The sequence below is a fragment of the Mus musculus genome, chromosome 12 (assembly GCF_000001635.26).
Source record: "Mus musculus strain C57BL/6J chromosome 12, GRCm38.p6 C57BL/6J".
Classification (NCBI taxonomy): Eukaryota; Metazoa; Chordata; class Mammalia; order Rodentia; family Muridae; genus Mus; species Mus musculus.
In genome coordinates this window covers 24283170-24355258 of record NC_000078.6, presented here as the reverse complement: position 1 = coordinate 24355258, position 72089 = coordinate 24283170, and the positions used below count along the sequence as shown (strand labels likewise).

The window sequence follows — 72089 nt, the reverse complement described above, 5'->3', positions numbered from 1 at the left end:
TTGTTGATGAGCACAGTTTTAGGCCCTTGCAACTGCAAAATGCTTCACCTGACAGCACCAGTCAGTGTGGTGTGGCACTTGCAGAGCCTCAGGTTCCATGGTAGAGCTGTGGAAATAGAGTCTGCATTTTAACAGCACTCTCAGGAGCAGTGTGTGCACCAGGGTTTGAAAGTACTGTTGTAGGCTGCCCTGAGTCCTGGCTGTGTTCAGAGTTGCCTGGTGGGGGAGGGGGTGTCTGTGGACTGGAAGAACCTGGTTCTGCTCTCCTGAATTCTGATTTCATATGATTTGGGTGAGGCCTGGAGCTTTTATATCTGTAAAAGGCTCCTCCCTAGTTGATAATCACTGATAGACAGGTGATTATGTCACGTTGTGTGCCAGGTAGTGATAAGTCAAGGTTATGCATAACTTGGGGAAAGGATGTGGTTTTGGAGGGGAGGAAACTGAAGTCAAGACAGGCATCTCTGCAGAGGTGACCTTTGAGCACTCTGGAATGTAGAGGCTGCCTGCTTGCAAAGACCTGGGCATAGAGGAGTCCTGGAAAAGGGCTGAGATGTGAGTATCAGGGCAGAGAGAAGGCCTGTGATCAGAGGGGAGGGAGAGCAGAGGGGGCTGTGTGTAGGGGTGGCTTAAGTCCAGATAGCACTGGGCTTTACCTTGGGGAGAGAATTTGCACTTTGGCTGTGGAGTGATGCGAAGCTGTTAGAGGGTTTGGGGCTCAGACTCCCATGGTCTGATTTCCTCTTTAGGATTTACTTTTTATTGATTTGTATCTGTGTGTGACTCTCACAATGCAGATGTCCTTAGAGCTTATGCAGCCAGAGTTGTAGGCAGCTGTGAATTGCTTGGTTGTGGGTGCTGGGCATGAAACTTGTTACCTCCAGAAGAGCAGGAAGTTCTCTTACAATAAACCTTTTCTCCAGTCACTGCTTCACAGTTTAAAGACATTTCAGTGCTTGTTCCTAGGCCTTGGAGAAAAGTGGGGAGACCAGCAAAGGAGTAGGGGTTCATTTGTGTCTGCAGTGGTGGCAGTGTAGAAATCTCCTTTGAGCTGGGTGTCATTCCCTGATACTTGAAGCATGGGTCTCCTATCATCCCCAAGGTAAAAGTGGCACTGTCCAGCATGCCTTAGTGGTAGAGACCAGCTCTAATGTGAAGATTGGCTGGCTGGAGGACTTGTATTGAAAACAGTCCTTTTTTGCTTGTTAGTTTGTTTTTGTTTTTGGTTTTTTATTTTTATTTTTATTTTTGTGTTTTGTTTTTTTTTCAAGACAGGGTTTCTCTGTATAGCCCTGTGTGTCCTGGAACTCACTCAGACCAGGCTGGCCTTGTACCCAGAATATCTGCCTGCCTCTGCCTCCCAAGTGCTGGGATTAAAGATGTGTACCACCACGCCTGGCTATAACCAGTATTTTTATGTGCTCTAATTCTATGTTAAGAAAATGTGCTTTTGCCAGTTGGTTGCCTAATACCAAATGGTCAGCACAGAAGCCAGACATATAAATAATATTATACAGATTGTGCAGGCTGTGTTTATATAATTAGGGAATATACATATATGTATAAAATAACAAATGAAAAGAGAGGTAATGAATTTGAAAGAGAGCAAGCAGGGATATATGGGTTGGTTTAGAGAATAGAAACGATGAGGTTATATTATACTTTCAAAAAATAAAGAAAAGTAATTTTAAAGTAAGAAAGCATTAAATGGGCTTATTTAAGATTATTCCTTTTTGAGAGAGTTCATATAGGCACAGTGGAGTCATGTGACTCTGGGTTTCAGCAGTTGACAAAACAGGAGTTCTGACCACTCTGGTTGGTTCTTCTATGTCCTTTCACTGTACAAATGTGGGTTTCCTTAGTGTAAGTACTAAGTACTTATTTCTTCAGAATTCTAGTACATAGTGAATATCAGCTGTACTATCCTGCAACATGAGATAACCCGCCCTTGATTTTTCTAAGTTCCCTTGGCTGAGAGCCTTTCTATATTAGACATTAGAGAGACATTCTCTTAAATTTCTTTTCTATATCCATAGAGAAATTCATTCTGATTTGAGATATGTTTACCTAGAGAACCTGTCCTAATACAACTGTGGCTTTTCTCTACTTGGCCACTGATGGCGATGTGCTGGCTAACAAGATGGCTCAACAGTGTTTCCCTTACATTTCTGTCTTTCCTCCCAGGGTTGGTTGGTACCTATCATCTGGGAAAGGGAGCTGAAGTCTCCCTGAGCCCAGCACTGAGCCACAAACAAAACTTTCCTAAAATCCCTCTTCATGTTCATTGCCTGGGCACCCTCCCACTCAGATTAATAACCCCACTGCACCTTGGGTAATGGGCTATGCAAGCTCTTCCCCTGGATTTCAGGAAGAGGAAGGCAAGTGCTGTGAGGCAAGCTCAGGCAAGGTCTGAAGTCAGGTCCTGGTAATGCAGGATCATTGCTCACAGAGAACAGGAGCAGGCAGCTGACTAGCCTGAGCTGGAATGTGTTGGGAACTAAAACGGGGCCCTGGGCAAGAAAGGAAAGGGGAGAAGACCCATACCCTGCCAGAGTTCCACCTATGCTCTGGACAGAGATGTGGGAGAGCTGCCATATACTCTCTGCTCAGCCCCGAGTGAGCATCTAACCCTTTGCCCCACTCTTTTTGTCTGAACAAGGGGCAGCCCAACCTGGGAGCCCCAGGGCTACTTTCCTAAAGCCCTGGAGTTATGGGAGAGAGGGATGAGGGATGAGAGGTTCCCACACTGGTGAGAGTGAGCACAGTGGATCTGGACTGGAGCAATGAAGGCCTTCCATCTGGAGATTAGAAACGGCTCATTACAAGAAAGCCTATCCCATCCTCCAAGCACAGTGGGCCTTGATGAGCAGAGACATTCTATGGTTTTAGAGCTTTATTATAGAAAGGCAGGGAGAAAGAGAGAAGGTAGAAGCGAGAGAGAGGCCCCCCCAGAAGGCTCGAAGGGGGAAGGCTAGATAGAAAGAGAGTAAGAGGGAGAGAGGAGAGGAGAGAAGACAAAGAGAAATGAAAGAGGAGAGAGGAGTGAGAGAAGTGAGAGGTAAGAGAACAAAGGAGACAGATCAAGAGAGATAGGTGAGGCTGAACAGTCCTTTTTATGGTCTTTACTGTTGCTAGGTAACTGTGGAGGAGTTTAGCCTGAAGGTCAGAAGCTTGGGACATTGCCTACCTGACTTTTAGCCAGGCTTCTCTTGTGGTGGCTGGGGTGGGGGTGGTGGAAGGTAATTTAGGCAAAAGCCTGAGTTCCAGAAGCATGAGGGAATTGATGCCTTCCTTGTCAAGTAAGTGAATTATCACCCTCCCGGGGTTCAGACCTCAGCTCAACTGGAGACCAACCTATCTGTGCATAGCCCAATGCCCCACTTGAATGTTGAGTTCTCCCCCAGGGCTGGGAGGGGTGAGAGTCTCCCCCAGGGCTGGGAGGGGTGAGAGTCCTCTTGGGGGACTGACTCAAATGCTAATGTAGTGCAAACCACACCTGAGATCTGGAAATGCTCTGGCCCTGGACTTGAAGCACACTTTAACCTTGAGGAAGGGTGAGACCCACTGGCCAATCAAGATCTCCACAGGCAGACCTGCCATTCAGACAAGTAGGCGGGATTTTATGGGTGCCTTTCCCCAAGTTCACTGTGGCTGTGCAGGCTTGAATGGTTCTCTGTGTCCTGCTCTGAGCTCTGCTGTTGGGTGCTGTGAGAGGACCTCAGGGAAGCTCTGAATTCGAGACATGGTGAGCACAGGGTTACTGCCCACAGAGGGTAGGGGCAGGGTGCTGAGCAGTGGAAGCTGGGGTGGTGAGTCCTCTTGGGCTGGATGGGAAGTATAAGCCATATGTGAGCACCTGTGAGGTCTCTCCTGTTGCTCCTCACTTGCTCCATCAGGGGTGACCTCTGAATGACTTCCCTATCATTGCCCAAATCCTTTTGACCTTAGGCTGGCTTGTGAAAACAAGGGTGGTTTCTTTGAGTCTGTAGCACACATGTCCAAACCCCTTTGTCTTTTAGTATACATTAAGAAGACAGGTAAAAATCTAGTAGGTCTGATTTCATACATTATACTTCTTTTTGTTTTGTTTAGGTTTTGTTAATTTTTTTTCTGTTGCAGTTTTTTCATATATTTTGCATCATATGTTTAGTGAGTTGATTATCATTTGGCAAAGGGACTTTAATAATTTCAGATAGTTTTGTGGTTTTATTGAAAAAATGATAGACCTCTGAGCTGAAATTCTTCTATTCCAATCGTTTCTAATTTTCGCCTTCACATATTTTGCAGAAGTCCCAGTTGTTTATTGCCATGAAACTTTTAGAATCCACATTTTTTGACTGAGATATCAATTTTTTCTCTTAGTTTTGAATCCCTGAGATTCTGTCTTCCTTTCCTGTTCTACGGGTGACCCTTGCCTCTGTAGTTGTCAGTGTACAGGTAATCTCATGTCCTGCTCTTAGAGACTTAGCAACAGCTTATGTCATTTCCTGCCTCCATCCCCTGTGTCTGTTGTCAACCGTGCTTTATATACATGGACCACCAGCTATAACAGTTCTCTGTTTTTGTTCCCTGTCTCTGTTCTCTGCACATGCACACTCTCTGTCATCTCTCCCCTCATGGCTCTCTTTCTCCTCCCTGTCTGTGTGCCTGTCTGCAGGTCCTCTTGTGTACTTCTATCCCTTCCCCAGGTTCTCACTCCTCTCCCTTCCCCCAAACAACCTCTTTTGCACTTTATCTGTTGCATGCTTTAATTTCTCAGACCTGCTGTGATGGGAGAGCTTGGATTTCTTGGTTGCAATTGTTCCTGGCTGTTACTCTCTATGTTGCTATGCTGGTGTGTAGCCATCTCTGTTTGGGTGAGTATTGACCTAGGTACTGGCCTCTGGGTTTGTCTTTTTGGGTGGGAGTTTTGTTCCTGGGTTACTGTTTGATGCATGGATTTGAAGATAGTGTTCACTGACAGTTTCCTATTTTACTGACCTGTTTGGTGGGTACGGTCAACAGTGGATGCTTTGTGATATTAAAAGCTGGGAGAAGAGACAGGCAGGAACAGAAGATCTTAATAATCCACAAGGAGACATGGTCAGCAGAGAGGTCAAGTACCCCATGGTGTTTAATACAATGTTGGAACAACTGGGAAAATTGAATCTGGGGTAAATCAATCAATCATGAAGTTGATCTATGGAAGCTTACCTTGTGTCCTTTCAGGTATGGAATGTGGTTGAACAGGGAGTATCTGCCCAAGTCCGGGCTGAGACACAGGGATGAGCCAGGAATGGATGGGCAGGTGGGGATTGTCTATGGTGTTATAGGAGGCTTGCACAGGAGAAGAGGAAATTTCCAGTGGTATTCTGTTCCAGTGTTAAGGGCAGCTGATATTAGGGTCTGCAGTAACAGATAGTGAGGTAGGTCTTTAGACAAAGTCTAGTCTACAGACAGGCATGGTTGTGGTTAACCAGGAGTTTCTGTCTATAATCAGGGGGCTAGGAACAGAGATGAGTTTGTAAATCCCAAACAGTTTGCTTTTTGAGAATGTACATTTGTACATTCCAGCAAAAATCCCATGACAAAATCCCCTTATCAACAGCCAGTTAAGGTAGATCAGCAGGGTCAGCTACATAGAGATAACTAAGACCTCCTATAAAAAACAAAAACAGAAACAGCTTACCCATCATGGTTGACAGATTTTTTACCCCCTTGCTTCGTTCCTGCACATTATGCCAGATATACACTTTTAAAAATATTAACAATGCTGATTTGTATGCAAACTCCCCACTCTTGTTGTAACTACAATAAATACTCAAAACCTCTAGACTTGATCTCTCAGTTTGTACCTAATGGGAGTTTGACTCCTGAGAGTCCTTGTTACTGAGCTCACAAAAACGACCTCTGTGTGTTTGCATTGCAATCGGCTCTGTGCTGGTCATTGCAGTTTCTGTGAGTTGGGCATAAAACCTTGATGCTTTGACTGGAACCCCAAGACCCTCAGGACTCCCATCTGAAGGGTTGAAAGCCCGCTGTTAGGATGTGTCATTGCTGTTCTTTGTATCAGTGACCTGTCTGTCAGAAATGTGTCTGTCTACCTTGGTTTTTTGATTTTTCTTGAGTACTCATGGAGGGAGATGAACAAAGCGATTTTTGGAACTCCAGTGAAGTGGAAATGCTGGAGAGTCATGGCAAGAAAGTACTAGGAAGATGTTCCAGGGCCTGGAACAGGGGTTGTGTGCCCCTGGTCTTAATTTCTGGGTAGTTACAGCAGTCTTGGAACCCTGCTCCATGGCTCACAGCTGCCATTTTCTCCTCTGTACAAGTGGTGGAATCTGCTGCATAGCCTTCACTGCCCCCTTGTGGCCCTCTATTATGTGTGTGCCACTTTAGTATTCCCTTACTGAGAGAGGAAGTGAGACTGTTTCCATCCCAATTGATATAGTTACTCACCCTCCAACTTGGGTTAAGTCCTTCTTATCAAAAGGACCTGTACCCATTAAATTGCCCCTGACAGAGAGTTCTTTATGACCTCATTCAGGGCAAAATCAGACTCTGCAAAATGGTGGAAAGGACAAAGACCTCATTTTTCCCCCTTCTAAACAACCCTGTTCTCAGTCTATATGTGACTCTGTAGTTTTGAACTTGACGCTGTCAGTATATGGGAAGTTGTTTTTCATCCCTTCCAGCAAAGTTAGCATATCTTCCTTAGACCAGCAGTCTTATTTCCGGGTCTGTTGGGGTAATCTGCTCCTGTATTCACCTTCCAGCTGTTTGGACACCTCACCACAGGGCAGTGCAGCCTCTCTTCTCCCCATTCCACTGTATCCTTCCATGCTCTGAACCAGGAGCCCTTCCAATTTTATCCTGGGTCAGTCTTACACGCGTTCGCGACCGGCCAGGAAAGACGCAACAAACCGGAATCTTCTGCGGCAAAAGCTTTATTGCTTACATCTTCAGGAGCAAGAGTGCAAGAGAGAGAAAAAGAACAAGAAAAAGAACAAGAACAAGAGAGCAAGAGAGAGAAAATGGCAAAACCCCGTCCCTTTTAAGGAGAATTATCCTCTGCCTAGGACGTATTACTCCCTGATTGGCTGCAGCCCATCGGCCCAGTTGTCATCACGAGAAAGGCAGAACACATGGCGGGAAAACTGCCCCTGCACGTGTGTAGATTATGTTTACCACTTAGAACACAGCTGTCAGCGCCATCTTATAATGGCAAATGTGAGGGCGGCTCCTCACAGATCCCCCTTTTCTTTTAATAAGAGCAATAGGCCACCCATATTAATGAGAGTGGAGATAGAGGTCAAATCCCCAGTGTGCAGGTAAAGGAGCCATGTACAGGATTAGCTCTTAGGCTCAAAGGCTTTTACCCAGAGCAACCCTGACCTGCTCCTATGTCGTTTTTCCTTGGGAGAAGGACACTTGGACACTCAACCTTCTTGAAAGATGACATGTCTCCCTAGAATAGGCTCATATGTGCCGCAGAGCCCTTCTACTGCATTGCTTAGCCGTGCAACTCTCTCGGGCTGCTGAAGCACACTCACTCTATCCCGTGCAATGAGACTAACCTCGTGGGGTGCAAGAGCTGAATGGCCAGCGACCTATTGCTTAAGCATAAATATATCAGGGGAAGCACCATGTTCTAGTACTGCAAGTGCCTGGGCAATAACCACCTTGTCTCTCCTAGTTTAGGCCTTAAGCTTACAGACCAACCAGAGAAGAAACACTAATCCACAGCAAAGTGTATCTCCAAATAATCCCACCCATACCCATTCTTTAAAGAAGGAAAATGCTGAGGAGATCCAATTGGGTAATCCTTTGGTCAGGGACAGGTCCAAGCGCGTGGAGTTGACCTGAATGATGGCAAGTCTCAATTCCCGAAGAGTCTGTTCAAATTCAGCCGTTCAATTCTGTAACATATACTGAGAAAGACTTTTTGACAAATTAGCTGCCCTAGTAAATTTCTCATACTGAATGGAAGTAACGCACAATCCCGGAAACTTTTGTTCACATCCCAGCTGAGCTATTTGCCATAATACATCTAGTTGTTCCTGGACAAGATCTATGCGTTGATTAATTTCTGCCCATGGAGCATTTTTGGGATTGGAGGATGGCGGCCGCTAAGCCTGCATTGGTGAGAGGTCCCCCAAGCTCCCGACAAACCCTGAGCCAGTCTTGTAAACCTTTGTTCTTTCTTGGGGCTATGGCCGCTCTGCATTCCTGCGTGGCTTGCTCATAAATAAGCTATTCTACCAGAGGTGCGGCTTGCTCCAAATCTGCAAAAATACGCTCTGCTGCCTCTGTCATTCTGGCCACAAAATCTGAGAATGACTCCTGAGGTCTCTGGACGATCTTTGTTAGTTGTCCAGTGGCTTCACCTGCTCGGGAGAGCGCCTTCCAGGCCCTAATAGCCTTTTCATCTGATTCAGAACTATTAAGAACTGGCTCCTTGAGCTCATCTAGTGATGAGTATAGGCTCCTTCTCCTAGAGACCTCTGCTAATTGATATTTTTTTCTTTTCCTTCCTTCTAATCTCTCCCCAGGTATTCTTACCTGACCTAAACTTTTCCTCGGGTTCAAGACCCGTGGAAAGGCCTGTATACTTATTTTGTGTACCATATTTCCTCTTTGCTCCTACTCTCTCTCCCCGCTTTACTTCTGATAGATTGCCCTGAATTTCATCCAGAATTTTCAGCCCTGCCTTAACCACTTGATAACATGTGAAAAGGAACAAAAAGGCTCCTAACACTAGAGAAAGTTCAAGGCCAAACATACCTTGTAAAGCTATTTCCCACTTTACTTCTGATAGACTGTCTTGAATTTCATTAGAAAGTTCAAGGCCAGACTTACCTTGTAAAGCTATTTCCCACTTTACTTCTGATAGACTGTCTTGAATTTCGTTAGAAAGTTCAAGACCAGACTTACCTTGTAAAGCTATACTTACGGGTACCCTGTTCCCCAGCTGAAGAGTTCTGAATTCACGCAGTTGAATCCTTCTCAACAGTCTGTGTTTCGGGAACACTTCATTACCACCATTCCCCAGCTGAGGAGTTCTGAATCCAGGCTGGATCCTTCTCAACAGTCTGTTTTACGGGAACCTTTATTACCATGACCCGCAGTTCTGGTTCCAGAATGAGGGATCTTCCTTGCGCCGGTGATGGTAACCGTCCTGGGTTTTCTCGTCCCAGGATTTCTCGTTCCAGGTCTTCTCGTCCCGGGTTTCAGCACCAACTCTTACACGCGTTCGCGACCGGCCAGGAAAGACGCAACAAACCGGAATCTTCTGCGGCAAAAGCTTTATTGCTTACATCTTCAGGAGCAAGAGTGCAAGAGAGAGAAAAAGAACAAGAAAAAGAACAAGAACAAGAGAGCAAGAGAGAGAAAATGGCAAAACCCCGTCCCTTTTAAGGAGAATTATCCTCTGCCTAGGACGTATTACTCCCTGATTGGCTGCAGCCCATCGGCCCAGTTGTCATCACGAGAAAGGCAGAACACATGGCGGGAAAACTGCCCCTGCACGTGTGTAGATTATGTTTACCACTTAGAACACAGCTGTCAGCGCCATCTTATAATGGCAAATGTGAGGGCGGCTCCTCACAGGTCAGACACTACTCCATCTCCCTGATGTGGTGGCAGGGGTCCTGTAATTGATATGGTTAGATCGTTGGTTTTGGAATTTTACAACTTTCTCATTTATTATTGTCTCTGTCATAGTTGTTTTAACTCAACATTTCAGACTACAGTCATCTGAAGGAGCCTCAGTTGCTGGTGTGCCCTCATCAGAATGGCTGGTTCCTATGTCTCTGAGAGATAGTGTTGATAATTGATATAGGAAGACTCTTCCATGAAGGGTGGCAATATTGGGAAGCAAGTGGTCGTGGGTTGGATGAGAGAGCTAGGTGAGAATTGTAGCTGCCTGTGGCCATGTGAACTGGGTTCCCCTGAAAGGCAGCCCGGGGCTAAAAGAGATCAGAGGGCAACAAAAGAATGAGGCCAAGACAAACCTTTATGTTCAAAGCCTCTGAAGTTTACTGAGAGTCCCTGCTTATAAAGAGGGTAGGCCCATCGTCTGCCAGCCCATTCTTTGTGCCTGGAGCCAGCCCATAGGTGATCTACAGGGCTTGTCTCCAGATAGTCTTCAGGACCTTTCAGCAGGAAGCAGAGTATTGGAGAAGAGCAAATAGAGCCATCAAGGTCAGAAGGCTCTACCCTAGGTGTACTGGCTGGTTTTATGTGTCAACTTGACACAGCTGGAGTTATCACAGAGAAAGGAGCTTCAGTTGAGGAAATGCCTCCATGAGATCCAACTGTAAGGCATTTTCTCCATTAGTGATCAAGGGGGAAAGGCCCCTTGTGGGTGGGACCATCTCTGGGCTGGTAGTCTCAGTTCTATAAGAGAGCAGGCTGAGCAAGCCAGAGGAGGCAAGCCAGTAATGAACATCTCTCCATGGCCTCTGCATCAGCTCCTTCTTTCTGACCTGCTTGAGTTCTAGTCCTGACTTCCTTGGTGATGAGAAGCAGTATGGAAGTGTAAGGCGAATGAACCCTTTCCTCCCCAGCTTGCTTCTTGGTCATGATGTTTGTTTAGGAATAGAAACCCTGACTAAGACACTAGGTAATCTCCTTCTTAGTGGCAGCAAGGTCAAAGTCTGGATCAGCCTGCTCCAAGGCTGAGGGAGGCTACAGAGCATGAGAGAGTGACCAAGCAAGAAAGCAAGGCAGGAAGTAATGTTTGTCAAATGTTTTTGCCTTCATTTTCTACCTTCAGTTGCTAGTCTGAGCTCCCAGTGTGGTGGGCTGTGATCTGACAGAACCCTGTAAAACAAACATTTATTACCTGAGATGCTTCTGCTCAGAGGAAAACAATCACATCAGCAGAGTTGCAAGGTAGAGCAACAACAATAACAACAACAGCAGCAATTATTTCAAAAGCTGATTTTGCTGCTGGAGAGAATCTATGGTCTCTTTTGAAGGAATATGGAAACTATCAGAAATTGAGATGGCAAATGTCATAGAAAGCTGTACATGGAGCTTAATCAGTTGTTCCCATAGGGTCTGGAAGATTGGAGTGTTGACAGTAATGCAGCCACACGAAGTTGAGGTCATATTATTTCAGTGGAAAATGGACTGAAAACTTTAGGAAGAGGTCATTTGTGTGGTATTTTGGCCAAAAAAAAATCTTTTGTACTTCACTTATGCCCTGAGATATTGAGTATTGAGTAAAAATTATTGCCTGATTTGTATATTTTTATTCTATTGATAAGTATTTGTTCAATCTTCCTATTTCTTTATTCAAGTTACATTCATATCGGTACACCCATCCCATTCCACCTTCCACAGTCCCTCATCACTGACTCCCTTTTATCTCCCCAGAGAGGGTGGGAACCACTTGAGTATCCCCTAACTATGGCATGTCAAGTCTCTGTAGGGTTAAGTCTCTGCAGGGTTAGACACATCCTTTCCCACTGAGGTCAGACAAGGCAGCCCAGTAAGGGAAACAGTTTGCACAGACTGGAACAGCTTAAGGGATATGTCCCACTCTGGATGGTGGGGGCCTCCGTCCAAGCCTGCGTGTGCTCTTTGGTTGGTGGCTCCATCTCTGAGAGTCTCCTAGGTTCCAGGTTAGTTGACTCTGAGGGTCTCCTCATGGCCTTCCTATTCTTTCAGAGGCCGTCAATTCTTTCCCCAACTCTTTTAAAATACTCCCTGAGCCCTGTCCAATGTTAGGTTGTGGGTCTCTGCATATGTTTCAGTCAGATGCTGGATGGAGATTCTCAAAGGACAATGATGCTAAGCTACTATCTGCAAGTATAACAAATTATCCTCAGTAATGCCAGCCTTGGTGCTTGCCCATGGGATGGGTTACCAGTTGGGCAGGGTATAGTTTGGCCATTCCCTCAGTCTCTGTTTCAACTTTGTGCCTGCCTTACTTGCAGACGGAACAAATTTTGGGAGGAAAGGTATTTGGTTTTCTTGGTGTACTGAACACTTAACTGGTGGTTCTGCCTGACTGCAAGATGTCACCTCTTCATGGCCCATAACTCAATGCTATATATCTCAGCTAAGATCACCTCCCTAGCTGCACTTGTGCCCTCCCATTCATATTCTCAGGCACATTCGACAGGTGCCTCCACCCTAACCCTCCCAGCATCTGCTGATTTCATTTCATTTTCCTGGATTTCTGGCATTCTCTTGTCTCTTACCACACCTGTTCCTAACACTCCCCTTCTTTCTTGACTACCATCCCATCCAGTTCTCTCCCTTCCATCTGCCTCTTCTGTCTCTTTCATACTCCCTTCTGAGTGAGATTCAACCATGCTCATTTGTGCCTTGTCTTGTTTACTGTCTTTCCGTCTATGAAGTGCAGTGTGGGTATCCTGTACTTATGGTTATTATTCACTTGTAAGTGAGTATGTACATGCATGTCCTTTTGGGCCTGAGTTACCTCATTCCAGATATTAGTTTCTAATTGTACCCATTTCTCTACAAAATTCATGATGTCCTTGTTTTTTATATCTGAAGAGCATCCCATTTTGTAAATGAAACATGGTTTTTTGTGTCCACATTTCAATTGAGGAACATCTGCCTTCTTTCCTGTTTCTAACTTTTATAAATAAAGTGGCTATGAACTTAGTGGAGCAAATGCCCTTGTGGGTATGCGCCTATGAAGGTACCCTAAGTGTAGCACTTCCTCCTGCTTGTATGTTTTAAATTAATGGGAGGAGTATTAAAAGTGTTTCCTCATCCCAGGATGGAACCTTAAACAAAACCTGCTGCAAATGTGGTCAAAGGGAGGCAGGGTCCGTTAATTTAGAAGCCAAACGTCACAAGATCATCCACATTGTGCCGCTTCTAGAAACTGAAAGATGAAAATAGCATAGTCATATATTCTTTCTCTATGGTTTCAGTTTAGCACCACTCCAGCCATCTTTTGACAGAGTCAGGATCCCAGGGAAGACTCTTTGAGAGTTCCTTGCATTTAAGTGGTGAGGGTGATGCTTGAGTTGCATTTTGTGACCACAGGTTGTGGAGAAAACTAACACATTGAGAAATCTGCCATGGAGAGATTCTTACAGGGAGATGAAGTCCCCAAACTGAGAGATGTATGAGAAGTTACAGGAAGAGCACCATCTATGCCTTTAGGAATTGAAGTCTAATGTGTTTGAGACAAAGCTATAGGATTTGGTGTTTGCCCTGCTGCTTTTCTTGCCTTTGTCCAATCTTCTCCCTATGTGCACATTCATATTGATTGGAATGGAAAGGGGTATTCAGTGCCAGTTTATGTTGGAAAGATATAACTTGCTGTTTGATTTTGCAACTTTGCTTTCTGATGTGGCTGTCAAGATACTGTCTTGAGTGTCAGCAGAGACTTTAGACATTTGAACAGTGCAGGAGCATTTCTAGATTCATCTTGGGGAAGATGAAAGTGTATATACACTCAAAATTTTCCTTTTTCTTTCTTTCCTTTTTTTGTTTATCCTATAATTTAGATATTCATTATCACCCTGATCACTGTCCCTACTCTAGGTCCCTGCCCTCACAGATTCCCTCCTCCCAATCTCCTCTGTTTCTCCTTTGAGTGGGGTTGGGGCCCCCTATGTACCCTGTGGGCACATAGATTATAGTCTATTTTTTAGGATGGCATATGCTCATGACATCAATACTGCCTGAGGGTTCAGAGTCATTGTATTCTGGCTGTTGATGTTTCCCCAAAATCTTGTGTTTGTTTTGAAATTTTTAAATAAACAGGAGTGTTTTTGCTGTGTGTGTGAATATGAATATCATGTGTGCCACATCGTTACTGTTGTTGGAAGGTGGATTCAGAACTCCTGTTCATAAAGCCATGTGTCCCGTGAATGCTAGTATTTGACAACTGTTATCTGAAAGACCAGCAAGAGCTTTCCACGGCTGAGTTATAGCTCTCTCCTGCCTTATGCTGCTTTTTATGTTCTACACTTATATTAATAATATTTTCATCTGTCCATTGGTCCATTAAATGTGCCTTGATTGCTTCTAAAGTTTTAGTAATGTTGCAGTTTAAAGCGTAACACTTCCTGTTTCTGCTAGATGAGTACAGAAGTGCAGGGAATGTATACTTCTTTGTAGGAACTGTAGTAAACAACTGAGTTCTTTCTATCATTTTTGTCTCCATGGTTGATTTTTGCAGTGGAGTAAGGGTCTTAATATGTATCCTTTGCTGTCCTGTAATGTGTTACATAGAACAGACAGGGATCCAGCTCAATGATGTATACCTGCCCGTGACTCTGGGATTAAAGACATGAACAAATACACCCTGCTTGTCCATGGTTTTTCTCGTTAGTGATTCTTCTTACAATTTCTGGGATGTGTCCTCAGTACTGTTGATCTATTTCACCCTACATCTCCCTCTCAGTTGGAATTCCTCTGGAAAGTCTTTACCCTATTTATTTAAAATGTTCATAAGCAACACAGGTGAACCTTCAACTCAATTTCCTTTAAAATGTCATGGTACTTAGATTATAACTTCTGTGTCAGGAAGTCAGTGGAGGAAGTACCAGAATTACATGAATATATGGTCAAGGAAGCGTACATTTACTTTACAGTGGTGTCAGTACCATGCTTTGTGATGTACACATGTATGGGATATTTTAGGATGCAGTGACTTATGATGATGTGCATGTGAACTTCACTGGGGAAGAGTGGAATTTGCTGCATCCTTCCCAGAAGAGTCTCTACAAAGATGTGATGCTGGAGACCTACTGGAACCTCACTGTTATAGGTATGACTGTGAATTTTCTTTTGCTTTTCAAAATAGTGGGAAGACATGTCTCTTGGTTAGTGATGGTGCTCTGTTATTACAATTGAGAACATGGAAGACTGAGCTGGATAGTGTCCAGTGATGTGAAAATTCACAGTACCTTGAATTTTGCCTTATTTCCAATACTGTATCATTCATTATTCTGCTATTGTCTTTTAGGCTACACTTGGGAAAACCATCATATTGAAAGACATTGTCAAAGTTCAAGAAGAAATGAAAGGTAATTTTCATGTGAAAGCTTATGCAATTATGCCTCTAAGGAAATTTTACTATGATATGGAAGCTCTAAATCAAAGCATGAGTGTAAAATGTCAATACTTAAAGTGTAACTATGATTACAATATTTTTTTAATATTTATTTATTTATTTATTGTATATAAGTACACGGTAGCTGTCCGCAGATACTCCAGAAGAGGGCATCAAATTTTGTTACAGATGGTTATGAGCCACCATATGGTTGCCGGGATTTGAACTCAGGACCTTCGGAAGAGCAGTCTGTGCTCTTTACCACTGAGCCATCACGGCAGCCCTAATTATACTATTCTTATAAAATTGTACTGCCTAGATATAGTTATCTGATTTATCTATCAAAGCATTCCTTTTTAAAAAAAAAAAAGAGGAGGAAACATTGCCTTAAGGGATACCTTTATTCAATTTGTACCTCTACTAGAGCTATACTGATCTGACAATGTGTATAGACTTACAAGACTTAGATATTGCACATCGAATAGTGATAAATATATATGCAAAACCTTCTGTTAAGCAAATAATCTATGGGAAAGTTGGTGATACTCATATCTTTATAGTGAAATTGATCATTTGTTTAGGGTACAGTTTATGAGAGTCAATAGTGTTGTCATAGGAGAAACCTTAATTCATATATTACAGGTCTATGAGGAACAAAAAGTCAAACAGTGTGAATGCAGTGTGGAAACCTTTCATTTGTTACTCTTCTATTAATATATATATATCATGTGTCACAATTGACAAAAGCCATGTGAGCATAGGGATATTGAAAGAATCAATGTAACGCTTTCTATCCCAGAACTGTGAGAAAATTGTCAGATTCTATCTTTGGTAGACATTCTGAATATGATAAAAGTTTGCAATGAATTGGTTTTCTAATTTTACTGGGAACTTCCCCAAGCTCACACTGGAGAAAATCTTTATGGGTACTAGGAATTTGGAAATTCTTTTTGTCCTGGTTTACATTCAAATGTGGTACAATTCACATTGCAGGAAAAATTATGAAAGCAATTACTGTTATAAAGCTATGAGTTGTTCTATTTTCCTCATATAGATGAAATACATCATATAAATATCCCGTATAAAAAGGATGTTATAAACGTTAGCCATGTAAGAACCATCACAGATATCTCGAAAGATGCAAAACAACCCATAATGAGGGAGAACCCCATGAACATATAAAGTGATAAAACCAGATGATCTGGTACATCTTTATCAGTAGACCAATTTGTAAACTTTATTCATCATGATGAAATGATTGAACAGGGAAATTAATGTAGTAAACATATCACATGTGCCAATTTTCATTGCAGGTATGTAAGTAATCATAGTGGAGAGAAACTCTATGAATGTAATGAACGTTCTAAAGCCTTTTCATGTGCCAGTCATCTCCAATGTCTTAAAAGAAGACAAATTGGAGAGAAGACACATGAACATAACCAATGTGGTAAAGCCTTTCCAATACCCAGTCATCTTCAATACCATGAAAGAGCCCATACTGGAGAGAAACCCTATGAATGTCATCAATGTGGTAAAGCTTTTACAAGTCACAGTGGTCTCCAATGTCATAAAAGAACACATACTGGAGAGAAACCCTATGAATGTAATCAATGTGGTAAAGCCTTTGCACGACACAGTAGTCTCCAATGTCATAAAAGAACCCATACTGGAGAGAAACCCTATGAATGTAATCAATGTGGTAAAGCCTTTGCACAACACAGTAGTCTCCAATGTCATAAAAGAACACATACTGGAGAGAAACCCTATGAATGTAATCAATGTGGTAAAGCCTTTGCACATCGTGGTCATCTCCAATGTCATAAAAGAACACATACTGGAGAGAAACCATATGAATGTAATCACTGTGGTAAAGCCTTTTCACGATACAGTTATCTCCAATATCATAAAAGAACACATACTGGAGAGAAACCCTATGAATGTAATCAATGTGGTAAAGCCTTTGCACAACTCAGTAGTCTCCAATGTCATAAAAGAACACATACTGGAGAGAAACCCTATGAATGTAATCAATGTGGTAAAGCCTTTGCAAGTCACAGTGGTCTCCAATGTCATAAAAGAGCACATACTGGAGAGAAACCCTATGAATGTAATCAATGTGGTAAAGCCTTTGCACAACTCAGTACTCTTCAATATCATAAAAGAAAACATACTGGAGAGAAACCCTATGAATGTCATCAATGTGGTAAAGCCTTTGTACAACTCAGTAGTCTCCAACGTCATAAAAGAAAACATACTGGAGAGAAACCCTATGAATGTAATCAATGTGGTAAAGCCTTTGCAGAACTCAGTAGTCTCCAACGTCATAAAAGAACACATACTGGAGAGAAACCCTATGAATGTAATCAATGTGGTAAAACCTTTGCATGTCACAGTGATCTCCAATGTCATAAAAGAACACATACTGGAGAGAAACCCTATGAATGTAATCAATGTGGTAAAGCCTTTTCACAGTACAGTCATCTCCATTGTCATAAAAGAACACATACTAGAGAGAAACCCTATGAATGTAATCAATGTGGTAAAGCCTTTACAAGTCACAATGGTCTCCAATATCATAAAAGAACACATACTGGAGAGAAACCCTATGAATGTAATCAATGTGGTAAAGCCTTTTCACAACACAGTCATCTCCAATGTCATATAAGAACACATACTGGAGAGAAACCCTATGAATGTCATCAATGTGGTAAAGCTTTTACAAGTCACAGTGGTCTCCAACATCATAAAAGAACGCATACTAGAGAGAAACCCTATGAATGTAATCAATGTGGTAAAGCCTTTGCAAGACCCAGTTATCTCCAATGTCATAAGAGAACACATACTGGAGAGAAACCCTAAGAATGTAATTGGTAAAGCCTTTGCATGTCACAGTCATCTCCAACGTCAGAAAACTAAACATACTGGTGAGAAGCCTTATTAATGTTATCAATTTGATAACGCCTTTACAGGTCACAGTCATCTCCAATATCATAAAAGAACACATACATTCCTGATATAGCTGTCTCTTGGGAGGCTATTCCAAACCTGGCAAACACAGAAGTGGATGTTCACAGTCATCTATTGGATGGAACACAAGGCCGTCATTGGAGGAGCTAGAGAAAGTCTCCAAGGAGCTGAAGGTGTCTACATCCCTGTAGGCAGAACAACAATAGAGACTAACCAATACCCCCAGAGCTCATGTCTCTAGCTGCATATGTAGCAGAATATGGCCTAGTCTGCCATCATTGTGAAGAGAGGCCCCTTGGTCTTGCAAACTTTTTAAGCCCCAGTACAGGGGAATGCCAGGGCCCAGAAGTGGGAGTGGGTGGGTAGGGGAGCAGTGTTGGGGGAGTGTATAGGGGGACTTTCAGGATAGCTTTTTAAATGTAAATGAAGAAAATATCTAATAAAAGATTGAAATGTAAAAACAAAATATACTGGAGAGAAACTCTATGAATGTAATCAATGTGGTAAAGCCTTATCAGGTCACAGTTGTCTCCAGTATCATAAAAGAACCCATAATGGAGAGAAACCTTAGAAATGTAATCAATGTGATAAAGCCTTTTATCAAAGTTATTGTCTCTATAATCAATGTGGTAAAGACTTTTTACAACTTTATAGTCTCCATTATTTTTAAAGAACACATAGAAGACAGAAACCTTAGGAAGGTAATCGGTGTTGTAAAGCATTTGATGTCACGGTCATCTACGATGACATAAAAGATCACATACAAGTGAGAACCCATGTCAATGTTATGAATGTAGTAAAGCCTTTGCATGCCATAGTTCTTTAGGCATACACAAGACAAACCACAATGCAGACAAACCCCAATTTAAATGTTTGCTTTTCTGAGAGTTGGTTTGGTCATGAGATCTGTTCCTAGCCATTGAAAGGCTGAGGGAGAAACCCCCTGAGTATATTTAGTAAAGCCTTTGCACAATTTTGTAGTTATCTTCATCATGGAAGAATTTTAACTGGGTAGAAACATTGTGAATCTATTTAGTATGGTGAAGCTTTTTCATTGAGCTTCTTTTTATGTATATTCTTCTTTTTATGAGACTATTCGTACTGGTGACAGATGCTATGAATGTCAGCAGTGTGGTAAAGCCTTTGCATTGTTGAGTCCAGTTAGGTTCAACACAACTCACACTCCACAACAATGCAAAGGATAAGAATTTAATTGGGCTGGGTGGTGGTGGTACACTCCTTTAATCCTAGCACTCGGGAGGCAGATGCAGGCAGATTGCTGAGTTGGAAGCCCGACTAGTCTAGAGTGAATTCCAGGACAGCCAGGGCTACACAGTAAAACCCTTATTGGGAAAACAAAAAAAGGAAAAAAAAAGAATTTATTGAGGAATTTTCCATCTATATTCATAAGGGATGCAAAAATCCTCAATAAAATTCTTGCTAACCGAATCAAAGAACACATTAAAGCAATCATCCATCCTGACCAAGTAGGTTTTATTCCAGGCATGCAAGGATGGTTAAATATACAGAAATCCATCAAAGTAATCCATTATATAAACAAACTCAAAGACAAAAACCACGTGATCATCTCGTTAGATGCAGAAAAAGCATTCAACAAGATCCAATACCCATTCATGATAAAAGTCTTGGAAAGATCATGAATTCAAGGCCTATACCTAAACATGATAAAAGCAATCTACAGCAAACCAGTAGCCAACATCAAAGTAAATGGTGAGAAGCTTGAAGCAATCCCAGTAAAATCAGGGACTAGGCAAGGCTGTCCACTCTCTCCATACCTATTCAACATTGTACTTGAAGTCCTAGCCAGAGCAATTCGACAACAAAAGGAGATCAAGGGGATACAAATTGGAAAAGATGAAGTCAAAATATCACTTTTTGCAGATAATATGATAAAATATTTGTGACCCTAAAAATTCCACCAGAGAACTCCTAAACCTGATAAACAGCTTAAGTGAAGTAGCTGGATATAAAATTAAACAAGTCAATGGACTTTCTCTACACAAAGAATAAACAGGCTGAGAAAGAAATTAGGGAAACAACACCCTTCTCAATAGTCACAAATAATATAAAATATCTTGGAGTGACTCTAACTAAGGAAGTGAAAGAAGAAAGAAATTAAAGAAGATCTCAGAAGATGGAAAGATCTCCCATGCTCATGGATTGGCAGGATCAACATTGTAAAAATGGCTATCTTGCCAAAAGCAATCTACAAATTCAATGCAATCCCCATCAAAATTCCAACTCAATTCTTCAATGAATTAGAAAGAGCAATCTGCAAATTCATCTGGAATAACAAAAACCCTAGGATAGCAAAAACTCTTTTCAAGGATAAAAGAACTTCTGGTGGAATCTCCATGCCTGACCTAAAGCTTTACTACAGAGCAATTGTGATAAAAACTGCATGGTACTGGTACAGTGACAGACAAGTAGACCAATGGAATAGATTTGAAGACCCAGAAATGAACCCACACACCTATGGTCACTTGATCTTCGACAAGGGAGCTAAAACCATCCAGTGGAAAAAAGACAGCATTTTCAACAAATGGTGCTGGCACAACTGGTTGTTATCATGTAGAAGAATGCGAATCGATCCATTCCTATATTCTTGTACTAAGGTCAAATCTAAGTGGATCAAGGAACTTCACATAAAACCAGAGACACTGGAACTTATAGAAGAAAAAGTGGGGAAAAGCCTTGAAGATATGGGCACAGGGGAAAAATTCCTGAATACAACAGCAATGGCTTGTGCTGTATGATCGAGAATTGACAAATGGGACCTCATGAAAGTCCAAAGCTTCTGCAAGGCACAAGACACCGTCAATAAGACAAAAAGACCACCAACAGATTGGGAAAGGATCGTTACCTATCCTAAATCAGATAGGGGACTAATATCCAATATATATAAAAAACTCAAGAAGGTGGACTCCATCAAATCAAATAACCCCGTTAAAAAATGGGGCTCAGAACTGAACAAAGAATTCTCACCTAAGGAATACCGAATGGCAGAGAAGCACCTGAAAAAATGTTCAACATCCTTAATCCTCAGGGAAATGCAAATCAAAACAACCCTGAGATTCCACCTCACACCAGTCAGAATGGCTAAGATCAAAAATTCAGGTGACAGCAGATGCTGGCGAGGATGTTGTGAAATAGGAACACTCCTCCATTGTTGTTGGGATTGCAAGCTTGTACGACCACTCTGGAAATCAGTCTGGCGGTTCCTTAGAAAATTGGACATGGTAGTACCGGAGGATCCAGCAATACCTCTCCTGGGCATATATCCAGATGATGTCCCAACCGGTAAGAAGGACACATGCTCCACTATGTTCATAGCAGCCTTATTTATAATAGCCAGAAGCTGGAAAGAACCCAGATACCCCTCAACAGAGGAATGGATACAGAAAATGTGGTACATTTACATAATGGAGTACTACTTGGCTATTAAAAAGAATGAATTTATGAAATTCCTAGCCAAATGGATGGACATGGAGGGCATCATCCTGAGTGAGGTAACACAAAGGAACTCACACAATATGTACTCACTGATAAGTGGATATTAGCCCAAAACTTAGGATACCCAAGATATAAGATACAATTTGCTAAACGCATGAAACTCAAGAAGAATGAAGACCAAAGTGTGGACACTGTGCCCCTTCTTAGAATTGGGAACAAAACACCCATGGAAGGAGTTACAGGGACAAGGTTAGGAGCTGTGATGAAAGGATGGACCATCTAGAAACTGCCATATCCAGGGATCCACCCCATAATCAGCTTCCAAACGCTGATACCATTGCATACACTAGCATGATTTTGCTGAAAGGACCCAGATATAGCTGTCTCTTGTGAGACTATGCAGGGGCCTAGCAAACACAGAAGTGGATGCTCACAGTCAGCTAGTGGATGAATCACAGGGCTCCCAATGGAGGAGCTAGAGAAAGTACCCAAGGAGCTAAAGGGATCTGCAACCCTATAGGTGGAACAACATTATGAACTAACCAGTACTCCGGAGCTCTTGACTCTAGCTGTATATGTATCAAAAGATGGCCTAGTCGGCCATCACTGGAAAGAGAGGCCCATTGGGCACACAAACTTTATATGCCCCAGTACTGGGGAACGCCAGGGCCAAAAAAATGGGAATGGGTGGGTAGGGAAGTGGGGGGGGGGAGGGTATGGGGGACTTTTGTGATAGCATTGGAAATGTAATTGAGGAAAATACATAATAAAAAAATCAAAAATTTTTAAAAATGAATTTATTGGAATTAAGTCACTACTGATCAGTGAGATACACAAAAGTATACTCAGAAGTTTATCTTCAAAACCCCACCGCCCACACCCAACCTGAGACAGAAAGTTGTATAGCTTTCAAACACAAAAATCTCAAAGTCCTGGGCCAACTTACAGCTACATTTTCTCCCAAATCAAAACTTATTTTTATTGAATGAGTCAATAAATGGTGATTGCTAACTCCTTGTATTTTGTTGTTGTTGCAGCTGCGGGTGGTGTTGGTGTTGGGCTGGGTGTGTGCTTTCCCTTCTTTTGTAGACAGTAAGAGATTATTTACTACCCGTGTTTTCATGTGTATCCTTAACTTCCTCGGGTTAGATTCTACCTCTATCTCTTTGTGTTGGTCAGTATATTTAGAGAGAGGTTTTTTAAATTTGAGTTTATCGTGGACTATCTTAATTTTTTCTATTTACAGTGTAGTTATTTTTTTACATATTAAAATCCAGGCATCTGTTGTTTCTGGGGCACATGTGTACAAACCCTTCTGACGTCTACAGACTCCAAGGAGAAGACATCTGTGATCTTAATAGATCTTCCTTTATGTTTTTCCTGGCTTTTTACCTTTGCAGCTTTTAGTATTCTTTCCTTGAACTGTGTGTTTTGATTATTACACAAGGAAGAGACTTTATTTTTTGGTCCCTTCTGTTTGGTGTTTTGATGATTCTTGTGTTTTCTTTTTGTTAGGAAGTTTTTCTTCTAGGATTTGGTTGTCAATACTTTCTGAGACTTTGAGGGAGGATTCTCCTTCCTCTCTTCCTAAGTATTCTTATGTTTAGTCCTTTTACAGTGTTCTGGATTTCCATGATATTTTATATCAGGAAGATTTAGACTTAACATTTTCATTGTCTGATTTACCCATTCCTTCTATTGCTTATTTAATGATTGAGATTTTTCTTCCGTATCTGTGTTCTGTGGGTGAACCTTGCCTTTGTAGTTCCTTTTTGCAGTCCTAAATTTTTATTTCCACTATTTCCTAAGATTTAGTTTTCTTTTTTTGTTTCTATTTCCACTTTTATGTATTGAATAGTTTTGTTTACTTCACTCGTTGGTGTGTTCTTTCTTGGCTTTATTTATAGGAATTTTGGCTTTCTCTACTTTTTGGTTTGTGTTTTCCTGGCCTTCTTTGTGGAATTTATTGATTTCCTCCAATTTTTTTCTGTTTTCCTGGATTTCTCTAAGTGATTTGGTCATTTCCTCTTTAAGGAACTCTGTCATCTCCATACATTTGGGGGTTATAGTGTTTTTCTTGTAATTTAGCTTTGTTGGAATATTTAAGACCTTCTTTGACAATATAAATGAGCTCAGAGTCATTAGCCAGAGAGTGATAAATGCTGGTCCTTATTACATTATGGAGTACCAATTTCATGGAATGGAATGGCGCTATCTAAGCTAAGTATTCAGCTTAGATTTAATCAGATGTGTGATTAATTCCAAGGTATTCTTTCTCCTTATACTGGACAGGTAGCCAAGTGAGGCACTTTTTGAACGAGTTACTTTTTGTGAGACACCTGTTTTTATCACTATCCTTGGAGTCATCATTAAAAAAAAAAGAGCTGATGGTGACAGGGTGAGCAACTTTGTAATTTTCCAGCGTGTATTTATTCATGTTAGGTGAATGAAGACAGACCAGATTGATAGATATGCAAATTTGGGACTTTAGCTTGAACCAAGCAATATTGAATTTCTGATTTTGGAGATATGTCCAATGTACCTTCAGGGTTTAGTCAGCTCAGATGATTATGACACAGGCCATTGGCTGTAGTTGTGTGTCATGTGACAGATCACAGTAACTGATATTGCACACAGGAGCCAGGTCAAAGAGTATTGAATTAATGCCATTTTTTTTCTGCCAGATAACACACACACACACACACACACACACACACACACACACACACACACACACACACACACATATATTCAATTATGTTTCAATTTTTCCTTTTTTAATTATTTTTTTATTTATTTAAGTGCATCCTGTTCCTGTCCCATTGTGGACAGAGAGACAAGGCAGTCCTCTGCTACACATGTGCCTGGGGTAATGAGCCAGCCCTGGATGCTTCTTGGTTTTTGGCTGGGAGGTCTGAAGTGTCCAGGTTAGCTCACAGTTTTGTTCTTCCTATCTGGTTGCCATCCTCTTCACCCCCTGAAGTCAGTACACTGTCCTGTCCTTATGTGACATTTCCCCCTACAACAATATATCAATATATAGATATATATCGATCTATATATTTCTATATCTATCTATTCATCTCTATATCTATATATCATCTATAGATCTTCAATCTATATATCTATGTATCACCTATAAATCTATATATCTACATATCTATACATCTATATGTATATATCTATATATCTGTACACCTATCTATACACTATCTATATACTACACTATACATCTATATATCTATACACATATCACTAAATCTATACATATATCATCTATATATTCATATAGATATAAATCTATATATAAAAGTCTATATATCTTTAAATTTATATATATATATATATCTTAATCTATCTATCCATCTATCTATCTATCTATAAGTCTGTGTATATGTTTTGCTTGATGTAGCCTTGTCTAAAAGGACTGTTATGTTCTAGGTTTTAGATGTTCAGCCTGAGAGGAAACAGTATGAGTTACATTTGATCTAATACCAGATCCTCGACTCTGGACCCATATTTTACGATATTTTGGGGATTATGATTACGTCATTCCTACCTCCTGTGATCAATCAGTAAACACATCTAATGCCTGCAGCTGGCAAGAAGAAAGGTTGATGGCATTTCAGTTCCCGGCCTTTGTGTCTTTGGAAGAGACCATGAAGGAGAGGGAAGAAGAAGCAGGAAAAAGGTCCCATGGGTGGATGGATTGGGAGAGCATGGCCAGGAGGGCTAGCCTGAGAGTATGAGCAGCCTGGGCAGAATATGGCAAGTGAGCCGGGCGTGGTGGCACTCGCCTTTAATCCCAACACTTGAGAAGCAGAGGCAGGCGGATTTCTGAGTTCTAGGCCAGCTTTGTCTACAATGTGAGTTCCAGGACAGCCAGGGCTATACAGAGAAACCCTGTCTCAAAAAAAAAAAAAAAAAAAAGAATATGGCGAGTGATAGCTCACAGTTCTTAGTAAAGAAGTAGAGAAATTAGCATAGAGGAATGGTATGTGCCCCATGATGGTGCTTTAATGCTTATAATAATTATTATTATTAATCATAATTATTATTTCTTATTATTTGATATTATTTCACATTATAATTGTTTAATATATTATTACATCATATTAATATTATTTCTTATTTTATTATTTCTTATTATTTCATATTATTTATTATTACTATTTCTTATTATTAGTTTATTATTCTCTTCTTCGATTATTATTATTATTTCATAACTCTATAATTTATGTGGTGATAAGAAATCCACAAGTAATATTTACCACAACAACTTGGCTGTAAAAACAGCTTGTGCCCAATGACTGAAATGCAATTGAAAGGAAGATGTGGTTTTGCACACTTGTAACCTCAGAACCCAACAGACAAAACAGAAACATGGCCAACAGTTATTTTCTTGCGATAAGAAACAGTTATTTTCTTCAGAGGAAGAAAGTTCTCTGGGATCTCTGTTAATAAGGTCTCTCTCTCTCTCTCACACACACACACACACACATAAATATGCCCCCACAAAAACACCCACACACATATATGCCACTTACATACATTCACACATACACATGCACACACACCACATACTTATATTCACACACATATACCACACATACACATGCACACACACAAAGTACAGCCACACACATATACACACCACACATACCCCCACACAATCACATACATATCACATACATTCATTCACACATATACACATACACCATACATACTTACATTCACACACATGCACACACATAACATATACTTACATTCACACGCATACATACAAACACACCACACACCCCTTTTTGATTCTGGTTCATTTTGCTTAATAATGATTTTCAGTTCCTTCTGTTTCTGTGCAAGTATCATGATTTCACTTTTCTTCCTGACTGCATGAAATCATGTCATGTGTACACCCTGTGATCAATTTGGTTAACAAGAATGAATGCATAAAGCAGGGCCTGGGCTGAGGAATTTGCATTGTGGGTATTCCACATAGCCAAGAGTGACAAGGCATGTCCCAGAGTCTCTTCTCCCTCAGTGAGCCCCTTGGAGCATGGCTCTTGGCCAAGGTTGTGGGGAAGGCAGGATGAGGAAATCAGTAGCTGACATTGTTTGTATACCTACTTGCCTGGTGATTTCTGCTGCAACCACCAGGTTGTGTGTCTGATGACCTTCCACAGGTTCCACCATTTGCCTGCACTTTGACCCCATGAGTGTCAAATCAGAACTCCTGGAACCTATTAAATCTGGGGGCTTTGAGACACTTTGAGAAAATATGGACAAGGTGGAGCACGGGGTATCCAAGGTCAGTGAAGCTGGGCTGTATACATTGTAGAGGACATGGATCTGTGAACCCAGAACATGCAGCTCAAAGCATGAATGCTGTGTAGGCTGTAGACTGAGTGAGGGCAATGATTGTCCATGCTACAGATGCCTCATTCTGGTGGAGGGTGTTGACCAGATGGCTTAGGGAATGTCTCTGTGCCTGTCTCTCAATGTTTCTATGAATCTAAAACTGCCCTAAAATAAAGTCAGTTAAAAATACATATGGGACCCAAGGAGCTAAAGGGGTTTGCTGCCCCATAGGAGAAATAATATGAACCAACCAGAACCCCCAGAGCTCCCTGGGACTAAACCACCAATAAAAAAGAATCCCATGGCTCCAGCTGCATATGTAGCAGAGGATGGCCTAGTCAGTCATCAATGGGACGAGAGGCCCTTGGTCCTGTGGGCCAGGAAGAAGGAGTGTGTGGGTTGGGGAGCATAGGAAGGGGGGCAAGTTATAGGTGATTTTCAAAGGGGAAACAGGAAAGGGGATATTTGAAATGTAAAATAATGAAAATATCTAATAAAAATATACATATGTGGACTGGTGGGGTGGCTCCATGCTTAAGAGTTCTTACTGTTCTTTTAGCAGACCCTAGTTCATTTCCTCCCATGTTGAGAGGCTCACAATCACTGGTAACTCCAGCTCTGGGGGATCAGGTGCCCTCTTCAGGCCTCCATGGGCACCTGCACTAACATGCATATTCCCACCCTAATGTGCACATATCTGTTAGGGAAGTGCATGGCTTTTCTAGTCCATTTCTTGGATTTTTTGTCTGAGTCTTAATCCAGGGGTAGTCCTTTGCAAAGCACTGAGTATTGAGTGCCTGCTTTGTTTATAGCTCCTGGCTAGGCACTGATGCAAGGTAATGAATGAAGTGATGCCCTCTTGACTTCATGGTGTCCAGTCAACCTGGCTGGGTGGGAGGAGGGCAGACACACAGTCCTCACCCCTACCCCCAGTCTGCAGAGCAAGGGGAGTCCTAGGTCCTCCTGCTCTTTAGAACAGACTCTGGGCCAAACCAGTGCTTGGATCAGTAAGAACATTGCAAGTATGATCATTGCTGTGAATGGAGAGACTGCACCATAAGGGGAAACAGAGACAGTGTTGTAGCCTAGGAAGAGAAGTTGTGCTCGGGTGACAGGACTTTCCTGTCCCATTCTGACTGCCACTTAGCTCTTGAGTCAATTACTAGCCTCCCTGTGAGCCCTTCTTCCCTCTCGAGGAAATGGAGGTAACACTGGGCCTCCTTCCTTGGTCTGTCCTGAGCATCTCAGGGGACAATGACAGCTTTGAGTGAGGTACAAGACTATTTAAGAACAATCCCATAAAGTTCACTGGGAAGAGGCCTCCAGTCCCCATGTTGGGAACAGACAGGGAGGAAAGAGATGGCCTTCTGAGCTGGCTCTACAAGGGTGGCTAAGTTATATTCATGATGCTGACTGTGTGTATCTTTGACCAGATTGGTGAGGGCTTGTGTGCTGTCTGAGTTGGGATATAGTTTTACTCCATGTGTACATTTTCTATGTGCCATTTTCTGAGCCAGCGAAGCACGTCTGGGCAATATGGGCTTTGAGGAAAAGGCCTGGCTTGGGTCACTCCCAATAAGGTCCAGAGCAGGATCTTGGGTGCTCCTTTGAGCCTTCCCAAGCCCAGCCAGGATGCTCCATTAAGCATCCTAATGACCAGAAAAGAAAAAGGTCTAGGAGCCACACACAGCTGCATCTGGATAGCCCAGTCACCTGAATCCATAGAGCAATGGCCATGACCATCACCCACATTGGCTTTGTGACAATGTTATTCCAGCTGAGGGTCACCAGTATCTCACCAGGCTTCTATTAATGGGGGATCATAGGAATTACACACACACACACACACACACACACACACACACACACACACACACACACAGAGAGAGAGAGAGAGAGAGAGAGAGAGAGAGAACATGCATACACAAATGCACACATAGTACACACGTGCATACTCACGTAAACACACACACAATCAGCATTACTTGGTGTATTAGTCAGGGTTCTCTAGAGTCACAGAACTTATGGATAGTCTCTAGATAGTGAAGGAATTTATTGATGACTTACAGTCGGCAGCCCAATTCCCAACAATTGTTCAGTCACAGCTGTGAATGGAAGTCCAAGGATCTAGCAGTTACTCAGTCTCATGCAGCAAGCAGGCAAAGGAGCAAGAGCTAGAGCTAGACTCCCTTCTTCCAATGTCCTTATATTGTTTCCAGCAGAAGGTGTAGCCCAGATTAAAGGTGTGTTCCACCACACCTTTAATCCCAGATGAAAGGCGTAGCCCAGATTAAAGGTGTGTTCCTTAAACTCGTGAGATTCAATCTTCTGGAATCCATAGCCACTATGGCTCAAGATCTTCAAACCAAGATCCAGATAAGGATCTCCAAGCCTCCAGATAAGGGTCACTGGTGAGCCTTCCAATTCTGGATTGTAGTTCATTCCAAATATTGTCAAGTTGACAACCAGGAATAGCCACTACAATCCACCCCTTGTCAACTTGACACAAATAATATCTCATGTTCACATGAAACAATAACAAGGTTGTAAATACGCCTAACATGATATAACTATCCCTCGTACAATCGCAAACGTGTTAGTAAATTTACAATGGGCATTCATATTACTTTATAATCCTCGTTTCTGCAACTGGTTACGTGGCCTTAATTGGTATTTATAAATACCTTCCTCTACTACCCATTCTGTATTTCCTTCACCTTCAGCCAGCACCTCAGCAGGTCTTGGCTCTTTTCCTGGAGGATTGACCCATACCTTCATTCCTGATGGGTCTGTGTCCTTTGTCATCCTGCTTGGATTAGGCTGTTGTAGTTTCCCATTGACTTTAATCACAGGACATGGTAGTACTAAGAGACGCCCTAAGGGATCTCCTACACTCTGAGGCTGAGACTTGAATTTTCGCTGTAGTTCAGCCAACCTTACAATGAGAGTTTCTGTTTGATTTTCTGCAACTTGAGCTCTATTGCTACAAGAGAGAAGATTCTCCTCAAGGACACACTTAGCAACTTTTAGATCGTTTACTTGTGTCTGGAGCTTTCGATTTTATCACACAACTCCTTCCTTTCATTCATCATTTTTTCCACAGATACTAAGAGCAGCCAGCCAGTAAAATCATTTTCCGATTTTTTCCCCATCTTGTAGAAAGCTTTGTGCACTGAATCACCTAATTCATTAAGAAAATCAAGGGCATTAGCTTCTTTAAGTTCGGAATATAGTTTCAACCATGGGTCTTCAAAATTCTCTGAGCTCCCAGGAGGGAGAGAATCTGAAGAGGTTTCACTAGTTGAAAGTGCTGGTGGATCAACAAGCCAATTCCAGTAATTTAAAAGATTCATCCTTGTACTTCTGTTACTCTAGAACCACTCCTGGTACCAACTTCTGTATTAGTCAGGGTTCTCTAGAGTCACAGAACTTATGGATAGTCTCTAGATAGTAAAGGAATTTATTGATGACTTACAGTCAGCAGCCCAATTCCCAACAATTGTTCAGTCACAGCTGTGAATGGAAGTCCAAGGATCTAGCAGTTACTCAGTCTCACGCAGCAAGCAGGCGAAGGAGCAAGAGCAAGAGCTAGACTCCCTTCTTCCAATGTCCTTATATTGTCTCCAGCAGAAGGTGTAGCCCAGATTAAAGGTGTGTTCCACCACACCTTTAATCCCAGATGAAAGGCGTAGCCCAGATTAAAGGTGTGTTCCTTAAACTCGTGAGATTCAATCTTCTGGAATCCATAGCCACTATGGCTCAAGATCTTCAAACCAAGATCCAGATAAGGATCTCCAAGCCTCGAGATAAGGGTCACTGGTGAGCCTTCCAATTCCGGATTGTAGTTCATTCTAAATATAGTCAAGTTGACAACCAGAAATAGCCACTACACTTGGGTACTTGGGGTAAGTGAAGGGATGTTGTGAGCTCATCCAGGTGCCAGTGCCCTATGTGACCTGTGGTCTTCTTTTCCACTGGCATGGTCTAGCAGCTTGTCAAGCCTGTGCATCATCCCCCAGTGGTTCTGATCCCTACTCTGCCTTGGCCTCCACTTGGTCCTAGAAAAGTCAACCTGAGGCCAAAGGGCCTGCAGAGCATTAGAGCTATGGATGAAAGAGGTGCCATTTGCAGAGACTGTGGGGACAGTCTCTTCAGTGATCTCAGAGGACAGGTCAGGAAACTGAGGCTGAGAGGTAAGAAGAACCCTGTAAGTACCACGATGAGCCAGGCCTACTTAACCATGAGGCCAGCATCACCACCATTGTTTCAGAGCTTGTGCATGTTTCATGGTTCTTTCTAATCCCAATGCCTGCTACCTCAAGAGGTCTGCAAGATGCAGAGGCAAATGTCAAGCAGTACTTCTGTCCCTGGTTCTAGTAAATGCAGCTAATTCCCTAGAGACTTAGACCAGCAGTTCCCAGCAGACCTGGGAGTGGCTGGGTCTCCCTCACCACTAACCCCAGCCCCAGACACCCAAGCTCCTACAGCATTCATAGAGGGAATTTCATGGCACAGGGTGTCCTCAGGACTTCCTGTGGGTGGAGTTCCTTTCTGGCCTTCATCTCCTGGAGGGAGAGGATATCTCCTGCTGCCTTTTTCTTCACTCCCCGACATTCCATAGACACTCTGTCCAGGTTGTCAGTGAGTCTGAAGGAGATACCCAGAAAGAGGCCCTTGTCTTCGGAAAGAGGGTCTTTGGGTCCCCTCAATTGAAAATAAACACAATGGAATATGGTGTGCACTGCTAGGGCTAAAGAGAGCAGTTTCTGAATCTATATGACTGAATGTCACCTGCATACATGCCTCCAGGCCCCAGGGTCCTCGACTCCAGGTGCCATCCATGCACAAGTGTATGGTAGGGTCCAGTCAAGCCTGGAAACTGATGTCTGGAAGCTGGAGCAGACAAAGAGGTCAGAGGAGTACAAGTTCTAGCCTATAGTGTCTCTTGTTATCCTGAGGCCCTTTGCTTTGGTGTACACCCAGTGACTCCTCTGTAGACAAACACACCTCGGCACTGAATGAGGAGAGTCTGGGTCAGATAGTTCTTAATCTTATGTCAGAACTTTGCTATGGTGTCAGAAGTCAGAGGATGATCAGTAGAAAGATCCCTCTGATGATTGGCACCTCCTCCATTCCCACCCACCTGCCTGTGGATGAAAGCGTGTTCAAGTCTGGGGCACAGCCTTGCTGCTAGCTGTCTACCTTGGCAAGCAGTATGGCTGTGCTCAGCATGTATTAAGAATATACTCTGTCCCCAGTGATCTTGAGGGCTCTGGCTTCTAATGGCAAAGAAAAGCAAAGTAAAGCCTGGGCCTTGAACTCATTACAATATTGGAAAAAGTAAAGCTGGAGAGAGGTTAGGCTTTGAAGGTTGTGTGTAGGGGCTTCCCTTTTCAACCAAGTATTCCAGGAAGGCTAAGAGATGTGAGTTCGGAGAGAGCCTGAAGAAGGTGTGGGAGCAAAGGCCCAGTGGCAGCCATCAGGATGGATACAGAAGCAGTGGAGATATTCGTGGCCAGAGAGGATGGGAAGATGTTTCAGGCTGATGGGGGTGCAGTGAAGCTCTGCATTTCAGAGCTCGATGTGTACTGAGTGACAGCTCTGCGGTAGTAGATAATGACCTGCTCCCTCCCTACCTAATTTATCCACATGTTCCTGCTCTCTCTGTGTCATAGTGACTCACCTCTGAGCACACTGAGGCTTCCTCTGAGCATCCATCTTTCCCGTCCACCCGTCAGCATCTTCTCCATCTGCCTAAGTTTAGGGTCATTCTCTCAGCACATCTTCAGGCCAAGTCCATGCATACTTGGTAAAGGTGGCTGGATGAATGAATGAGCAAAGGACTCATATTCCTGTGTGTAAGAATAGCGAGCTCCCAGGGCAAATATCTCTCAGAGTCTTGTGTAGTGCTCTGAGGAGTCCTCCTTCTAACCGCTCTTCCTCCTGGGCTATCACTGGAGCCAGGAGGGATGGGAGCCTCTGAGTAGTCAGTGAGATAACACATCTCTGTGTTGGTGAAGGGGTGTTGGGGTGTGGATGTGTCTGTAAACTTTGCAATGTGCATGGTATGAAGTGTGAGCCACTCCCTGAGGGTCCCTAACCCTCACACTCCTATTCCCAAGCAGTAGGCATGGACTTCCCAGGATACCTGCTGCCATGAGAGAAGGGGCCTTCCTCCACCTGAAACCCCACCCCTGTGTCTAGCAAGCCCTTGGTGCTTGTGCCCCTGTACTAGACCTGCCCCTCAGCAACAGGAGACTGCGGTCCCTGCCCTGATGTCTGCCTGGCTACATCCTTCCTTCCCTCCCCTCATTTTCTCTTTGAAGTACAGGAGTTAGGAAGTCACTGGCCCTACCTAGGAATGCTTCCAGATCACAGTGAGCCCAGGCTCTTTACCAGCACAGAACATGGTTTTTAATGCTACTGCACTAGGTGTGACCTGCAAGAGAAGCTTTTCAGGTCGGTGGCTTCCCTCCTCACAGGGTGCTGTACTCAGATGGAGCTCATTGAGGAAGCCTGTGGTCTTTCACAGTAAAAGTCCTCCAATGTCCCCACCGAGCATTTGCCTGGTGGTTCAGTTTGTCTCTGTCTCCTCATAGCTTCTGTTTCCCTTCCTTTCATAGAAATAGGCTGTAAACTCCACACACAGGGACCTTCACTCTTGGTTTACAGCTAAGGAGACAGGACTCAGAAAAATCAAGGTAGTAAGAACATATGGCTAGAAGGGAAGGCTGTAGGCAGGGATTGACCCAGGGACCACCAAATCTGCTTGTCCCATTAAAGCCTTACACAGTGAATTGCAGTTCCTTTTAGAGAGGGACACACATAGGCTCAGTCAGGAACAATGAGAGATATTCTACCCTGTTCTTTGCTACGCCTGGCTCAGCACCCCTGGGTTACTGCTGGACCCTTCCAGGAGTGTTGGGTGCTGGCCACTGCCCAGGGCAGCCTGAGACATTGACCATGCAGAACCAGTCTTAGAGGCCCCGTGCCATTCCCATGGCTACTGGGGAAAGGCCATTGCTGGCTTCTTGGCCTGCAGCATCAGAACAGAGTTGATATGAACTGTCATCCCAGCCAATCAGGAGCCCATGTGTGAGTCATTCCATAGCTGGCTCAGGGACCCCAAAGAACCTGCTGCATCCAGCCTGGGACAACGTGCCAACCTGAGCCTGGGTGCTGAGCAGCAAGGCAGAGAAGCCTATTCTGACTCCATCCCACCAGGACTGACTGCACAAGACGTCCATCTGTAGAGGGACTGGGGGAACGAATTGGAGGCCTCTGCCCTCTCCTGCTTGCAACAATGTCTTTCATATCCTTCAAAGGGGCACTTAAGGTGTGCTGTGTTCCAGTAATTTCAGCAGACTGCGGAGTGTCTTGAGTTCAAGGCTGGCCTGGGCTGTATAGAAAGACTATCATAGCCAGATGGTGGTGAGGCTCTCCTTTAATCCCAGTACTCATGAGGCAGAGGTAGATGGATCTGTGTGAGTTCCAAGCCAGCCTGGTCTCAGAGGGAGTTTCAGGACAGCCAGGGCTACACAGAGAAAAGACTCTGTCACATGAAAACGGGAGGGGGAGGGAGAGGAGGGAGGATAGGCTGGAGTTGGCTATGACTGTTGGTAGAATGCTTGCCTAAGATTCACTGAAGTCTAAAGTCTATCCCTAAGTGCACCACAAAATGCATGTGGTGGTGCATGGCTCTAACCCCAGCCCTTGGGAAATCGAGGCAGGAGGATCAGGAGTTCAAGGTCATCGTCCTTTACATAATGAGTTCAGTGTCCAGCCTGGGATACATGAGACCCTGTCTCAAAACCACAGATGTGGACTCAGCCCACAGGAAGAAGACTGTTTGTATAACACAGGTGTCTGTCCCTCTGGCTCAGCCTTGAGCTTCTACTGTGAAGTCCAGCATTGATTGTGTCCTGAGATTTTGACTTGCTAATTCCCTAAGGTTTCTATAAAGCTGGACATTAGGTGAGGAACGTGAGGGCCTGGATTTGCCCTGCCTTTCATTTCTTTCCAGCTATCCCCATTGCCAGTTCCTAGTCTGCTTGGGTTGATCATCTTGGTTGTGCTCCATGTTAGCTGGCCAACCTCTGTCCCTGTGGGGATACTATCACTTCCTCATTGGGCAGCTGTTGTGTGCTGCAGGGCAGTGAGTTCTCCTTAGCTCTGGCCCTGGCACACACCCACACATTGCTTTTTGCTTTCCCCTCCTCCACCACAGGGAACTAGCTGCCCAGATGTCCTGCTGGTCCCATACATAAGCAGAGGCCTGTAAAAGGTCTGGTCTGGTGATGAGCATCTTTGATGATAATGACCTCTTGGGAAGGAACAAGAAGCCTTTCTTGGGACCCCATAGCTGGATTGCTGTCCAAAAGGAGGGACATCAGCATCCGGCAAGTGAACAGCTCCTAGTGTGACCCATTCCTGAGTGCCTATTCTACTGTCACTATTGTGCCAGAATGGAGCTTTCTAGAAGACTAATTCACCCACATCCCTCACATTCCTTCCTGAGTCCCTAACCCTGGAGGTCACAAAGTGTTTGAGCCTTCAGGATAGGAGGAGTCTCTTGGGTCTCATGCTGAGCCTCTGAAATGTCATGCAGCCCTGACTCACAGTTATAAACAGTTTGTGTACCCTGCCCTGTTTGGGGGAAATGTGGGGGTTCACGGTGGCAAAGTATTAAATGCAGAAATGCAAGAAGCTGCAGTCTGAGAGGTGGAGTGCTCCCTGTGTGTAAGCATAAGGACCTGGGTTCAGATCCCAGCACCCGTGTAAAACGCCACATATGTCCTTGTTCGCTGTGACCCTGGCACTCTGGAATAGAGACAACAGAAACCAATTCTAGGGTCCTTCTGGCCAGCTAGTGTAGACAAAATGATGAATAGTACTCTCTGGGTTCAGAGAGAGGCCCTGACTCAAAATCAGGGGCAGGACTCTGAGGCCTGTAGACCTGTCTCTGTGCTTACAAAAAACTACTACTGTTTCAGAGGACCTGAATTCAGTTCACAGCACCCACATCTGGCTCTGTGAGCCACCAATAATTTCAGTTCCAGAGCCCTGACTTCTTCCCGCCTCTCTAAGCATACATACACACAGACATGCATGTGAATAGAAATTTGAAAGTCTTTTTTAAAACAAAAAAGATAGCTGGGCAGTGATAGCACAGAACTTCAATCACACCATTCGTGAAGCAGATGGAGGTGGGTCTCTGTGAGTTTGAGGCCACCCTGGTCTACAGAGTGTGTTCCAGGATAGCCAGGGCTATACAGAGAGATCCTGTCTTGGGAGAAGTGCAGAATAAAGAAAAGCAAAAAGAAGGAAAAAAAAAACATTCACATGTCGATCTCTATATCCTGCATGGGAAAGCATGCCTGTGTCTATGTGTATAAGGGTGCATGTGTGTGTGCATGAGGGTGCATGTGTGTGTGTGTGTGTGTGTGTGCATAAGGGTGTGTGTGATGTTTTTTTTGTATATGCTCGGCTCAGGGATTGGCACTATTAAAAGGTGTGGTACTTTTGGAGTAAGTGTGGCCTTGTAGGAATAGGCATGTCACTGTGGGTGTGGGCTTTAAAACCCTCATCCTAGCTGCCTGGAAGTCAGTATTCTGCTAGCAGCTTTCAGATGAAGACATAGAACTCTCAGTTCCTCCTGCGCCATGCCTGCCTGGATGATGCCATGTTCCCTCCTTGATGATAATGGACTGAACCTCTGAACCTGTAAGCCAGCACCAATTAAATGTTGTCCTTTGTAAGAGTTGCCATGGTTGGTCATGGTATCTGTTCACAGCAGTAAAACTCTAACTAATATAACGTGTAACACACACAGGAAAAGGGAGTTCAGTGTCTGATCTGAGGAAGTGCTCTGAACAAAGCAGGACCAGAATCTGAAGGTAGATGAGAATTGATGCTAATCCTAGTGGCCTCTTCCAAGAGAAAGCACATATACCCAAGGACTGACCCTGTCTGAAACAGACAGCAAGAAGGGCAGAGAGGTGGAGGATCTGCAGATGCAGAGACCCTGGGACTGAAACAGACTTACCAGGGTCCAAAGAGGGGAAAAGCACAGTAATGATGTCCCAAAAGTGTCAGTCTTAACAGAAGGTCAGAAATGCCATTCGGGATGTTGGAGAGAGTGACCATGGAGTCTGGGAAATCCACCCCCAAGGAGTCGTGGGATGTTTGTGTCTGAACAGGCTGCAGGGTGTGAGTAGGAGCTTCCTAGGTGACTGGAGTGGGTGTGACCCAGAACAGCCTAGCTTAGTGAGGAGAGTCACCCACATGGCTCCCTTCCTGTTACAGTAGCAGTTTCTGTTAAGAAAAAAAGTTCTTGGGGATTTCCTGTTCTTTTCTCCACCTCCTCTGGATCCCCAACTCTTGTGGGGCCTCTCGGGCTTGGGAAAGAGCAGAGGGAGAGAGGTCTGGCAGTACAGGGTGGGCCTTTCCGTGCAGCCTTGCCAGCTGCCCCTCTTTCTCCTTTTACATTGCACTTTTACCTTGTTGCTTAAGTTTTATGCATATGGATTAGTTTGTGTGTGATGGGCAAGTGTCCCAGCTAATGTAGGTCAGAGGACACAACCTCTGGGATTCAGTTCTCTCCTCCTACCACGTGAGTTCTCAGGCTTAAACTCAAGTCATCAGGCTTGGTGCCTGGTGCCTTTTCCCAGGGAGTTATTTCAATGGCTCTGATGCCTTTTTTTATTATTATTTAAAAACAACAAAAAAACAAAAACAGGAAAAAAAACCCAAAAAACAAAACAAAAAAAAAGTCATTGATGCTCTAGGGAGTTGGGAGATTGAGCTCTTGTCGTATGGCTTGGGAGTCAGGAAGGATTTGCAGTGACAGTGCCTTGACATGGGACTGTGGCTCAGATGGCAGGCTGAGGTTGCATGCTGGTACCCAGTAATCCCCTATCCTCCCTCCCATAGATCTCACTGGGTGGCTGTGTGTTGTCCCACTCAGAAGAGGAGGGTACATCTCTCACTGTAGCCTTCGGCCTTCCTCCTGGGGTCAGGCTGGCTTCTCCAGAGAGGTCCAGAGTAGCCCTGCAGCCTATGTCTGTGGACCTGAGGAGGACTGTGGGATGGGAACACATTATCTCTCACTCATGGTATCAATGAGTAAAGTGATCATCGGATGCCATAGGATGGTAACGGCTGTGAATAGGATCCCAGTGGGGTGGCATCAGCTCCAGAGTCCTTGGTACTGCACAGCACTGTACAAGAAATAGGATGACATTCATATATAATATGAGAGTTTTCTACAACCACATGGAAAGAGGAAAGAAAAACAGGGTGAACAATGTCCACAGCCTGTTGGATTTAACTTTTTATACCAAGCGGGCCCAATAACTGTGTATTTTACCTTAAGGACTTACTTAGTTTGGACCAGTGGTTCTCAAACTTCTAATGCTGTGACCCTTTAATACAGTTCCTCATGTCATGGTCACCCCAACCAAAAAATTGTTTTTATTGCTACTTCATAACTGTAATTTTTGTTATCGTTACAAATCATAATATAGATATGTGCTTTCTGATAGTTTTAGGCAACCCCTATGAAGAGTCCTGCAGTCCCCAAGGAATTAGGACCCACCCATTGAGAAGCTCTGGTTTAGACCTACTATGCTTTCTTGCCTAGTTTAGAGATTGAAAGGGGTGTCTGGAGAAAGCTAGGGAATCTGCCAGCCTGCGCCCTCTAGTGTCCGTGCAGACTCAGTGCAGCTTGTGTGGCTCCAGGTGCATCTCCTGCAGCTGATGGCCATTATGCAGAGGGCTGCACTGAAATGGAGGCTAAGGCTGTTTGAGTTTCACCTACAGCGGATGGAGGATAATGAGGGGGATGACAAGGACGAGGACAAGGACAAGGAAGACGAGGATGAGGAGGACGAGGAACAATATTCTGCTGGTCACCGTAAGGAAGAGCATAGTTGAGGCTGATTTCCCCCTGCCACCTTCTGTTCCACCTGACATGGAACAGGCTCTCCATCAGCCAAGTCCAGATGGTCTGTTGAAGTTCAACTTCACAGAGGATGCACCCAGTCTCTCCTGAGTCCAGGACTTCATAGGGATTTGGTACCCACGTCTCCCACCACCTTCTTCCCAGGGTCTATGTCTAGCAGTCCTTGAGGTTGGCAGTCTGACTGATGAGATTGCTGCGTGGTGGGATGAACTGTACCATGCATGTTCCTAGCCAGCACTGAGCTGTGGTTAATGGGACATTGGAGCTCCCAAGGGCCTTTCCCATCAACAGCACATCTGTGCTGTTAGCAAAGCTTTTTACTCGCAGTACCAAGCTCTGGTTAAATATTTTCACAGAGCTCACCACCTACTTGTTTGGTCTTTCTTTATTTTACAATTCAGTGTGTTAAGGACAATAAGAGCATAACAGACCCTGGGAGAAGGGGTAGGGGCTGTTAGCCCCCTCCCCCAATTCCCATTACAGTGAAGTCACATGTCCTTGATGCTCCAAGGCTGTTGTCTGTCAGATCTAAGCCCTGCTAGAATATGAAGTGAGAGGTTGCCATGTGAAACCAAGAGACCCTCATTCCTCCCCACTAAAATGATGAAAGTAGGGTTGTCTGATCAATGAAGCCTGAGTTAGTCTGATGGCTGGAGCTAGGTAGGTATTTTTCTTCAGTTGAGCAGGCACAGTTTTTTCTGTCCCTGCATAAGCATTCTTTTTTTGCCAGGTGTTTTCCCAGACAGCTAAACATCACTAAGGCTGGCTCGGTTGCTTAATGAATGACAGAGGGGTAAAGGGGTATGTACCACTGAGCCTGTCACACATCTTTGCTGCTGTCTCAGTGCCTCCAGGAGAGTTAAAATGAGTTCTCTCATATTAAATGTTTTATCCAGGTCTCTGTTAGGCATCTACGGGCGAGTCCCAGGAAGCATCTGTGAGGTCGCCAGTATTCATGCAGGTTCATGAATGTGAGCATTAAGAGATCATGGCTTTGACAGGCACTTTATTGGCCAGGATCTTCTTTGGGTACCAGCTAAACGCACCTTGGAAAATCATTGCCTCTCAGGATGTTAGCAGGGAAGGGGCCCAGGATAGATCAAAACCCAAAGGACAGAGCCCAGCTCTAACCTAGGTCTTTTATTTCTCAATTGAACTCTTTCTGCTAACTCCTAGTGTAGGACCCCCGATATGGGGACCCCCACTCTAATCCAGGGATAGGGTGCACCCACGAACACGCAAGAATCTTGTTGCAATACACACGAGGCTTTATTGGCAGATCTCTGGGCCGACACGTACCTCACACAGAAGGCAGGGGAGTCGACTCCGAGTCTCCAGAGCTAGGGGTTTTTATGAAAGAAAAAGGGATAGGGGTGCAAGGAATTTCAACAAAGGTATGGGATTGGCTCATTCAAACATTAACAGTAAGATTACATGTCAGCCAAAGGGCATCAGGACCTTGTTCCTGTGGGCTGGGGGCTTATCTTTGTTCACATAGCAACCAGTTGATGTATGACTTTATCCAGGTGCCAAGGGGCAGTAGACAGAGGGGAGGTTCCGTCCAGATGGTGTCAACTCAGACAAGATAGCCTTGTCTGCATCCTTGCATTCTTTTTCATCCTTACAGTCAAGAGCCCTGCCCTGGCATCTGGGCTCCTAGACAACTCTTTTACATGAATCACAAGTTACAAAATCTCATTTTCCTTCACTAGCTGAGCCATGTGAGATGGCTTACCACTCACTGGAGGCTCTGTCATCTTCCAAAATCCCCTCTGGGCCTTCAGTTTTGACTCTAAATTCCATCTTCTTGGCCAGAGCACCTAGTTGTCCTGCCTAGGAATGTGCATTTGTAGTGCCGCGCGCTCGAGAGTAGGGACCACAATCCAGCATGACTCAAGCATCTATACTTCAAGAACCCAAGAGACTGGAAAACACTGGAGCAGGTCCTGTCTGCCTGCTCAAGTATGGGCTTCTCTGGTGATTCACTCTCCCAGGTGATGGGGTGTATCTGTCAAGAAAGAGGCTAAGGTCGGGGTGGGGGGCTTTCTGCTGCTGGAAGTCTGCTTTCTTGTCCTTCTTGGAGGATTATTTGGCTAGCTTGCTATATGACTGTTGGTCCTCTGTCCCAAGTGTCTGTACAAAATCCTTGTCCCCTTTGGAGGGGAATAGGGGTCACTGTCACTGACTGCAGTGGCTGAGAGTTCCTGTGGCTCAGGGCTAGCTATTGGATATTGAAGAGTCTCAGCAGCACTTAGCATCGTAAAGGTGTCTTTTCCCATCTGGGTGTAGTGGAACATGGCAGGGCAGTAGTACTATGCTCCATGGAGTCCCTCCAGGACTAAGGCTTCTTTACATAGAGCCCTTCTTTACTGGAGTTTCAGAAAAGGGTCAATCCTACCCTCTCTTCCTCCTTATCTCATACTGCTTGTGCCATTGGTCCCAGGTGCTTAAGATGGCCAGACACATTCCCATTGTCACCACCCTTTCTTTGAATGACATTGCATGCAGGAGCAGATCTTCAAGCCATTGCTCCTCAGAACCAGGTCATGAGGCTCAGACCCTTCCTTTTCCCTTTTCTACATCCCATGAACCCTCAACGCCTCAGGGATAGCCCTGAAACATGGATTGAAGGCTCCTGGGTGGTCTCCATCCTCCTGATTCTTACGCCTTGTTTTTTGCATCCACAGAGGGTCACTTGGGATCTGCTTGGAGGCTAGCTATGTCAACGTTCTTCCTGCCTCCAAATTAGTATTAGTACATCCTGGGAACAAGGCCATCTGTGTGTGTGTGTGTGTGTGTGTGTGTGTGTGTGTGTGTGTGTGTGTGTACTATAACCACAACAGCAAGAATGTCCAAAACCAATGCAAAGCATGAATTCTAATTAGCAGCCTGTTACCAGGGAGGAGGCAAAGGCTGGGCAGAGGCACAGCCCTGTGTTCTGGAGCTCCTACCTCTGAAATATTTGGTAAGGAGCAGATCTTCAAGCCATTGGGAATGGAATGAGAAATAAGGGAAACGAAGCCTTTCCTCCAACACCTCCAAGGCTGTCTGCACTGCAGCCTCCTCCCAGCAGATATCTGCAGAGCAGGTACAAGGAGTTTGGCATTTCAGTAGCATCTGTTAGATGATAAATCACAGACACAGCAGTGATGTGTGTTCAGTGAGGTGAGTGGATGCTTTGTGCGTGAGCTGGAAACCAAGGGTCTGTGGCAAGGCTATGGGGTGCAGGGCTGTTGATCATGAAGAGGAGCCACAAGCACAGGGCTGGCTTTGGTGGCAATGCAGCTGTTTCCACATTGCACTCTCTTCGACTGTCATACCCGCACAATCCCATAGCAGAGTATCCTGGAGTCAGGTCCTGGCTCACTTAGGAGAGGTTCTGCAGCTCTCTGATGGTCAGTTCTCTGGTTAGCAAGATGTATCTGATGGGTGACATTTCTAAGTGAACTCCAGGCCAGAGACACATTGTAAGTTTCCCTGTGTGAATGGTTCAGTGGTGAGGGCCTTGGAGCTACATGGCTTCACCAGGTCTAGGTCTTTTCTCTCCAATACTAGTATTTGAGCAGGGGACCCCACACCTCCCATCTTGGTCCAACCTGGCTTCTCTACCTTTTACCTGCTACTACCCCAAACTCTGCCCTCTTTTCTGGGGTCTCCTGTTCACATTGTTTCACAGTTTTGTCTCCTGCCTGAGGGCCTCCTGAGGGCCTGCCTCTGACAGTAATATCCTAGTAGTCACCTCCTGGCTCAGCTCATTGTCCCTTCCTCTAGGTACTCCAGTTCCCTTCTCCCTCCCATGCCCTCCTTTTCCCTCTCCCTCATTTCTTCCTTGCTTCCCTCCTTCTTTCCTTCCTTTCTCCTCCCCTCCTTCCTCCCTTCCTTCTCCATCAGTATACCTGGATTGTCCCCAGACATCTCTTTTTGCACCTCTTGTCCTGCTCCACTAAGGGATTCTTTGGACCAAACATCACCAGGTATACCACCATCCCACTGTTGGCTGCCCTATTCTTACCTACACCTCCGTGTTCCCAGGGTGGCTTCAACTTTACATGTGTTTTGTTAATTGAGTTTCCAAAATGAATTACCTACAATAAAACCAGGGCATTTCTATCCTTTCCCAAAGAGTCATGATATGGTCTTACTCTATGTTGGGGTGTGAATTAGAGCCCTGGGTAGTGGGCTCCATGGAGAACAGCTCATCTGTATGCTTATCCTAGGACTGTGGTGACCCCCTCAGCCACCAGCAGTCACATTTGTCCTCTTAGGGCAGACTCTCTGTGGCTGGAGAAGTTGGTATTGTGTGCTCCTGTTCAGAGCTGGATGTAGCTAGCTTCTGGGGGTACTTCCAGCCAGAACTGGCCACCCTGTCAAGCTCAATGTCCAGTGAGCAAGGGAGCGGTTGGCTGACTTGTGGTTGAAGCCCAGGCTATAGGTGATAAGAAAAGAGGACACTAAACTGTGGTAGAAGTAAGGTAGTTGCACTGATCTTTCTCCCTTAAGCATGGTGGTGGGAGGGGCCTGGGACAATGCAAGTTTTTATTGGAATGGTTCAAATATGTTTAAAACTTCTGTATTCCAATTTGCTGGAGGGAGGAATGTTTCTTTTCAGGCTACGCCTGTTTGTATGTGGCCTCTTTTTGTGTTTATTGTTTATAATGGTAGTTATGAGAATAATGTTGTTAATTGTAGTAGTGATATTTGTTATGATAGTATGTGCTGGAATGCATCTGAATATCATTTAGCTGTTGTGACTAGGATGCCTCGCTTTGTACCTTGGCCCTTTCAGGCTCCTTCTGCTATGACTTTGTTTGGACCTAAGAGGGATTTTTGGTATTGCTGCAGCCATTGTCACTGCTGTAGCAATCTCTGCCACCACAGCCACCGGTGCGGCCATATCCCTTACAAACTGCCGCGGCTGTGAATAATTTAACCGTTGATGTTGCAGAAGCTTTGAATTGCTGACCGCTGTCTCCTGCTTGAAAGAGTGAGCCAGAATTGATGGACTTGCCCTGTGTCTGATATTAATCAGCATCCTGGCCTTCTGGTGCATTTGCTGCATGCAGAGTCGTGAGCACGGAGCCCAAGCCTTGATGATACAGGCTTTTGCGGCAGTGAAAACAGGACAATCTCCTCATGTGTGGCTTGGCACTCTAGAGAAGTAGTCAATGATGGGTAAGACGCCCTGAGCGTGTCACCAACCTAAGACAGGTATCAAACCAATGCTGTTTGTCTCCCGATGATGGGTAAGGGGCATTGCCGCAGGGTGCAACCTAAGACAGACATTCTGTCTGCCAATAGGTACAGAAGGGGGAGATGTGGGGAGTGGGTGTGGCAGCAGTCCCAAGATGTCGCCCGGGACTGCACCAAGACTTATGACTTGCACCCGACTTCCTCATACACCTGAAAATAAGCCACGACCATCGTGAGAACTGCGCAGGTGCACCATGATGCAAGATCGGACCATATGACGAGTTATGATTCTGGCCAATGGACTGCTGTTACATGGACTGGGCTGATGGGGCGTGGTTGAGGGGTTATATAAGGGATTGCAATTGGGGGCAGAGAGATACACAAGATACTATTCCTGGAGAGAGATTCATGCATGCATGTTGAAAGGTTTCTGAATAAACTGCTTTGAGAAGACCGTAGTGTCTTCGCTCCTTTCTAGCTACATGATACCCTATCTCAGAAAACAAATAAACAAATAAAATTACAAAGGAAAACACGACAAAAGGGCCTACAAGGTACCTGTCCATTTAGCCAATTCCCCACTTCAGTCAACTTTACCTTTCCAGTAAGTTCTTCCACAGGAGGCCTCCACTCACAAACCCATCGGACTTCTTCTCACAGATGGCATCAATCACCACATGCCCTTGTGCATAATCTTCCATTTGTATATCTCTCTGTCTCTCTCTGTCTCTGTTTCTCAGTTTCTCTCTCTCTCTCTCTCTCTCTCTCTCTCTCTCTCTCTCTCTCTCTCTCTCTTTCTCTCTCTCTCTCTCCACCTGCCCATGTGTATGTTTGTGTGTGTGTTTGTGTATATGTCTTTGAGAGACAGACAGTTCTCTGTGTAGTCCTGGCTATCCTAGAACTTGCTCTGTAGCCCAGGGTAGCCTTCCTTGAACTCTTATCTGTCTTCACTGTCACTGAATGCTGGGGTTAAAGGCATGCACCACTATTGGCCTTCCTGTTCTCTCTCTTTTAATATAACTTTGTTAGACAAGGTCTCATGTAGCTCAGGCTGGCCATGAACTTTCTATATAGTCATAGATAACCTTGAACTCCTGAAAATCCTGCCTCTACCCTCCGGTTATGGAATTACAGATGTGTGGCACCCGGCTACCTGAATTGATGATTATTTCTGATCAAGATACTGTGGACATTTGAGTTGGTTGTTTGTACAGGGGAGGACATGTTTAGATAAGTAAATGTGTGCTTTGAAAGGCAATATCAAGCTGCCATACGTCTGTGTTGGACAAGGAACTTTAAATATCTCCCAGTCCTGTAGATAAGTAATTAAAATATGTACATAGAATGCTAACAGCCTGGGAAAGATGTGAAGAAGACAGGGGAGGTAGCAGGTAATACTGAGTGCATGTCTCATCTTCCTTAACAGGACCTAGCACGTAGTGCTTAGAATTCATAAGCCTCTGAGCAGTTCAGAGTGGATTCCTTTGGGACTTGGGTAGAGGAGACTCACCCACACTAGTTCTTCTACAGATTTCAAAAATAACTGAGCTATGCAAATGTGTTACTGTGAAAAAAAGAAATCAAAACTGAGGTAGGGAAGTGAACGAGCATTAATGTCCAGTGACCAATCACTGCAGGATCTCACACTTGGGCATTGTGGGAGACTGCAGTGCAGTGTGCTGGCCAAGGAAGCACAGTCCTGAATTGCCATGGGGGCTGTTTCAGCTGTTAACATTCACATCGACATTCACCAAGCGATTGATGCCAATTCTAGATCTCTCTGGCAGAACAATATCTCATAGGCATAATAAAGAGTGGGGCCTCCCATAAGTTTCCCAGGTGTCTCTTCTAGGGTTAAAAACATCATGGCATGTGCTGGTAACTTCTCCCAGTATTGTATGGAGGGGGACAAGGAGGTCTTGGGGGGATCTCTAAACCCCCTGTCAACATGCTTTAAAGCTTTTATACCTGGGTCCACATGAAACCCTACTTGCCCAGATTAATCCAGAAATCTGCGTAAGAATGGGGTTTTTAAACGTCATTTATAAAATTAGGGTTGCTGACAAAAAAGTTGAACTTTGAAGGGCCAAAGCCATGTTCCTGTTCTCCAGTTTCATCCCAGAGTCCACTCAGGATGGGAGTCAACCTAGTTCTAAATTTACCCTAGCTGTGTTAGCTAGAATGTGAACCACTAGCATCCACCTACACAGGCATGATTTATTTACTATGCAGCATCAGCAAATGTATCTGTGACAAGGAAAGAAACAAACACACCGGGTCCCCCACGAGAAAAAGAACTAGCTGTTCAAAGCGAAGAGTCAGGATTGGGTCCATGAGACCCCTGTGCCCCAAGCTGATGAGCTGAGGGGTTTGTATCGATCCTGCCTCTTGTGTAACCCTTACAGGACATGTAACAAAGTTTCATTCCACCGATTTAGGCTTGCCTCTCCCTGTCCCCTTATACCACGATTGTGCATGATTGCTCCAAGTAGACTGTATTTAGACATAAAAAGATATTCTTTCTGTCTTTCCTAGAGTGTTCTGGGTTTTGCCATGTTATATAGAACCATTTTGTACCTCCTGAGGAGAGCCATCCTAGAAATGCTAAAAGTCAGAGCTTGCACTATCATGGTCTTGAGTTCTTCTGGCCCAGAAGATCTCAACCTGTGTTATCATAACCCATTTGAGGATCGAATGGCCCTTTCACAGGGAGTCACCTAAGACCCTCCTGCATATCACATATTTACATTATGATTCATAACCATAGCAAAATTACAGTTATGAAGTAGCAATGAAAATGACTTTATAGCTGGGAGTTCACCACAACATGAGGAACTGTTTTAAGGGGTTGCAGCTTTAGGAAGGCTGAGAACCACTGCTGTAATGGATGGCACTGGACATACAGAGGATATTGCTTAGCCAGCATGGTGGTAGGATGTGATAGGAAGCCAGACTTGGGGTTTCAGGTATCCACAGCTTACCTTGTATCTTGGCCTTGCAGGTTTAGTCTCCACTGCCAGCTGCCATAGGCAAGCAGGACAGCAAGCTGGGTCCTGAGGTACTGCAGGACCTGCGGAAACACAGGGAGTTCACTGACCATGAGCTTCAGGAGTGGTAGAAGGACTCCCTCAATGACTGTCCCACTGGCTACCTGACTGTGGACAATTTTAAGATCTAGGCCAACTTCTTCCCGTACAGAGACACCTCCAAGTTCACTGAACATGTCTTCCACACCTTTGTCACCAATAGTGACGTCTCCATCGACTTCCGAGTGTTCATCATTGCTCTGAGCCTGACCTCTCGGGGCAAGCTGGAACAGAAGGTCAAGTGGGCCTTCAGCATGTCTGACCTAGACAGCAATGGCTATATCAGCTTCAGTGAAATGCTGGAGTTAGTGCAGGTACCTGCACTTGACAGGGCCTGGCGCTTGGGGAGTGCAGGCATCCAGGACCCCCATCCCCAGCCCCATACACCAGGTCATTCCTCTGCCCACTTGCTACCTGGTGTACAAAAGGACTGCATGTCTTTGCAGAGAATAACAATAAAAGCCAAGCATCTATCGATTGCTTGCTGGACATCAGGCCCCACCTGTGCTCATCCATCAGGTTTATTCACACAATTCTATAAAACGGGTCTTTTTTTTTTTTTAACCTCTAATGAGATCTGAGGCTCAGATAGGTGATTAAGAATTGGCAAAGCAAGAACTGGGAAAATGGCTCAGTGTTGAAGGATACTTGATACCCATCATGAGGACCTGAGTTCTGATCCCAACACCCATGGAAAAGCCAGGAGTGGCTGAGCATGCCCGAAACCCTAGAACTAGGGGAAGCGTGAGTCCCAGAAGCTTGCTGAGCAGGCATCCTAGCTACAATGGTAAGCCCCAGCCGGGTTCAGTGATAGAGAAAAGGGAACCTTGTGAACACCGGTATTCCTGTTTGGCCTCTGCACGGGTGGGTGTTCATCTGCATACACATGTATAACATACACACACATTAGCTGTCTATAGGGCTTCCTTTAGAAATCAGAACAACACAGTAAAGGATGAGTCAGCAGTCAGTTCTTCACAGGAGCGATGCTTATGTGCACCCTGCATCCTTCCTGCTCCATGCTCTAAACCATCTCTGTATTTGGTCCAGTGGGCTGACTCTGTGGGTAAAGGTGCTTGCTACCAAGCCTGGCAGCCTGGGTTCGATCCATAAGACCCACATGGTAGGAAAAGAGAACCAGCTTCCACAGGTTGTCCTCTGAATTCCACGTGAGATCATCTCCCCCAAATAAATAATTACATACATCCATAAAATAAGTAAAGTAGTTATATACAGTGCCTAATACAATATCTATAGATGTTAATAATAATTTGTATCATTTGGGAAATAACAAGAAACTGTGTGCCTCCAGTTTTGTTTTCTAGACAATTTCCCACCTGTAGTTTGTTGAATCTGCAGATTCAGGACCCATGGTTGGGCAGGGATCAATGTATTTCCCCTTTGACCTTCCTTCCAGGATTTCCCAGCTCCCCACCAAAGATTTTCCTTTCAGACAGATGCTTTGTCACACAACCTCCCCTCTACTCTGAACCAAGGAGCCCTCCATTCTTCCATGCCCCAGCTGTATCCTGTGCTCTTGAACGTCACTTAAACTTTCCTGGCTCCCTTTGCCCAGCACCTTGTCTGTGAGACTTGTTGTGATGAGAGAAGGGTCCTGACTCTGCCCTGTCCATGCTCCTTGTTTAGCAGAGCGAGGACCATAACCCACCCTCCGTCCTCCAGAGCACACTCACAGATGCCCCTTTGCAGGCCATCTACAAGATGGTGTCCTCCATGATGAAGATGCCCGAGGACAAGTCCATGCCTGAGAATCGAACAGACAAGATCTTCAGGCAGATGGACACAAACAATGAAGGTAGGAAACATGGTAGGAGTGAGCACGTGGGGTGGGAAGAGGGGATTGGGAGAGGGGGTGGGGGTTGGGAGAGGGAAGTAGGTGAGTCTGTGAAACTGTTGATGGCCCAGAGCTGTTTGGGATACAGTCTCTTCCCTATGCAGGCCTGCCCTTTTCCAGCCCACTTGATTCAGCTCTGATTGAGGGAGGGAGACTAGAATTCAGGGTCAGGTACACCTAGCCTGCATCCTGCACCCTTCCTAGGGCTCTATAACCATGGGCATGTCAGTAGACCCTCTGAGCTGTAGGCTTCATCCCTGTTGTCTGAGTTAGGGTTTCCATTGCTCTGATGACACACCATGGCCACAAGCAACTTGGGGAGGAAAGGGTTTATTCACTCACAGTTTCCATATAACAGTTCATCATCAAAAGCAATGAGGGCGGGACTCAAACAGGGCAGGAACCTGAAGGCAGGAGCTGATACAGAGACCATGAAAGGGTTGCTACTTACTGGCTTGCTCCCCATGGCTTGCTCAGCCTTCTTTCTTATAGAACTCAGAATCACTAGACCAGGGTTGTACCACCTACAATGGGCTGGGCCCTCCTCCATCAATCACTTGTTAAGAAATTACCCTCTGGTCAGGCATAGTGGCACATGTCTTTAATGGGAGCTCATAGAAGACAGGAGGCTCTCTGGGAGTTCAAGGCAACCTGGTGAGTTCTAGAACAGCCAGGGCTGTTACACAGAGAAACCCTGTTTCAATAAACAAAACAAAACAAAACAGGGGAAAGGAGGGAGAGAGGGAGGGAGGTACACACACATATACACACAGAGAGAGAGAGAGAGAGAGAGGGAGAGAGAGAGAGATAGAGAGAGAAAACGCCCTACAAGTTTTCCGGCAGACATTTTATACAGACATTTTCCCAACTGAGGCTCCCTCTTTCCTGATAACTATAACTTGTATCAAGCTGACATAAAATTAGCTAGCACACATGTTGAGAGAAACAGTGGTTTTACTATTTACACAAGTATATATGCAGAGGGGAGTAAGGTCACACTGGTGGCTGAGAGGTGAGACACTGAATCAAGGGGCTTTGAGTCTTGAGATTCTGAACCAGGCCATCATCCTGGGATGTGAGGCACTGCAGATTCTCATGGGGCTCATCAAACATAGAAGCCACTGAGCCTCATCGTACTAGGAGTCTGAGGTTCTACCACAGATGCAAAAAGGCAGGTCTCAGGAGGAGGTGAGGTGGTGAGAGGTCCTGCTGTGCCTTGGCTGAGTTTCTCACAGGACCTCAGCAAGGGTGAGGTAGCTGCATGGTGAGTTGATGCTGCCAGTCTGTGGCTTTGTAGAGCCAAGACTGGTTGGGTTTTGTTCCAACAGGAAATGCAGCATTAAGGCGTGAAAGGCTCCCCAGGTCCCACTGAGATTGAATGTAAGCTAATGCACAGGAAAGAGCAGTGAACAGCCTCCAGTGCTCTGTGCAGGTGAGCTGAGGACCCGTCTCAGCGGGACTCAAGGCTCCGTGGAACTGTAGACAGCAAAAGCTTTCCAGACACCAAGGAAATGCTTTTCAATGCACACAAAGCAATGCAGCCTCTTGCCTGGTGCTGCCTTTCAGCCATTTTCTAAAGTGTTCTTTACTCTCTTGTGTACTCTGACACGGAGGCTTGTGTTCCAACAGACCATACTGAGGATGCCCACTTCCCAGGTTTGGCTTTCTTCTCTGTGAAATGGGGATAGCCCACTGGTGTGGGTGTGAGGCTGAAGTAGCACTATGTTGGTGGCACACTTAACATGGAGGGCCATTGTTTCTGATTGTCAAAGCCAGGAGCTTTAGCAGTTTCAGAGTGTAGACCGTGCTCCCACTGTGCACTTGTCCAATTGTTTGTGTCTCACTATGGAGGCCATTGAGCGCATACTCTGCCCTGTAAGCCAGGGGCCACTTGCTAGCACTCAAGAGATGAGAAGTCTGGGCTGTCAGAGAAACTGGTACAGAATAGGACCAGAATAGGACAGCAAAGGTGGATAGCTCTCAACACCCGAAGCTGGCAAGAGTCTACACTAGGGGGCACTGTGATAGTTTTAACTGTCAACTTGACTCAGTTTAGGATCACCTCAGAATTCTTTTTTTTTAATTATTTTAATTTTTATTTTAATTTAGATTTAGTATTTATTTTCTACATGAGCGTTTAACTGAATGTATGTTTGTGTAATATGTTAGAGGCCAGAAAAGTGCACTGGGTCGCCCTGGAACTGGAGTTACAAATGATTGGGAACCGCCCTATGGATGCTGGGAACTTTATCCAGGACCCTCTGAAAAAGCAGCAACTGCTCTTAACTGCTGAGCCATCTCACCAGCCATAAAGGAGAGTCTTTTTTTGCTTGTTGGTTTGTTTTTTAGAGACAAGGTTTCTCTGTGTAGCCCTGGCTGTCCTGGAACTTGCTGTTTAGACCATGTTGGCTTCAAACCCAGAGATCCACCAGTCTGCCTCCTGAGTACTGGGATTAAAGATGTGTGCCACCACTGCTCAGCTCAGAAGAATCTTAATGAAGAATTATCTAGATCAGTGGTTCTCAACCTATGGGTTCCAGCCCCTTTCGGGGACCAAATGAACTTTTCCCAGAGGTAGCATAAGACCAACAGAAAACACAAATATTCATATTCAGATTCATAACAATAGTGTAATTACGGTTATGAAGTAGCAGTGAAAATAATCTTATGGTTGAGGGTCACTACAAAACAAGGAACTGCATTAAAGGGTCACAGCATTAGGAAGGCTGAGAACCATCCATCTAGATCATGGCAGTCTATGAGCATGCCTGTTGGGGGTTGTGTTGTTGGTTAATTGATGTGGGAAATCCCATTACTATTCTCTAGAAAGGGGGCCTGAACAGTGTAATAAAGGGAAAAGAAGAGTATCAGAAAAAAAAGTGCAGAGTATCATTATGAGCCAGGTGCTCACACCTCTATTCTCTCTGCCCTGTGAGGTTTTAAAGCCTTGACTTCCTGAAGTGGTGAATTGTAACCTAGAAGTAAACCAAAGAAAACTTCCTCCCTTAAGTTGCTTTTAATCAGGGGATTTTTATCACAGTAACAGAAATGTAATTTGACCTGCAGCCATAATTTGTCCTGTCTCCCCAGTTGCCCCAGATCGTGGTGGCTCTCCAGGCCTCTAGGTGGGGCTATCAGCTTACATCAGGCCACAGTGTTCATTACCAAACCTAACCTCATGACTAGTGCTCAATCCTCAGGATGTACACCTTGAAAGGAGAACCAGCTCTTACAACTTGTCCTCTGACCACTTGTGTGCCTCAAAATGGCACATGTCCCCATATGTGTGTGTGTGTGTGTGTGTGTGTGTGTGTGAGAGAGAGAGAGAGAGAGAGAGAGAGGGAGGAGACTGGACATTATCCATTTTCTAGAGGGTTCCACACTTTAACCAGAGCACTGGCTAATCCTAAGTCTCCCTCTTCCATTTCTCAGGCAAAATGTCCCTGGAAGAATTCAACAAAGGTGCCAAGAGCGACCCATCCATTGTCCGGTTGCTGCAGTGTGATCCCAGCAGTGCTAGCCAGTTCTGAGGGGAATGGGCTTTTACACAGTTGTGAGAAACACAGGCTTGACCTGCCATCTTCAGCTTTGCTTGCAAAAGTGGTTTTCTCCATGATTTCTCCTGCTCTCTAGGGACCTGGGTCCAGACAGCACATCACACTCACCTGGTCTGGCTGGATGCAGCTCCCTCCTCTGTCTGATCCAGATAGATGTCCCTCCCCATCCAGTCCAGGCTGGTTCCTTCCAAGGTTTCAAGTGTTCTCAGTTGTAGGGCTCCTTCCCTGCCCACAGAGGGCCTGGAGGCCCTTAAGGACACCAGACAGGACTTTTCAATATCTTACCGAGACCAGCTGATTTATTCTATGATCCCAGCTGACTTTGTGAGGATGAAGATGGAGAGTAGATAGGCAAGCCCTTCCTGTGCATGGCTCCACCTCCCTTGTTCATTTGCTCTGACCAAAGCTGTTTGCATGTATATACTGCGGTATCCTTTCTTTTAATATATGTTTTGTATAAAGTGAGAAGGTTCAGCCCCTGTATTTAAAGCCTCTGACTGCCTTTAAAGCATGGTTCCCTGTGGCCTGTGATTCTCCCCACCCCCAAGTCTGGCTGTGCTGTGGTATTTAAGTATTCATTTGCCTAATTACACAGGAGATACATGCATGCCCAAGGCTGTGGACATCTGCCCTCTGTCCTGCAAACACAGGTGTTCCTGTGTGCTCCATCCTTCCTTTCTATTGGTCTGGCATATTAAAATGATCTAATAAACCAAGGTCTGTGAGATTCCCATGTTGCCGCAAGCACCCTGTTCATGGTTCACTCTCCAGTGAGTGTGGGGATGAAGCAGATAAGTGGTAGACATGGGGAAAGTCCTTGAATGTATGGAACAGCCGAGAATTTAGTCAGAGAGGAGTCCATGCCAGCCTTTCCCCACTGAGTGGGCCCACACACAGCAAGGCCTTTGGCCTCCTGCTTAAAGCCACAGAACCTGTAGACTGAGCCCCAGACCGTCTAATGATGTTCAGGAAGCACCCACTGAGCATCTGTCCTGGGTGAGCACTGGAGACTCTGAGATTGGCCAGACATTGTCTTTGCTCCCACCTCACCTCAAGGAGAAAGGTGCTGTTGGCTAGAAGGTGTTTTAGATATTGGACAGAAGCAGTCCCTCAGGGCCAAATATATGCCTTGCCTAATGTCACCCACCAATCTTGCAAGCCGTCCGGCGGCTCACATGGACGGGGTACACCTGAGTGGCTGGCTGGCACTTAAAGAAAGGGAAACTAGGAGGACGAGAGAGAAACGGAGCCAAGACAATGTTCTGATCAGGGTTCAAATGTTTAATGACAAATGCACTTATAAAAGGCAGGAAGGCGGGGAGGCCCATTCCCACCAATTCATCCTTGGAGCTTGGAACCAGCTGCAGGTGATGATGTGCAGGAAAGGGCAAACTCTCCGGAATAGCTCTGGGGTCTCTCAGCAGGTAGCAGTTTCTTGAAGAGGAACAGAGACACTGGCTGAACAATTGAGTGATCTAGGGAGGAAGGCTCCACCCTAGGTAATCTCCTTAGTGGCAGCAAGGTCAAGGTCTGGCTCAGCCAGCTTCAGGCTGAGGGAAGGTTACACAGCAAGTTCAGGATCACTTATTCAAATAATGGGGAATAAGAGGATCCATGGATGTGTCTGCCCAGTTATGAAGACTTCTCTCTCTCTCTCTCTCTCTCTCTCTCTCTCTCTCTCTCTCTGCCACCATCTGATTGCTGGGATTGGAACTCAGGACCTTAGGTAGACCAGTCAGTGCTCTTAATAACTGAGCCATCTCTCCAGCCTTGGGAGTCTTCTCAAATGGAGAACTTAAAGACACACAAGATGTGAGAGTACAGTGAGGGGCAGCAATAAGAGCACAGAAAGGGTCGGCTGAGGCAGGAAAGTCATGAGTTCTAGGACAACCTGGACTCCATAGGGAGACCTAAGCTCAAAAATCCAAGATCAGAGACCAAGTCTGATCTCCCAGACCCGCATGGTGAAAGGGAAGAACCGACTCCCATAAGTTGTCCTCTGACCTCCATCTGTGTTTACAACCCCAGCAGTCTGGGGACCTGACAATCCCATCAGGAGTCCAAGGCCATTCCTAGCTACATACTGAGTTTGAGGCCAGTCAGGGTTCCATAGTGAGACCACGCCTCAAAAACAAAACGTGACAACTGTCATAGAAAGTACTAATTAGGACTTGGTGGTTAAGAGCACTGGTGGCACTTCCAGAGGCCCTGAGTTCAATTCCCTAGCACCCATATATCAGCTCACGACTGTCTGTAACTCCTGTTCCAGGCGATGTGGCACCCTCACACAGACATACATACAAGCAAATATGCATGTGAAATAAATTTAGATAAACCTTTAAAAAGAAAAAGAAGAACTTATTCAAGGAAGAAGCTGTTTTGTGGCCAAACCTTGAGCTAGCCTTGTCCATGGGACTTCCTTTTTCTGGGAGCCATTGACGTTGACTAAATTGTTCTCATTGAAAGGCCAAGGAACAGTCTAACAAGTCTCGATTCAAAGATATTCAAGAGCCACCCTATGGTGCAACACTGAATGTGAGCCTTAGATGGCAGTAGTGCACTACTCAATTGCTGCTTCTGCAGTCTGCAGAACTGTTTTTCCACTGGTTGAGTCTGGGGCTTCTGTTTACAGACCTCCAATATCAGAATTCATGGATGGAAGAATTAATATGCTAGTGAGTGACTGAAAATTTGTGGATCAGAAAATTGATATCAAGAAGATAGTGTGTTTCCCTCCCCCTTGCTTTCGTGGAAGTTCACTTACTAGGTTTCTCAGAGTCTGTCTCAGTAAGGAAAGACCCCTCAAAGTGTAGAATTTAGCCAAAAAACAGAAGCACCCCCACTGGTGTCACTTGTGCTCAGAGCTATGCTGTAAGCTCATGACACGGACTTCAGAGTCACTCCAGCATCAGCTGCAGCTGTTAAATATAATCGACAAATCATGAAAGTGCATTTTCTTTGATCCAAGCTAAAATTAGCACACGGCCCTGCAAAGCCTTCTAGACATGTAGCCTTTTCTGGTAAATACAGCTTAGAAACTAGTCCATTGTGATTTCTAAGCTGGTTATTTACCACAGGATGGACCACAGGGGGAGGGTACTCAGAAGTGAGCTTGAGCAGAAAGCCGCCTGTACAAAGGGTACAGAGAGGAGGATGGGGCAGGAAGGAAGGGTACAGAGCCGAGGATGGGGCAGGAAGGTTCATTATTAGGAGACCCTATGGTCGCCTCCCCACAGAATCTTCTCTGCAATTTTCTAACTATAGGAAGAGCCATCAGTGACAGTAACAACGCAGATCTACACAAGCTCTGAAACTGCATCAGATACCATGCACACAGAATGCATGTGTCTGTGCGAGAACACAATCATGATATGACAAAGCTGTGTGGATGGTAGCAGTGTCCCTATCCCTGACTTCAATATCACTGTAGCTGTGCAGGACAGGACCAGGGGTGAACCTGAAGGACAGATGCATGGACCCAGCTGCAGCTTCCTCTGGGTCTGTCATTATTTAAACACCAAATTAAATTTTATTTAATTTTTTAAAACAGGGCTGTGGGGAGACAATGGCTTAGTGCATAAAAAAAATGTTCGATGTAAGCATGAAGACCAGAAATCAGATCTCTAGAACCATGTAATAGCTGGGCAGATATGGCAGTTACCTGTAATTCCAGCATCTGAGAGACAGACGGGACATCCTCAGGGCCAGCTGCCTGGCTAGCTTACCTGGAATCAGCAAGCTACAGTTCAGGAGAACTGGCCTCAATAAATACAGTGGAGAGTGGGGTAGGGAGACACCCAATGTCTATCTTGAGCTGCCCACACATGCACATGTGCCCACAATATGGAAATACACATGCACAGTGCATATGCATACACATGCAAAAACATTAAATTCAGAAATGTAAAGAAATCTGTAGGCCCGGGTGTCTGTGACCAGTCCATTCTTCTGACCTCAAGCTGAGGTTTGTAAATCTGGCCCTTTCCTCTCTACGTATCCCTCAGCTTTCTCATACTAGCTTGGCCTGAAGGAAACCCATCACTGCCTTGGTCCTGAATTCCAGGGCCACTCCATGCTAGAAACTGGGGTCCTCCTTAGCATCTCCTTCTATGTCCACTTAAAACAATGATTCTCAACCTTCCTAATGCTGCGACACTTTAATACAGTTCCTCATGTTGTGGTGACCTCCAGCCAAAAAAATTATTTCCCTTGCTACTTCATAACTGTAACTTTGCTGCTATTATGAATTCTAATATAAATATTTTTGGAGATAGAAGTGTACTGAAAAAGTTAACCCTTAGGTTGAGAACTGATAAATTTGCCTTGCTCCGGTTGGGGCTTGTTTCTCCATCTTTAGACCTGTCAAGAATTCAGGCTCTTGACAATTGTCATCTTGAGCAATTGACACTGAGAATAGACCCATAAGTCCAGACCCATAATCATGGCCAGGAGCCTTTCCCGGCAGAAAAATCACCTGGCATTGCTCCCTGTGGGCTGGGCACCTGCCTTACAGGGTAGCCCTATAGTGGATACAGGGTTTGTCTTCGTAGGTAATGTCCTCCTCTTTTGTGGAAATTTTAGACAAACTCAGTGTCTGAAGCAAAAGACATGAAGATTTAAGGAGAGTTTCAGAATGAAAGACAAGCAGTCTCTTGAGAGACCAGGTTCTATCTGGTCAGAACCAACTAGCCAAATCTGATCCTCTGGTTCCAGAGCCAGGGCTGGCTCCAAAAGTCCACTCAGAACCTCTCAGGCATTAGGCACCAGATAAAAGGCCTGGAGCAACTTCCATGGGAGCAGGTGGCCATGTGATAGGGGAGTTTGGAGTTTAAGGACATTTTGTACCTCAGCTGCTCTTCTCACCCACAACTAGTACCCGTGTGACATATGTGTGAGCCCACAAGTCACACAACATCCCAAACCTCTGCTCCTTCCTTTGTGAAGTGAGACTAACTAAACACATGCAGTACTAAAATCCCTCCTCTGGGGAGACAAAATGGTACAATTCCCTCTAAGGTCTCAACATCAAACGGAAACAAGATTTGCCAAAGTTCATTCTGTAAAGCCAATGAGTTTATTGAGCTTCCATAGAGAACATAAGGGGGAGGTGTTTGCAGTAGTGTGGGTGCTCCTCACCAAAAGGCTGCACATAGAAAGCCTTTATCCTGCAGGGACCAGTTCTTCTCCATAGCCATATGCATGAAGGAGCCCCGCCCCTAGTCTTACCAGATGTCCTGGCCAACTTGGAGGGTGTTTGTTTAAGCCAGGGTGGGGCAGTCTTCCTCAAACCCACAGATGTGCAGGCTGGGATGCAGGAGATAAAGAGCAAGCAGGGACCAACCACACCCTAACTCTCTCATCTGTGTTTGCAATTGTATAATCTACTGGTGCACAGACATAGCCAACAAGTTTGGATTTTAGTTGATGCCAGAGGTAGTCAAGATAACTGGCCAAGATCAGTGGTTATGGGGGTAAAGAGAGGCTGGGCAGCACTTTCTTCACTGGGGCCAGTTGGATACTAACTAGGATGGATTTTGTTAAGCCTGGAATGGTGCTGGCACGGAAGAGCTGCACAGTGAGGGTTAACTGTGGCAGGGAGCTTGGGTAGGAGGTCAGCAGTGAAGACAGTCAGTCTATTCAACAGACACTGTGCTCAGAGGCCAGAGCTGTGCTACAATGGTGGCTCTTGTCAGGAGTTCAGGCTCCACTGTGGAAATGGACATCAGGAGTTGGCTGTAATATGAAACTATAGCCTTCGGGGATGTGGTCTCTGAAGGGGTATAGCAAAGACTTGAGGAATGATGCTTGGGAGTGGGCCCCTCACTCTAATGGAGACTCCAAGCAATTATACACTCAGTCCTTCACTGAGCCACATCTGACGTCCCCTAGGGCAGATCTCTTAGAGACAGTTCCTCAGCTCAGAGTGGCTGAGCAATGCAGCCAGAGCTGGCAGGGTGTGCTGGTTTCTTCTCTGGTGTCTGTGACCAAATATCTTCAAAAAGCAACTCATGGGAGAAAGGGTTTCTATGGCAGATGATTTAAAAGGATGCAGTCTATCATAGCAGCAGGAAGCAGAGAGAGATGAATACTGGGACTCAGCTGGCTTTGTCCTGTTTATGCTCTCTGGAAAGCTAGCTGGGGTAATATTGCTGCCCCTGTTTAAGGTGGGTAGCTGTTCCCATTTCAATTAACCTAACAGACAATCCCCTGAAGACATACCCTGAGTCATATGTCTATGGTGATTCTAGATCCGTGGGTCTCGACCTGTGTGTCTCAACCCCTTTGGGGGTGGGGGGTGGGGTCACACATCAGATATTTACAATCCGATTTGTAACAGTAGAAACATAAAGTTTTGAAGTAGCAACAAATAACTTTGTGGTTCGGGGATCACCAAAGCACAAGGAACTGTATTAAAGGGTTGCAGTGTTAGGAAGGCTGAGAAGAGAATTGCTACTCTAGATCCTGTCAAATTAACAACTAATAGTACCCCTCCCATACCCATTTCTTGAGAATAGACATTGTTTAGATCTGGAAATCCCCTACTCTTCCCCTTCTCCTTTCCCCCCTGAGGGCCTATAAAAACTGGGATCTCTTTCCCCTCGAGGTCGACTCCTCTACCCCTGCATGGGATATGAGTCGTCCTCAGAGCTCTTGCTTTCCCCGAATAAAGCCTCATGTGGTTTGCAACAAGCTCAGTCTATTGTGAGTTCTTGGGTGTCCGCTATTGTCCTGAGGCCTGAGCGAGGGGCTCCTCTCAGAGTCTTTCAAAGCAACCACAGAGGGTCAATCACAAATCTCTTCCAATGGAACTCCATCCATACTAGGCCCACTGAGTCTCACTGCACTGATTCTTATAATTTGGGTAGAAGAAAAATTGCCACCAATGTGTCTCCCCAGTGGGCACAGACTAACAACAGGGAGATAAATGCCTTTCCTGACCTCCAGTAACCACTGTGAGCATGGCTTGTCAGAGGCCTTTGAGTGAGGAAGGCCAACATTAGGCACTGTAACTCAGCGTGGAGATGACCGCCCCTTCAGGTCTTGGGGCTGAGCAGAAATCAATGTCAGAGGACCAAAGGAGGAATAAACTCTATCGTGCTCAGGGCTGCATGGAAAAGGATTGGAGGTCACAGAGCCACAGTCCAGAGATGCAATTACACTGCACAAGTACTTAGAACTGACAGTTCCCTATGTTTGTCTCCAGCCTTGAAAGGCAACTCTGTTAACAACAGTGTTCATGTTCAAGGTGTGGTTGATCCATTATTCCTGCACTTAGCTGTCAGAGCGTGGCAGCTAAGGCCAGGACTATACAAGCTTCCATTCAGAGTTTCAGCTGATACCTGCTAGTGGAGATCTCCCAGGCCCAGAAAGACAGACATGGCAGATAGTCCTGAGATAGCCTCCAAGTTCTGAATGGAGCCCTGCTCAGGTCACTGTGGGACCTGGAGGAGAGATGCCCAGTCTGACCTGGAATGTTCATACAGGTTGCCAGAAGCTGGTAAGGGGAGTTATGGAGCTTAGGATACAAGCAGGGCCATCTGGGGAAGAACAAGAAGCATAAGATAGAGGCAAGATGATCAGTGGGAAGGGAGGGAAAGAGGAGGGGGGAGGGGAGGGAAAGGGGAGGGGAAGGGGAGGGGATGGAAAGGCGAGGGGGAGGGGAAGGGGAGGGGAGGAGAGGGAAAGGGGAGGGGAGGGGGAGGGTAAGGGGAGGGGAGGAGAGGGTAAGGGGAGGGGAGGAGAGGGAAAGGGGAGGGGAAGGGGAGGAGAGGGAAAGGGGAGGAAAGCAGAGGGAAGGGAAGGGGAGGGAGAGGGGAGGGGATGGAAAGGGGAGAGGAGGGGATGAGAGGAGAGATGACTGTTAGGGCCTTGATGGTATTTGTTAACAAGCTATGAGATGAGCCAGGGTGCAGGTCACTTAGAGGTCAGAGGGAAGAAGGAAGTCTGACATCAGAGCTTTCTCCCTCAGCCACACAGACAGGACTGGCAAATGCTCACTAGAGCATTCTTTGTCATAAGAACCAGGGCTCCCAATGGAGGAGCTAGAGACCTGCAAGCTAAAACCAAGGAGCTAAAAGGACCTGCAACCCTATAGATGGAACAACATTATGAACTAACCAGTAACCCGGAGCTCTTGACTCTAGCTGCATATGTATCAAAAGATGGCCTAGTCAGCCATCACTGGAAAGAGAGGCCCATTGGACACACAAACTTTATATACCCCAGTACAGGGGAACGCCAGGGCCAAAAAAATGGGAACAGGTGGGTAAGGAAGTGGGGGGGAGGGTATGTGGGACTTTTGGGATAGCATTGGAAATGTAATTGAGGAAAATACGTAATAAAAAAAAAGGAACTGAACATCAATCCTGAGAGATGCAGTCAAGCAATTTTGGGATATGGAATGCAGTATGCAGAATGTGTGATACACAGACATAGGTACATACATTCACAAGACTAAGATATATCTAAATAGCCACATGAAAAAGCTTGGCATACTTCTGTATATAAGAATCAGGCACCAGGCAGTAGTGGAGCATGGCTTTGATGCCAACAGGAGGCAGCAATAGCTGAATCTCTGAGTTTGAGGCTAGCCTGGTCGACAGAGTGAGTTCCCAAACAGACAAGGCTACCCAGAAAAACCCTATGTCAAATAAATAAATAAATAAATAAATAAATAAATAAATAAATAAATAAATAAATAAATACCCTATGTCAAATAAATAAATAAATAAATAAACAAACAAACAAACAAACAAATAAAATAAAGGAGAGAGATGAGAGGCAACCTCCTTAGGGGTCCCCGAGAGTTCCAACCTTGAGCTACGGGTGACTTCTAAGATCTGGTGATAAAACAGGCCCCTGAGTTGGTCTCAACCTATTGCCCACTCATTATGAGGAGGGAGGCTACCTGCCAATGTAGTAGCCCTATAGAGAGGCCCAGGTAGCAACATCCCACAGGAACCAGGGCCTGCCAGCTGCCACCTGAAAACACACAGAGAGAAAGCTGCCCTGGCCACAGCCCAGATTCTGGGCCAGCTGAGCTACTGCATTCCTGAGGGACAGGAATGCTGGGAGAGCGAACACTAAGAGCTTAAGGGTAACCTTAGGAGGAGGTCCACTGTCTGAAGGCACACCCGTGGGGACCCATCAGGAATGTGACTGCTTCCTGAGAAGGCCTGGGCTGCTGACAGTCACTAAGAGCTCTTCAACAGTCACAGACAACATTTAAAACAAAAAGAAAACAGGCTGGAGAGATGGCTCAGTGACTCAGAGCACTGGCTGCTCTTGCAGACAATCCCATTTGGTTCCCAGCACTCACATAGCATCTTACAACTGTCAGTTTCTCCAGTGACTCCCTCTTCTGGCTTTCAAAGGTACTGCACTCATGTGGCACACCTACATACATGCAGACCAATGCTTATACACATAAAATTAAACAACCCCTTAAAAAAAAAAAAGCAGAAGCCAGGCATGGTGGCATATACCTTTAATCCCAGCACACAAAGATACAGCCTGATCTACAGCCTGTATCTACATAGCGAGTTCTAGGACAGCCAAAGTTACATTATAGAGAGACCTGGTCTGCGTTGAGAAAGAGAGAGACAGAGACAGAGACAGAGACAGAGACAGAGACAGAGACAGAGAAGGGAGGGAGAGGGGAGAGGAGGGAGGGAGGGAGCATTGGGCTGAAGTAAAGAAATGGCCCACTCATCCCATTTCCCACCATGCCAACTGCTGGTCTCCAACACAGACTGGCCAGCAAGTAACAGAGGGAGAATCAGTCCCAAGAGTTTCTCAAGACACACTGAGATAGGTGCTCAGTGCTCTCACCTTCTGTCTGTCTGTCTGTCTGTCTGTCTGTCTGTCTGTCTGTCTGTCTATCTGTCTCTCTCTCCCTCTCTCTCTCTCTCTCTCTCTCTCTCTCTCTCTCTCACACACACACACACACACACACACACACACACACACACACACACACACACACACACACACACGAGCCCATCTCACTGCCTCCTCTGCCCACTCGCCTACTCCAGAGTTGTTAGTGAGGTGGGCCTGCCATCTGAGAGCTGGGATCAGTAGAGGAAGCACAACAATTGACTGTCTATGGGTTTTGTATGAGAAAAGAGAAACATTTAGTCTCAGAAAGGATGGCATTGCTAGGAGTACCAGAGTGGAATGGGCTCCCATCCTGGCAGGGACTATGAGGAAGTCACCTCCCTCAGGGTGGGGAGAGGGCCCTTAGGGAGCTCACCTGGGACTGCAGTTGTCCCTCTGCAGTGTGCTCTGAGGCAAGTTTGGAACCTAGGAGAGTCTAACCCACTGTTCACCTGCTTTAAAAGGTCTCTGATTTGTATGGGATATCTTTTCTCACAGCAAAATATAGACCTAATAATCAACAAGGAGAGACCTGGCCCTGATAGAGCCAAAGAGGATGTTTGGAGTAGGAGAGGGACAGAGAAGATAATAAAGAGACTTGTAGATTGGTATGAACAGGAACACCAGCAGCAAATACATCTTCCAGCAACTGATACATCTTCCAGCAGCAGATACATCTTCCAGTATCTGAAACACTTTCCAGCAGCAGATACATCTTCCAGCAGCAGATACATCTTCCAGCAGCAGATAGATCTTCCAGCAACAGATATATCTTCTAGCAACTGATACATCTTCCAGCAAGAGATATATCTTCCAGTATCTGAAACATCTTCCAGCAGCAGATACATCTTCCAGTATTTGAAACATCTTCCAGCAGCAGATACATCTTCCAGTATTTGAAACATCTTCCAGCAGCAGATACATCTTCCAGCAGCAGATACATCTTCCAGTAACTGAAACATCTTCCAGCAGCAGATACATCTTCCAGCAGCCAGGGATTTCAGAAAGATGTGAGGGTAAAGAAAAAGAACCCGTGCCTATATTTCGTGAGGTACAGGCATTCTTGGGGCTTTTGAGGCTGCAGGTGACTCTCAGAAACCATGTGTCACCAACCCAGGTGGAGATGGAAGTTGTTGGGTAGAAATTTAGAAGTCCTCATTTGCAATAGAAGTGTCTGCCTTCTCACCACGCCTTAGCAGCCCAAGAAAGTTCTTCAGGCTCCAGCTTAGCAAGGCTTAAGCAACTGCTACTAATATGAAGAGGTTTATTTTTAAAGCAAAATCTCCCTTGTAGTTACAAAAATAAATCATATTCAGGCTGGCATGTAGCGAAGTTGGTCAAGGGCTTGCCTAACTTTCATGACACCCTGGGTGGGGTACTCAGTGCTACATAAAACTAGGCATGGTTGCACACATCTATAGTCCCAGAACTCAGAGGTGGAGGCAGGAGGATCATAAATTTAAGGTCATCGTCATCCTCTGAACAGCAAGCATGAAGTTTGGGTCCACTTTGGGCTATATACACCCTATCCTGGAAATAAACAAACAAACAAATAAATGACACTTGTAAAATTTCAAATAAGCCAGGCAGTAGTGTTGCACACCTTTAATCCCAGCACTTGGGAGGTGGATTTCTGAGTTGGAGGTGAGCCTGGTCTTCAGAGTAAGCTCCAGGATAGCCAGGGCTACACAGAAAAACCCTGTCTCAACCCCACCCCTCAATTCTCCAGATGGTTCCAGCCCCCTCAGGAGCCTCCCATTGCCTCATATACCTTTCTCTCTCTCTCTCTCTCTCTCTCTCTCTCTCTCTCTCTCTCTCTCTCTCTCTCTCTCTCTCTCTTCCTCTCTCTCTCTTCCTCTCTTCCTCTCTCTCTTCCTCTCTTCCTTTTTGGGATATTTTTTCAAACATAGAATTCCCTAGAGACTCTTTATGGCTAAGCTGCATCCCACAGCACCAGTGCATGGCAGCTGGGTTACCAAGTCATTATTGAAGGACATCTGGACAGCGCTTATGGCCATTACACACAATCATTGTGAACACTTACAAAAAGGTGTATCTGTGAACATGAGTTTCCATGTCTGTGGGATAACTGCCCCGGAGCACAATGGTTGGACCTCACAATAATTGTATGCTCAGCTCAATTGTTTGTTTTAAAATTTTATTCATTTACTTCTTTCATAGATGGAGTGTATGAATGTGGAGGTCAAAAGACAAATTGAAGGAGTCAGTTTTGCTACATTGATCCTGGGTTTTAGCCTCAGGTTATCAAGCACCATTACCCACTTAGCCATCTTACCAGCCTGTGTGCTGTTGGGCATTGGGCTATACACTGACAGTCTGGTCTCCAGTCAAGCTGAGGTGTAACCCCGGGACCCAGTGGTGATAATTGACTTACATGGGACAGAAGTTCTCTCATGTCTCCTGGAACTCTGGCTCCTGTCAAAGTTACTGCCCCCACAGCCCTCACAAGAGAAACATGGCTTTAGTCAAATAGCCAATGCTCCACGCTTCTGACCTTCAGGTTAAACGCCTCCCCAGTTACCTAGCAACAGTAAAGATAACAGCATACTATAAGAGGTGTTATGTGGCCCCTCCTCATTCTCTTGCTCTCTTGCTCTTACTCCCCTTACACTTACTCTCTCCTCTCCTCTCCTCTCCTCTCCTCTCCTCTCCTCTCCTCTCCTCTCCTCTCCTCTCCTCTCCTCTCCTCTCCTCTCCTCTCCTCTCCTCTCCTCTCCTCTCCTCTCCTCTCCTCTCCTCTCCTCTCTCTCTCTCTCTGTCTAACCTTACTTACTCCCTCTTACTCTCTTTCTTCTCTCTCCTTCTTTTCTTCCTTCTCTCCTCTTGGCCATGGCTGGTCTCTCTCTCTCTTTCCACCTTTTCTCATTCTCCCTGCCTTTCAATAATAAAGCTCTAAAACCATAGACTGTCTCTGTTCATCTAGGCCTGCTGTGCTTACTCTCGCCTGCATTGGAACCTCTCTCCCTCAGCCCTCACTCCCATAACCCCAGTGCTACAGGGTGTCGTCCTGGGGCCCCAGGTAAGGGGCTGTCCCTTTTCATCCACCACCACCCCCCTTCGAGTGGGGTCAGTGGCTTAGATGCCCACCCAGGTCTGGGTAGAAAGCATCTGATAGCCCTCCCGCGTTTGCCTGCCCAGAGCATAGGAGGAACTCTGGCCAGACATGGGTTATCCCCCCTTCCCCCTCCTTCCCTTGCCCCCCTTTAGTACCCACAGTGTGCTATGTTTTGTTTCTTACAAAATAGCTGAACTGTTTTCTAGGAAGGTGAATTAGGAGACCTGAACAGATAGTGAACCTATACAGAGACATAAAAGGGGGATTTATTAGAGTGTCTTCCAGGCTGTGGTCTAGTTAGTCCAACAACGGCTGTCTACTGGTCCAGGAATCTAGTAGTTTTTCAGTTCATGACGATGGGCCTCTCAGCTGGTCTTCAGTAGACACTGGAATCCTGAGGACATAGACTCCAATGCCAGTGAATGAATGAGCTTGCCAGTGAGAGCAAGGGCAAGCAGGCAACGAGCAAAAGAGCTTCCCTTTTCCATGTTCTTTCTATAGGCTGCCATGGGAAAGTGCAGCCAGATAAAAGGTGGACCTTCTCATCTCAAAGGATATAGATTACAAGCTGGTCTTCCCACTTTGGAAAACTTGGATTAAAAGTGGGATTTCCCACTTCAAAAGAAAAAAAGTTCTCACAGGTGTTCCCAGCAGCTTGGGTTTTACTTCATTCCAGATGAAGTCAAGTTGACAACCAAAAGTTGCCGTTACAGGTGGCTGGGACATTGTATATCCACACCCACAATTTATGAGAAATTCAGTCACTGTGAACCTTTGCCAGTGTTTGGTGTGTCACTGTTTTTATTTTAACCATTTTGCAATGATAGTTCACTATGGGGTTTATTTGATTAAAAACAAAGAGAAGGGTCTAGAGAGAGGGCTCAGTGGTTAACAGCATTTGATGCTCTTCCAGAGGACGGGAGTTCAGTTCCCAACACCTCCATCAGGCAGCTCCCAACCAAGTGTAAGGCCAGCTCCAGGAAACCAATCGCCTCTTTACCTTCCTTGTGCACTGCACTCAATTGCGTGCATCTGTGTTTGTGTGTGTCACACACACACACACACACACACACACACACACACACACACACACACAAATCTCTACATAACTAAATATCAAAGAAAATTTAGATAAAACATTCACTGATGTCAAATGTCCAGGGAAACAGTTTTGATGCATTCATGCTAGAGGTGTACAGTGCATGTGTGTCTGCTGCCTGTGGAGGACAAAAGAGAGCATAAACCCCACCCCCCTCATCTGGAACTGGAGTTGCTATGGTTGTGAGCATGTGCTGGGAATCAAACCTGGGTCCTCTGCAAGAAAAACAAGGACTTTCATTGATCCATCTCTCTTGTCCTGGAGAACTTGTTGGTTTTTATATGTTTATCTGGATTTTTTGTTGTAGTTTTTGTGTTTGTTTTTTGGTTGTGTGTTTGGTTAGTTGGTTGGATTTTAATTTTTCAGGACAGGGTTTTTCTGTGTAGCCCTGGCTGTCTTGAAACTCGATCTGTAGACCAGACTGGACTTGAACTCAGAGATCTGTCTGCCTCTTCCCCACACTCCAAGTACTGGGAATAAAGGTGAGAGGGCAGCCACCACCATCACCACAGCCTGGCTGAAAAGGCTTGTCTTTTATCTGCATGCTCAGGTGCATTCTTTAGTTTTCTTAGTTTATTTAGTTTTCTTCAGGTTCTTTCGTTTTCAGGTTAGACTTAACTTTCTGTCTTTAGGGCCCAGTCCCTTGAGGTGCCTGGAGTAAAGCCCTGCCAATGCAAGACATTTTTCAGTTGATTCACGATAAAACTAAACCATCTCTGTTCATCTGCACCCCACCTCCTCGAGTCATTGCTGATCTCCCTGACACCCACACAGTCATGTGTGGATCCACGGAGGATAACCTCCCTCCAGTATTAACTGAACACGGCTCTTCATGGTCCCCAAATGCCAATAAAAGCAACATCTAACTCACTGAACTACTTTGCTTCCTATAGCTGCGTTAAACGCTATGATCAGAAGCAACTTGGGGAGGAATGATTTCATTTCATTTGGCAGCTCACAGTCCATTATGAAGGAAAAGAAGGGAGAAACTCAATCAGGGCAGGGACCAATAGGCAGGAACTAAAGCAGAGACCATGGAGGAGGGCTGCTTATGGTCTTGCTCCTCACAATTTGCTCGGCTTGCTTTTTTATTTTTATTTTTTGAGACTCACCTATTTTTAGCATATGTATGTATGTATGTATGTATGTATGTATGTATGTATGTATGTATTTACTTATTGCTTGTCTGCATAAGATGTACATGCTATGTCCAAAGCAGCCATGAGAGGGCTCCAGATCCCCTGAAACTGAAACAACAAATGGTTGTGAGCCACCATGTGGATTCTGGAAGTTGAAACCAGGTCCTCTAGAGGAGCAGCCAGTGTTAACCACTGAGCCATCTCTCCATCTCCTCAGATAGCATTATTTATAGAAGCCAGGCCCACTAATCACAGTTTCTGGGCCTTCCCACACATCAATCATTAATCAATACAATGCCTCATAGATTTGCCTACAGGCCATCTGATAGAGGCATTTTCTCAATTCAAGTTCTCGCTTCTTAGATGACTCTAACTCATGTTAAGCTGACAAAACCACTAACTAGCACACCCCCTATTAAAGAGCTAAGAGAATCCATCTTGTTTTACAGGTGAGCAAGCTGGAACCCTTACAGGGTGTTGCAACTCACCACAAACTAAATATCGATGGATGTCAGAATTCCAGAATGTGTGTCTGTGGTACAGCTGACGTCTTATATCTGTCCAGTTGTCTGTCCGATCTGTGTGGCCACCCTTTCTAAGGTCAAAATCACAAGTTTCTTTCAGGCTACTAGGACTCTCTCTGATCACTGATTTGAGTATCCAGACTGAATCTGTCTCTGTCAAACAAGGAAAAACCTTTGACTGTTCCCTGTGCCTGAGGATGTAATAAACTCTGTTAGCCGAGTCAGATCCACCTAGCGGGAAACTAAATAGCTCTCCCTGGCTCCTGTTTGGACCTGGGGCTCGGGCACAGGAGTGCAAAGACAGGCCCACCCCCATGTCCCTTCTCAGGTGCCCTACCTGGCTGTTTCCTTCCCTCTAACTCAGGAGCACTGCTCCCCACTCCCTTACTTCTCTAATCCTCCTTCCCTAGTGAACAAGTTAACATAGAGTTTCACACTAAGACACATAACTCCCAGCCCTGATGCAAGCTAAGATCAGTTAAGTAGAATGCTGAAGAATATTCATGAAGCCTGGCAAGATGGCTTTAGTGGGCAAAGGAGTTTATTACCAAGCTTAATTAATCCTGTGGACAAATGTGGTGGAAGGAGAGAACAGACTCTAGCAAGTTGTCCTCTGACCATGCACCGCCCATGTATACAAATACAGAAACAAAATATTAAAAAAAAAAAAAAGACAACCGTGGGCAGGTTCCAGGTCCCAAGGTTCTGGTCCAATCCCTGTATGCTGGGAATGTTTAAATCATCTGGGTGATTCTAGTATGGCTTCAAGGATGAAAATCAACTTCACAATCTGAATGAAAAATTAAATAGTAGAGGGGTCATAACTACTCCTAAAGCATGGGGAAGGTTTTTATTGTAGCTATAAGGAAGAAAGCAGACAGAGGAAAGAGGCCAGACTGAACTTGCCGGCAGACTAAACCATGAGAGAAGAGAGGGAGGGAGGAAGAGAGGGAGGGAGAGAGAGAGAGAGAGAGAGAGAGAGAGAGAGAGAGAGAGAGAGAGAGAGAGAGAGAGAGAGAGAGAGAGAGAGAGAGAGAGAGAGAGAATATCACTAACCAAGAGAGGTAGCCAGCGCCAAGAGAATAGCATAACCGAAATGGCTGAGTTATACAGGGATCAGGCTTGGGGAAGTGATTCTAAAGTCTAGCTCCCAGGATGGAGAAGTTTAGGGTAGGGGATGGGGTGAGAAGTGCTAGGAGGAGCCATAGGTACTGAGGGATTCTGGGAGAGCTGGGAGGAGCCATAAGTACTGAGGGATGCTGGGAGAGCTGGGAGGAGCCACAGGCACTGAACAACACTCCTCCCTGGTCTCCTAGAGACCCTAAGTCTATTCTTGGAAGGTGTGCTCATGTCTTCCCCCTGAGCATGGGGGCCTGGACTCTGGAAGGTAGATTCTGCTGTCAAGGGAGGCAGTAGGGCTAGTGACAAGCTTTCTTCTGACCCTATAAAGCAGAAGTTTCTGTACCTGTATCTGTCTGCCACTGACTCTTCCTTTAAGCAGAAACCCTTCTGGCTTTTAGAAACTGAAATCCCAGAACTACGGTCCCAGCCACCTTGTACATTGCCTACGTCCTGGCCCTGGTCCAGAACTGGGATTTTATTGTGAAAAGGAGGCAAGAATCCTCCCTGGGGTGGCAGAAAGATCTAACTACCTCCCTCTATCATCAGAGAATGTTCAGAAGCCACAGCTGGGCAGCAGGGTCCTGAGAGGACAAACACCTCTGTACACAGTGGACACGTGGTTCTGGCTGTGTAGTGCCTGACCTAGTCTGGGCCCCTCTGGAGATCTGGGAGTCACCCAGATCTCACAAAGAAACTCCCTTATTATTTCCATTAGCCAAATTAGGATGCTGCTTCCTTAGAACAAAGAGCCTGTTGGCTGTGAAGTCAGTGGAAGGAGCAAAAACAAAAAGCGAAACAAAGCAAAGCAAAACAAAAAACTTGTTCTTCATGGGACCAGTCAGTCTGAAGAGCATGCTCAGATCTAGGGAGGGTTCTGGGTGTTCTTCAAGCCATCTCCTGGCCTGTAGACTTGTCAGTCTTCAGTAGCCAGAGAGGCAGCAATGTACCTGAGGTTGGGTCTCCTGGAATGCAGCTCCTTGGGCCTGGCCCCAGGCCACAGCATCACAGTACTGGACTGTGGCACCTTGATTCCTACACCTCTACTGCAGCAATTCCTTTGGGAGCTGAAGCTTGAGAGCCTTGGTCTTAGCCTTCAATGCAAGCCTGGAGCAGCCCTTGAGAAGGCAGGGCTCTCCTAATGGAAAGAGACATGGTGGTGATCCTCATTAGTGTGAGCACTGGATGTGGAGTCTCCCAACATAAAAACCTTCATTTTTCAATGAGAAAACTGAAGCTGGATAGCCAAGTGGTTTATTCAAGAGCCATTGATTTGTGAGGATTGGAGTGTAGACCATAGGATACTAGAAGACAGGAGCATTGTTCTGAGAAGAGGGAGCCCACAGCAATCACTCTAGATTGCACCCCACTAGAAAAGCACAGAGTTCATTGTGTAGATAGGGCAGGTTGGAGATGCAAACTCTGTTGAAGCTATCAGATTGGAAAGCAGGAAGAAACTGTGACTGTCGTGGCAAGACCAAGGTTGTTCTAAAGACACACTTGTGCCCTCCCTTCAGCTTTCTGAGGACCGTGACAATGGACCCCAAGGAACTGGAATTTTCACCAGGAATTTCAAGCTGACATAGGGAAAGTGCTGGGACCCTGACAGTATCTAGAACAGGAGTCTGTCTCTAGTGCTGCCAGCCTGCAGGACAGATATGGGGAAGGGTTGTGTGCTGAGAAGAGACAAAGATGGGTCGACCACGGGCTGAATCCTGACCACAATTGCCAAACCTAAACACATCTGTAGTCAGGAGCAGAGAGAGATGAATCCTGGTGCTCAGTTGCTTTCTCCATTTTATTCAACCCAGAATCCCAACCTACAGAAGGGTGCTACCAACACTTAGAGTGAGTCTTTCCTTTTATATGGTGCTACCTAGAAATTCCCCTGCAGATGTGTCCACAGGTTTATCTTCTAGGTAATTCTAGATTCCATCAAATTGACAATCATTATCCACTGTCACAGAGCCATCAGTGAGTAGGTGGTGACCCTCGATAGTGTAAACACTGGATGTGGAGTCAAGGGACCTTGTTCTTGCAATGGCCATGCTGGTAGTCACCCTTGTGGAAAACAGCCAGACTCTGCTGTCCTTCTTGCTTAGCCCTGGGTTCCAGCACCATATAAAATGGGTTTGGAGGTACATCCCTGTGATGCTATCACTTGCAAGCAGTTTGTTATTGTTTGTTTTTTTGAGACAAGGTTTCTCTGTGTAGCACTGGCTATCCTGGAACTCACTCTGTAGACCAGGCTGGCCTCCAAATCAGAGATTCAGCTACCTCTGCCTCCTGATGGTTGGGATTAAAGTCCTGCACCATCATGCCCAGCTCAAGAATATCTTTATATCAGGCCAGCCTGGGATGCATAAGACTCTGTCTCAAAAGACAACAAACAAACACAAAAGCCCAGTGTCTCCCATAACAGTAGTTAGTTTAAGATGACTGTACCATTCATCAGTGTCTTCTTCACTTCCTGGGGCTATTGTAAAAAAAAAAAACGGTTAACAGTTAGGGTGGCTCACATGGTAATGTATCATCTTAGCATTCTAGACACTAAGGGCTGAGATTGATGTGCTGAAGGGGTTGATTCCACATGAGGCCAGGTACAGGCTGGTTTTGTGTTGTCAACTTGGCTAGGGTTATCACAGATAAAGGAGCTTCAGTTGGGAAAGTGCCTCCATGAATTCTGCTGTGGGGCATTTTCTCAGTTGGTGATCAAGTAGGAAGGGCCTATTGTAGGTGGTACCATCCCTGGTCTGGTGTTCTTGGGTTCTTT

General features: G+C 45.1%; 1 protein-coding gene across 1 annotated transcript; it reads left to right on the top strand.

The window, feature by feature from the left end:
• The first annotated feature begins 32314 nt into the window (after positions 1-32314).
• On the top strand, positions 32315-53196 carry Gm4120 (predicted gene 4120). The gene is made up of 4 exons (XM_030247030.1): positions 32315-32415; positions 47181-47382; positions 48716-48884; positions 52356-53196. Exons 1-4 carry the CDS (start codon positions 32315-32317, stop codon positions 52451-52453), a joined length of 570 nt encoding a protein of 189 aa, XP_030102890.1. The 3' UTR covers positions 52454-53196.
• The last annotated feature ends 18893 nt before the right edge of the window (positions 53197-72089 follow it).

Coding starts and splice junctions, on each gene's coding strand:
- Gm4120 (XM_030247030.1), top strand. CDS start 32,315: ATGGATACAGAAGCAGTGGAGATATTCGTGGCCAGAGAGGATGGGAAG. Junction 47,383..48,715: donor AAATGCTGGAGTTAGTGCAG/GTACCTGCACTT, acceptor CTCCTTGTTTAG/CAGAGCGAGGACCATAACCC. Junction 48,885..52,355: donor GATGGACACAAACAATGAAG/GTAGGAAACATG, acceptor TCCATTTCTCAG/GCAAAATGTCCCTGGAAGAA.